Source organism: Eucalyptus grandis, chromosome 5 (assembly GCF_016545825.1).
Source record: "Eucalyptus grandis isolate ANBG69807.140 chromosome 5, ASM1654582v1, whole genome shotgun sequence".
Lineage (NCBI taxonomy): Eukaryota > Viridiplantae > Streptophyta > Magnoliopsida > Myrtales > Myrtaceae > Eucalyptus > Eucalyptus grandis.
Genome location: NC_052616.1, coordinates 57,978,964 through 58,039,911, shown reverse-complemented (window position 1 = coordinate 58,039,911; position 60,948 = coordinate 57,978,964). Strand labels below are relative to the sequence as shown.

At 40.1% G+C, this 60,948-nt stretch overlaps 4 protein-coding genes and 1 long non-coding RNA gene across 8 annotated transcripts; 1 reads left to right on the top strand and 4 right to left on the bottom strand.

The window, feature by feature from the left end:
- The first annotated feature begins 283 nt into the window (after positions 1–283).
- LOC104431075 lies at positions 284–3,612 on the top strand. 3 transcript variants are annotated; one of them, XM_039312158.1, is made up of 7 exons: positions 284–538; positions 1,607–1,882; positions 1,984–2,103; positions 2,186–2,344; positions 2,504–2,676; positions 2,836–2,941; positions 3,284–3,612. In XM_039312158.1, exons 2-7 carry the CDS (start codon positions 1,880–1,882, stop codon positions 3,311–3,313), a joined length of 591 nt encoding a protein of 196 aa, XP_039168092.1. In that variant the 5' UTR covers positions 284–538; positions 1,607–1,879; the 3' UTR covers positions 3,314–3,612. The 3 variants fall into 3 exon arrangements, with proteins under 3 accessions (XP_039168092.1, XP_039168093.1, XP_010042064.2); XM_039312159.1 differs by having other exon boundaries at positions 285–538; positions 1,607–1,886; positions 1,984–2,089; XM_010043762.3 differs by having other exon boundaries at positions 285–538; positions 1,607–1,886.
- A 115-nt stretch (positions 3,613–3,727) lies between these two features.
- On the bottom strand, positions 3,728–4,659 carry LOC120294073 (glycine-rich cell wall structural protein 2-like). Its single transcript, XM_039313965.1, has 2 exons — positions 4,524–4,659; positions 3,728–4,476 (listed from the first exon to the last, which is right to left on the bottom strand). Exons 1-2 carry the CDS (start codon positions 4,657–4,659, stop codon positions 3,728–3,730), a joined length of 885 nt encoding a protein of 294 aa, XP_039169899.1.
- A 973-nt stretch (positions 4,660–5,632) lies between these two features.
- Positions 5,633–8,778, bottom strand: LOC104445700 (glucan endo-1,3-beta-glucosidase 1). Its single transcript, XM_010059612.3, has 5 exons — positions 8,568–8,778; positions 8,295–8,454; positions 6,872–8,179; positions 6,215–6,242; positions 5,633–6,027 (listed from the first exon to the last, which is right to left on the bottom strand). Exons 2-5 carry the CDS (start codon positions 8,392–8,394, stop codon positions 5,850–5,852), a joined length of 1,614 nt encoding a protein of 537 aa, XP_010057914.1. The 5' UTR covers positions 8,395–8,454; positions 8,568–8,778; the 3' UTR covers positions 5,633–5,849.
- Positions 8,779–9,653: 875 nt separating this feature from the next.
- Positions 9,654–14,589, bottom strand: LOC104445701 (arogenate dehydratase/prephenate dehydratase 1, chloroplastic). Of its 2 annotated transcripts, XM_010059613.3 has the most exons (11): positions 13,818–14,584; positions 12,743–12,810; positions 12,569–12,661; positions 12,286–12,486; positions 11,777–11,857; positions 11,590–11,685; positions 11,102–11,179; positions 10,892–10,981; positions 10,741–10,808; positions 10,510–10,591; positions 9,654–10,219 (listed from the first exon to the last, which is right to left on the bottom strand). In XM_010059613.3, exons 1-11 carry the CDS (start codon positions 14,134–14,136, stop codon positions 10,142–10,144), a joined length of 1,254 nt encoding a protein of 417 aa, XP_010057915.2. In that variant the 5' UTR covers positions 14,137–14,584; the 3' UTR covers positions 9,654–10,141. The 2 variants fall into 2 exon arrangements, 1 of the variants encoding a protein (XP_010057915.2); XR_005551484.1 differs by lacking the exon at positions 10,892–10,981 and having other exon boundaries at positions 10,741–10,878; positions 13,818–14,589.
- Positions 14,590–36,028: 21,439 nt separating this feature from the next.
- On the bottom strand, positions 36,029–37,477 carry LOC120293314. The gene is made up of 2 exons (XR_005551068.1): positions 36,719–37,477; positions 36,029–36,374 (listed from the first exon to the last, which is right to left on the bottom strand). It is a non-coding gene; the product is annotated as an uncharacterized LOC120293314 (long non-coding RNA).
- Between the last annotated feature and the right edge of the window lie 23,471 nt (positions 37,478–60,948).

Here is a 60,948-nt window from a genome sequence, read left to right as displayed (position 1 = left end):
TTCGATGAAGAAAAAAACCATGGTTTATCCACCATTTTTTCTACCCTACTTTTGCACATCGGATTTCCACCTTTGCCTAATAAGATTTTAGGAACATCAACAAAATACCCCATTTTTCTCATCATGATTATCTCCACCTAACTATGAAATAAAAATTGGACTGCTTTTTGCACAGCACGGCGCCGTTTCCCTCTCTCCCAAAGCTGCAGAACCAAGAAGAGGACAAAAAAAAAAACCAAACGAGAGACAACCCCCGCACGTTAATTTTCATGGCGGCCGAAATTCGCCAGGACAAAAAGTCCGAGAATTCGAGGGAGAGAATCCAACCGGAATCTCCAGAGCCATGCAAATAACTGGTGGCCGAGAACAGATTCCTTGCCCCGCCCCCAAAGATCTTTGATGCCTATTGGGTCCATCCCCTGCTTCGAATTCTCTTCTTATCTCGACTTGGATGATGCATGCCGCTGCTCGCGGGGGAAAACAGAGTTCCTCTCTCTTAGCATTTCCCGTGCGATGAGCTCGTCTCGTTCCTGACGAGGTGCGTGACCCCTGCTGCTCTGCTTTTCCCCGGATTCGCGTTTTCGGGTGATGGGTCGTCTCGAGTTTCGCGGTTTATTGGGTTCTGGTTACTGGGTTCTCGTTTGTTTGATTGGTTTTGCTGTGAACGATGTGTTTTTTTGCGTCGAGGCGAGCAATCGAAAGAGGTTGTCGATAAGGGGGGTGAGCTTGGAGGTGCTGATGCAATCGGTTCTATGTTGTTTCTAGATGCAAATGACCCTGCTGCTCTGCTTTTCCCGTCGCGGATTCGCGTTTTTGGGTGATGGGTCGTCTCGAGTTTTGCGGTTCATTGGGTTCTTTTTACTGGGTTCTCGTTTGTTTGATTGCTTTTGCTGTGAATGACGTGTTTGTGTGTCAAGGCAAGCAATCGAAAGGCGTTGTTGATTGGGGGGCCAGTTTGGAAGTGCTGATGCAATCGGTTCTATGTTGTTTCTAGATGCAAATGACCCTGCTGCTCTGCTTTTCCCCTTCGCGGATTCGCGTTTTTGGGTGATGGGTCGTCTCGAGTTTCCGCAATTCGTTCTGTTTACTGAATTCCCGTTTGTTTGATTGGTTTTGCTGTGAATGATGTGTTTCCGAGTCGAGTCAAGGCGAGCAATCGAAAGGGGTTGTCGATTAGGGGGGCGAGCTTGTACGTGCTTATGCTTGGTTCCATGTTGTTTTTAGATGAAAATTTTGGCGGGAGAAACGTAAGAGTGTGAAGTTTCAGCCTTGTTTTCTAGTTTATCTTCACTTCAATTCTGGTGTTGAACAGAGAAAACAGAGGATATAAGAAGCGTTGGAGTTTCTATAAGCCAATTTCTAATGATGTGAATGGCTTCCTTTTGTTTCCATGGGCCGAATTTTCCTTTCCTTTCATTTTTGAATTCTTGATTGCCAATTTTTGATAGGTCAGGGCAATTTCCAATTATGTTGGTAAATTGAATTATGGATTTGTAGATTTTCTGGGCATGGAGAAAGTCAAGTCCTTTATCTGTCCATGTTGCTGAACTTTGGTTTTGTTGATCATTGAAAGTGCTCAACATGTTGGTTTTGTTAATCTTGTCAGGTTTACAGTCATTTGTTTTGGGATGGTATGCTGAATGAAGAATTATCATGGTACAACCATGCTTACTGTAACGGGCAGTGTTAGCAATTACCAGGCACTTCCAAAGAATCTGGTTCTGCATGAGACTGTTTCATGCGGAGCTAGCCATGTGATTTGCTCCACTAAAAGTGCAGTTTTTGTTCCTGTGAGGAGTACTAGTAACGTTTTGAATTCTTCATTTTCCGACAAAGGCCGCACTCAACTGCAGACCCTTCATCATGTGGCTTCAAAAAAATGGCTAGTATGCATGTTCTTTATCCCGAGTTCCAATTTTTTTTGTAATATCTCGATCTAGTTCTTTCTGGTGCTGAAGGTTGTGCAATTCTGCAATGCTATAGTGCCGACTGGGCGACTCCAGTTCGTTTGATGATGAATATCGTTCATCCCGAAACATAGCTATCAGTCTCTTTAGGCGGTACAAGAATGCTGTTGATCGTGGAGGAGGTGACAACTTAAAAGTATATTTAGCATTTTGCTGATCTCTCATGAGTGAGCTTGAGTTGTTGTCTTTTGTAAGTCAAAACCTTTTCCCTGTATCAGGAGTTCATCAGTGCTGGGGTAAATGCATACGCACTTGGCTGCACTGACAAAGGATTGAGGGATGAACTTACTGATATGAAGGAATCTGGTGTTGAGATTGAAGCAATGCAAGCTTATGGTGGAAACACCACTTTAAAATCTAAGATCATCTCTGAGGAGGTAATTAATGATTAGAACCTGTAAGCTTCATGGCATACCAGTGTTCTCGGTGACTTTTGGGCTCTTTAATCTATAATGATACTGTTCTTAGTTTATTCCCTTTCCAATATCAATGCATTTGACTGTTTTAAGATGTCCACTGATGTTCATTATCTGCAGATTGATGAGTGCATATTTTGGTTGAGCATTATATTCATTACCATCTTGTGCACGCCACAACCGACAGTTGTTAGATGGTCATCTACCCCACCAGTGTCGGAAGAAATACTACGCCAGTGGAAAGGATTCTGTGCTCTCATAGCAAATGCATATTATATTAGGGGAATGGCATGGTGAGCTTTTGCTTTCTTCGTATCATTATTATTGATTTCTGAATGCAAGCCTTCTCATAGTGACAAAAGATTCTAGAATGAAACTACTTGTCCTCGCATACCACGTTTTACTTTTAGATTCTAATGTTGATACCTGTTGAACTGTATGATTAAATTAAGGCTTCCGGTGAAAACTCTTCAAATGGAGCAGATGGCTGTGATGGGCCGTTCAGAAGAGCCATCGGTAGTTGCTAGCCGAATGCGTCTGGTGTTCAGTACTCTCGAGGTTAGCTCCTATTCTGCTACAATTTTTCCCATTTCTGCGCAAATGTTGAGGGAATGCATCTTCTGAAGTTTAAAAGACTGGAACACAGTGGATGTCCCGGTCTCATATCCTTCCACTATATGCATTCTCCTTGCCATGAAGAATACATTGACACCCTGCTTTCGACCATTATGTACTAAACTTCTTTATTGGCCATCCGATTCCCTTTTCTTCCTTGAGTGGTCTTAAAAATTGGTTTGTCCTTCATCTTATCCGATTTCTACGATGACAATGAATTTTGAGTTGATATATGCATCTACTTGATGTGTTTTTGGTGGTGAGATTATTTATTGGCCTGTGCAGGTGGTGAGTCCACAGTGGCCAAAAGTCTAAGTGCTCCTGACTGAGGTGTACTCATTTTTCAAGCATTTCATCCCTTGTAAGAACTGTGCAGATTATAAGTTCCATAATGTTCGGTGACCCAGAAATTTTCACTAGTCATCGTACATAGTAATTTGTGTAATAATTACGCAAATTTGTGAATATGTTTGCCCAAATATTCGAGGCTAGATCTAGGCCCTGCCATTGTTCTTTTTAGCTCATTCAATGTTCGGAATACCTTCGCAATTAGAAAGACACAAGATGTGTAATTGACCTATTAGTTCTCATTCCTACATCACTCATTTGCCTTCTGCATTTGCACTGGCACTTGAAATTGATAGGAGTGATGCTTGTCTTTGCATCACCAAACAGAAGAATATGGTAGAAACTTTCTTGGTCTTGATGTGGATATACAGATGGGAACTTTTAGTGTTTCCCGTCGCTGCTACGTTTGGCTCCGTCCCCGCCCCCCCTTCCAAATCCAATCCCAATGACCATGCCAAACCCAATTCTAATACCATTACTTCCCCCAGTTGTCAGCCCTTTAGCAGATGAATCACCGCCTTTGCCACCGTTGAACTCACCCATGCCTCCGCCTCCACCTGCTCTGGAACCACTGCCTTCCCATGGCCATATCCCTCCCCTGAATATCCCCCTGTCTGCTGCCGCTGCCACCCCCACCTCCTCCTCCACCACCGCCACCTCCTCCAGCAACACCAGTGAATCCTCCCTTGCCAAAGCCTCCACCGAAACCACTCCCACCTCCGCCCCCAACACCACTGCCCCCAAATCACCTCCTCCACCACCAGCTCCCCCTCCATTAGCTCCTGAAGCAAATTCAGCGCCAAAGCCACTTCCTTGACCAAATCCTTCGCCAGAGCCACTGCTGCAATATGCTCCATCTCCACCACCGCCATGTCCACCGCCACTGCCACCGCCACTGCCGATTCCACTTCCAATAGCACCACCAGCACCAAACCCACTTCCATGGCCAAAGCCTCCATCAGAGCCAACTTCTCCACCTCCACCACCCTTGCCTTTTCTTCCATTTCTACTACCCTCACCTGCCCCTGCCCCTCCTCCATAATCTTCTCCATGGCCATATGCGCCATTTCCTCCACCGCTATCTCCTCTTCCGCTGCTGCCACCAACTCCACCTCCGGCTCCACCATAGCCTGCACTACCATTCACATTACCTCCCTTGTCAAAATTTTCAGCTTACCTGCCAAAGAAACTTCCACAACTATGCCAACTTTTAAACGAGCAGTGCTCATCATCATCATCTTTGTCGACCATAAGTTTCCCGCCACTTGATCAATGACGAAAGTTATTCCAATCAATTTCTCTGGCAATGTCATGGTCGACAGTACTCATGGAAACGACGACAGTAGAAAGAAGACGAGCAAGGAGAAGAGCGCTGTTAGATGTGTTCATTGTTCTTGACAGCTTCAGAGCTTCACCAAGTCAAGCCACCTTACTTGGCCTTGTTGAACCCAAGCCCAACAGCTCTAAATAAATAATCAGCTAGAAATGGAATCTGCTGTTTAGACACCATGCAGTGGTCCATACCCATTACAAGCCAAGGACGGTCCAATACATGCTCTCTCGGTTCCCAACCATATCAAACACACACAGAGTCCCATAGTACCTTCATTTTTATGGGTTAATTGTTACCATTTCATTCATGAAACGAGTTGAATTCCTCCAGTCAAATACAGTAAGGTCTTTCTGCTGGATCTACATCAATTGACTTCTTTATATTAGACTTAGAACGATTCCCAAAAAGAACAAAGAAAAACAAAGTAATTTAGAATATACGAAAGGTATGTTGTTCCCGGTTGGATCCCACTGTCCCTCGCTTTCTTCTTATTTTTCTCAAGGGTGGGGAGTAGGGACTGTCTCCACCATTAGGTGACGTGAGCAGCAATCAAACTTCAGTCTCTTATATTTTTAGTTATTTTATAATTTTTTCTTAATTTTGTTTGGAAAACTAACTTTCATTTCCTTGAGTCTCTTGGTATGTATCTTCCATATTTTTGCCATTTTGCCACCGGCCTAAATGAAACTAAAATTGCAGGCCTCTTTGTATAATCATCATATTTCCATATGTTGTTCCATGCTTTTGAGCTTTTGAGTTTAATCAATTTTATATTCTCGAGCAGTAATTCCTCGAGCCATGCATCGCATGACAATCAGAGGTCATCTTTCCCGTTATGATTCGACTTGAAAGAAAAGAGGCAGTGCAAAATTCAGGAAACAGAACCAAAAGGAAAAGAGCATCAAGAAAAAAAAAAAAAAATAAAAAACGGCCTTGGCGAGTCAGAGGAAAGATGCCCCGAAATTGCAAACTTTAGAAGAACAAACTTGTTACATAAATGTACACAGAAGGAAGAGTCAGAATCCTCAAACACGCATCTACAACCTATTTCTGTCCTAACTTTTCGTGAAATTGGGGGCAGATGTTTGAAAAAATCTGATCTGAATCAGGGGAAAATAACAAATGAATGAATCTCATCCAACCAAAGATCCATGATCATCGGTCTGTAACCTAGCGTGGCATCAACATAGGAATCGAAAAGAAAAGGGAGAAACGTGTGGCTAGAAGAAGTTGAAATGCCCTCACCAATGCACCTATCCCTCCACTTCTTGAGGTGTTGAGCCCTAATTTGTTGGCTGCACCACTTGAGTCGGTGGAATTTGTCTGCCCTGTGTTGTTGCTTTCCTTGCTGCACCCAAAGTTAGGCATTACCCGGTAATGAGAACGTCAAGAAGGATTCTAATCGAGCAATCTTCTAAGTTTTAACATGGCCAATGAGCACATGCATGATGCAATATGTGGGGAGAATGAGATTTACCAACACAAGATAGTATAAACACGAGAAAAGAAAGTACTGAAGAAATGGCCTTTCTCACCTTCCAGGAAAGATACAGTCTCCATGACCTGAATGAAACAATAAAATCATCAGATGGGCTCAAAACTTTCAGAACCACAGAACATGATACAAACAGGAAAATAATATTTCTTATTAAAATCTTGCGAATGCTAATTTTGTAATTAGAAGCATCGCACAGGAAATGAGGCATCTCTACTAAGTTTATGGTCACTTAGGAGTATTCCAGCTCAACCCAGATAAGGAAGATATGAATCATCGTGTGGCCTAGGTAAACGGTTAAATGACAGATCAAGAAGTTTGGTTGACCAATAGCACTCACTAGTCTATTATCCTAAGACCAATCCAATTCAATGATTAGAGCTTACGAAAGGTGCATTCACAAGGAAGTCCTAATGCCAACTTCAAGAACTACTACTTCTTCACAAACCCTTTAGTTACATTGACTAGCAACAGGATGTGCACTCTTAGGGCTCAAGTTTGAGAAGAAAAGATTCATCCAATTTAGTCATACTTCTTACTAAGACAAGTTGTACTCTTGCTCATAGGGAAAAGCATTCCACACATTCACCAATGAAGTCATAGCCCCTTACAGGCATGGCCAAGCAGGGGCATGACACAAATCCAATATCCATGCAGTTCAAGAAAGCAACATGCAAAAAGAAAGAAGAATGCCTACCGGGGTCAGTAGTGGTGATCATAGCAGCACCCTTGAAATCACAAGACCCAGCAACTTTCCCTTCCTTCTGGTAATAACTATCAAATGCATACGAAGCATGGCTTTTCACATTGTTTGGCTTAAAACAATTCTCTCCTGGCTGAATCTCTGTGCAATTTGCCTGCCCAGGACCACATGCCCAATCCAGTGCTGCTTGTAATGTCCTTGAATCTACACCACCCATTGCAATACAGTACGTCTGGTTGGTTGTATCATTGGCCAAAAAGCCCCCGGTGTCTGATACGTGCAGCAAGTAAGCCGGTGTCAAGTCCCCATTGAACAACCCCCAACTGGCTTCAGATAGTGGAGGTGATCTAAGATCCTCATTGAACAACTCATATATGTACACATTGGACGTGAGCTCCGGATGCAGAGGAGTACCACTTTTATCAAGAACATGTTTAATCAAATTTGAATTGTAAGTATCAGCATAATCAATGGTTGCATAGGGCTCCTTTGAATCACCCTTCGAAGGCCATCCTGTCTCAGTCACGAGAACTTTGACATCCGTAAAGTTAAAATTCTTCATCGAATAATAGGCAGCGTCAATCATCGCATCGAGCACATTAGTATAATGAAGCAAAGTGTTGGGATCAACCATTTCTTTGGATGGAGCTATTGGCCGGAAGAGCGAATTTGCAAGAGGAACTACACCTTTATTCTCCATGAACACATAGTAAGGGTACAAATTCATCATCAATGGCGAGCCGGTCCTAGACAAGAACCGCAACAGAGGGACTATCACAGAACTAAGGCTCTGGTTAAAGAAAGCTTGAGAAGGCGGGAACGTGTCAAGAATCAGAGACGCGGCATGTGGGGTCGAAATCTTAATTTCATTATGCAAATTTGCAGCTACCAAAGCACTGTAAAGGAATTCGATTGCAGGCACAAGAATGGGAGCGTAGGAGGGTACTGTGGTCAAGACCTCATCCCCAACTGCAATGCCTGTTATTAGGGTTTTCGGGTAGTAAGCAAGAACGTTTCGGCTAATCCAAGCAACAGCCGTGGCATTCGACGACCCGATTGCAAGAATCTGGTTATTGGGAACACTGATGATTACCCGAATTTTACTGCGAGCCAGAGCGGTGAGAATGTCCGGGTTCGCATCGTAGAGGCGCACGTGGGCGATCTTCTGCACTTGCAGAAACGACACCAGAGCTTCCGGGGAAACAAGATTCGAAACCTCCGTGCCTATGTTCAACCCCACAAAGGGTTCGTCCCTCGGGCCTCGGGTTCGCTTAATTTGCACGGCAAGAGGCGACGACCCAGCTGCAGAACCAATTCAAGATAACCAAGAAGAAAGAGACCCAGTTAACGAAAATCCCAAACCCTCCCCTGTTTTCTTGAATTCCTCACGGGCTGAAGTGTCGGTTACGTCGGTTACCTGGAATTCCGGAGCAGAGCAAGAAGACGGCGGCCAAGAAGACGGGAACAACCATCCCAAGCTCGCCGTTACCGAAACACGGCACCGCGCGCTCCTTCATCGCGCAGTCCAGCTTCGGCTGCTGGCACTGGCATTATGCCGAACAGTTATCTTGCCTCACCTTGAGAGAGAGAGAGAGAGAGAGAGAGAGAGAGAGAGAGAGCCCAAAAAGATGAATTTGGATAGAATCATTGACAAGAATTGCTGCAGTTCATTCGCTGATGAATGCCGTACCTGGGTTCGGTTCAGCTGAGAACAGAACGTGGAAGTTAAACGTTTGAGGTTTAGCAGTGTTTGAGGATCAAGACGGTTAAAAATGCAGCAGCAACATCTGGACTCTCGAAAGGAGTGAAGCGATGGCGATGCGATGCAACGTTGTTGACCAAGAAAAACGAAAGGGGAGGGAAAGGAAAACGACACGCAACGTTTGGAATTTGCACGGAAAGTTAGGCAACGTGAATAGAGCGCGTTGGAGAGCGGAAATTACCGAGAAAAAGCAAAAGCCCAGACAAATCAAATTCTCAAAATTGTCTTGTGTTTCTAATTTAAACAAGTGACATTTGATCTGGCTTTATGAAGCTTCCAAGAAAAACTACTCATACAGCTATACTACCAATATCTCAAAACCGATACAATCATGTCATAATTATCCTACTAATTTCAATATCAATTTCGATCTCCAAAAAGTATCCAAAATGATGCTTTCGGGGTGCCATGTTTATCTCATTAAGAAAAAAAATCTCAAATTTTTGCTCTCATGACAAATTTTACTTCAAAGGATAATGTGAAAACACACCTGACTAACAACTCGATTGATGTTGGGCAAGACATAAAATTCCAACACAGATGGTTGTCTTGAATGATACAGTGAACCAAGATAGAGAAATTTGCTACAATTTGCTAATTTTTCCACCCAGAGGGCCTCACGTTTTGAAGAACTAACAAAACCCCCCAAATTCGCCCTAAGATGTTGGTTATATATGTACGAGAGAAAGAGCAGATTTAGTTTTGCCATAATTCTCGATCTCAACTTTGGTCATAAGCAATTTCCATTTCTTTGTAGCAGTGTGTTTCCATTGTTCAATATGAACGATTGTATAACAGGATCTCTCCATATGGTTCAACATGTCTGTTAAATTCAAGAAGGAACCAGTAGCTCTGTTGATGAAATAATCACATGCAAGAGCACACTGGTGTGCAGCAAATCCTGCAATGTTTTAGCTTTTCAGCTGCCATTCAGCAATGACCTATTTTTAATCATGTAGAGCAGCTCATATTCATAATTTTTACGTTGGCAATGCAAACAATAGATGCACCAGATTTTCAAGAACTGAAGAAAGAGTCCATCTTTTCTTTATTTGGTAAATTAAAGAGTACAATAAACACATTCTTGCCGAGTCGCTTCAACCCAGTCTTCCACAAATGAACTGCTTGAATAATGCAGTAGTCAGAATCAATAGAGCTTAAGAAAAGGCATGGACTAATGGTGGTGGCGTCGCTAGATGATGCAAGTTTGTTCGCATCTAAACAATAGACATGATACCTGATGAGGCCCAGAAGAATGATTTAATCTCAGGCCTTTCAGTGATGCCTGCAGATCTTGATAACGCGAAACTTGCCACCATGAAGAGGATCAAAGAATTAATGAAGAACGATCCTAACAAGGAAAGCTCCTACCAACAATAACTCTATATAAGAAAGGCAAATGCCATCTTTCAACCCCTGCTTCTGGGGTATAGATGTGCGCAGATGGAGAGGTAGAGTTGGCAACAAAAAGTGGGTTTTATGTTCAGAATGTGAATCTGCATTCAGGTGCTCAAAGAATCACTCCATGGAATAATATCTGATGGATAGCAGCCAAGGACACGGAGGAAACTGGCAAATTCCTGCAAACAATTTAGGCAAATGAAAAAAAAGAAGATTACATTCTTGTACTTTCTAGTACGAATTTGCCGGTGCTCCACGTACACATTAAACAAGAGTGAGAGAGCTGGTTATGGCTAAATCATTGAATCTCAATACAACCTCAGATCGGGAAGTAAACTGAAAAATTGGGCGCGGCAAAGAATAAGACAATGAACTGCTTCCTAGGAATTGATACTATAGTACAATTTAAACTCTGAAGAACATCAAATTTCCAAAATACCGATCTCTAGTGAGATGTGAAACAACAAACCTGCAGATGTCCCAAGGCAAGTTGGGCCCGGGGCTCTGCCATGGACGCTTCAAAGTCAATGTAGAAAAGGTAGTCAAAGTACCTGCCATGTGTCAATATCAAATAGTCAAATAACAAAGGCGTAATAAACTCTGCATCCCAAAGAGTAGAAGATAAACCCTACTCTTTCAGAAACCAGAAATTGCATTATCACTATGTAATGGAAAACCAGTCGACAGTGAGACCACTCACTTGGCACTGCCTTTATTTGAGTCATCCACAACCCGTAATGGACGCTTTCTCTGAGGACGGCTCTCTATCTGAAATTTCACTAGAGAATGTAATGGAAAAATGTCCGCTGGTGGTACAATCAAAGGCCAAAATCAACCACTGTAAAACGTACCTTTGTCAAATTAATGTTCCTAAGAGCAAAAACTGCAAGGGCTTTAAATAGTACACCAGGACCTTCTTCGAGAGTGAAAACAATGCTTGTCTGATGGGAAGATGTAAAAAGGGAAAAAGAGAGAGAGAGAGAGAGAAGAAAAGAAGAAAAACATTGTTGACGGTGCTATCAAGAGAATTATGTCAAAATGTCATTGCAGCAATGTAATACCTTAAAGGGTCTGTCAGTTCCTGGGATGATAGGCTCTCTCGCAAGTATAAGGAAACGGGTGATGTTATCATCATCATCCTGATAAATGTTAAGTGGAAACAAACCCAATCAAGTATGATCATGAGAAAGACAAATGCAAAAGAAACACATGCTACACAAAACTTAAGACTAACACCATTTAAAAAGAGCAGAGTATGGTAGTTTTACAAATACACCGATGATTGATGCATGATGGTTGTGCATAAGGGATGTGAAATGGTTTAAAGTAAACCATTAATGTCATAGGATATCTCAATGTCGGTGCATTAAAACTACTGTGCTGTATCATTATCCTGGATATTTCTAATAATAAATGCACAATCACAGTGAGTTTCTGTAGCAAATAGACGAAGACAGATTGACTAATATTCTAAACAAGTGATTCACTATGGCATGTGCATGCACCGAACAGTGCAAACTCCTCTATGTTCCCGTAAAACAAGCATCACCTGGATTTTTTCGGCAAGAATGTCGAGTCCATAAATCTCTGCTGCTCTTGAACTTGCAACAGCTCCAGCTTCTCTTACACCTTTTGAGGCGACAATCTATTCGGAGTATTATTGTGATGAAATCTTAGCAACATCAGTAATTTAAAATGATGCCGAAAGGAGACACATGACTTTTCAGCATGGTTACCTGAGCCGCTCCTGCAGTGTCTTCAGTACCTATTCTGACGACACCTAACGCCATTAGTGTCATCTCACATTGAGCCAGAGCCTGAAAGACATAAATTACATGTTAGATTGGAGACTAATAGGATCATGTACATTTTCATGGAGAGTACGTAATGTGTAATACAGCTGGTAGCATCAGATAGATATCACAGTAAATACCAGCACATGAGATGCTTAAAACAAGTGACTAGGATTTGGCATCTAGCTCCTATTTCTAGTCAGCAACCAAAAGGTTATGATCCAAACAGGCAGCTGTAATGACAGCACATATACCTACAGCTGAAAAGACAGTTTAACAGTTTCATCACAATTGATTTATGATTATATCTATTGGCCACAGTTTTATAGTATGTCATAATCAGTTGGAAATCATTACCCATATCCTGCATACAAGCAGGTCATAAAGTTAAACAGCCTTCCTTTTTAAGGAACCAGGGAACAGGAGAAGGTGAAAATGGGAAAATAAGTGACCTGTGGGTGGCTCAAAACCCGTTTAATATCCTCTTTTCTTGTGCCAGGCAAACCCAGTAAACAGTGATTAACTTGTAATTGCACCTCCCCCACTATATGCAATCTATGACGAAGAAGCAAGTCATAGTTACGGTGGATGCTTCCACCTACAGAGTTCTCGATAGGTAAGACTGCCTTGTCAACTAGCCACAATTCAACTGCCTGAAAGAAAAACACTTAATTATATTTAGGTCTGGTCGTGCAAAATTATCAGTTGAGCATACACCGTAGCAGTATCTTAAACCTTGAATGCAGCTTCAAACTCTTCACGTGGAACTGTCTCACAATTTGGGTATGCTTTTAGAGCAGCAGCCTCACTGTATGCTCCGGGTACACCCTGTATTGATGACATCATATTTCATAAATATAGCATTCTAAAAATATGAATGGGAAAAATAAGCAAAAGGTGGTTCTGTACCTGATAAGCAACTCGCACTTTTGAACCATCATTTGATTTAGAATAAAGGTCCAGCGCAGACAATGGTTCTGCCATTTATACATGTGACCAAGTTTATGAAATTGTCAAAAAGACAGAGGAGAGAGCTGGAAATTTAATATCAAAACCATTAATCTTAATATCAACTTACCGACATTATAACAGCCGATAGTATATTGTTAGGTTCCAACGGCATCCAACGGGATTTGGTGAGTGATAGTGATCAATAATTTTTGGCCAATCAGAAATAAATGGTCTCCAAGAATTTTGAATATGCATCTGAAAAGATTTTCTTTACGTTTTTCTCCATTAGTTGCTGGAGTGGAGAGATTTGCAGATAGTTGGGAGGAAACCTAGATCCCTTTTAACACTTTATCCCATGAAATAAAGTCATTTAAGGCCATTAACTCGTAAATAGCCTATCTCAAAAGCGCAAAACTTTTTCAGCACTAGGATGCTAACTAGTTTTTTTTCTTTTTTTCTTTTCTCTAATCAATCAAGTTTGCATAGATAAATGCCAACTCCAAATACAACCAAAATTTGTTCACTAAAGAATCTCATAGACCTACTACTTCTTAAAGCACACATCAGTTATCCCCTCCGACTAAGGCATATGCAATTCCTGATCTGAAACAACTTGCATTTTCCCTGTGATCAAGAACTTTCAACTAAATGCGTAAGCATTTATTAAGGCAAACATAATTATCATGAACGCCATCCACATATTCTGAAGCAAGACTTCTTCGTCGGGCATGTCCTTTCTTTTTCACATCCATCGCCCGTGTGAACCACACAATTATTCATTCAATCATCTTCTCCATAGCAAAACCAGTTAAACCATAGCAGATCCAACAACACCCAAAATGAAAGACCCCAAACATCACGTAACAAAACCCAAAGTCAATCTGCATTCTCCAAGCTAATTCAATTCAAAACACAATCGAGGCTAATCTTCAAGCAGACATTAATAATAAACTCTCCCTCACTCCACATAGAATCTCAAAAGCTTCCAACTTACATTAACCACATAACTAAATGCAAGGTTAAAACTACTCACTTGGAAGAAGACTCAAGTCCTTGTGAAACCCCTTGGCCTCCTCTTGCCGGGTCCTCTCAATAGCCCCAGACGACTCCAACCCAGAAGTCTGAGGCTTCTCATCCTCAACCGGAGTGATAGCTCTCTGAGCCAAGACCCCAGCGCTCAGGCACTCCCATTTCCGAGGCCTCCCCGAACCCACCTCGGCGCTCAAATTCAGACCGAACCCACAAGTCCTCGCCCCGGAATCCGGGCAACCCACGTGAACCTGCTGCCCCGCCGCCGTCTTGGCGCAGACCCAGATGGGCAGCACGCCCTTCGAAGCCATCAGCGCCACCATTCAATCCACACGACCGCACGAACGCGCAACCATGTGCTGCTGCTGCTGGGTTCGGTGGGGCATTGCTCGACGGGAAGGGATTCAAGAACCGGTGGCGAGGCTGCGGGCCCCACGGCAGCGGGCGCAGGCGCACGTTATCATTAACCGGCGCGAAAAAAGGAACGATTTTTCCTTCCGCTGCGCGGGTGTTGTGCAGAATGCGGAAGGAGACGTCTTGTGGGTGGATCTTGTTCCGTGCTTTCTTATGGACTCGGGACTTTCTTGGAGAGAACAGAGGAGGGTAGGTGAGCGGAATGTTGGCTACACGTTTCCTCGGAAACGCATGGAAGAAGGATAGATGGAGACACAGCAAGTTCCTGTGACGCTTTCTGGGTTACAAAAATAAGGACCGAGAGAGAGAGAGAGAGAGAGGGAGGGAGAGGGAGAGAGACTGATAGAGAGATAGACAGGGGGGTAGAGAGAGAGAGAGAGAGAGAGAGAGAAGGATGAGTTCTTCCTTCCTTCTCTTGTTGTCGGCTGTCTCTCTGCACGTGAGAGTTAAATCCACAATTTCATCTTCTCTTTTTTGGTAAAATTTGTCACTTCTTAGTGCAAAGCTGTTTTAAGCCATATAAAGAAGCTTGTGGATTTTTTTTTGCCAAATATGGAGAACTTCCATTTTGGCAAAAAGCAAGTTAGGGCACTCATTATATGAAGGAAAATTGTTTTATGATGTTTCGGTATTTGAATGACTCAAAGGAGGTCAAAATGGAGAATGACAAGTTTGAATTGAGAGAAAACGATTTCCCTTCTTAATAAGAAGGTAATCACTTTCTTTAAATCACCAAAAAACGAAAACTTCCGTGGAAATGGTTTCATTTTATTTGTGAAATTTTCAGTAAAACAAAAGCACCAAACAGTTTTGCCAAGAAATTTGTTATTGTAAGGGGAAGGTTTTGGTAAGGGAGTATTAAGCAATCAACTAATTTTGAAAGAAGCAATCACTATAATTTCCCACAAGTGTTAATCCCCTTCCTTTATTTGCAAATTCATGTACTTGTAATATTAGCCTAGAGTTGATTAACAACCTGTTTAAGTACTGTACTCTTTGACCAAAAAAAAAGTACTGTACTCAATTAGTTGCACTTTTAAAGGCTCGAAGTTCCAGATTTGGTTTATCTTTATCCCACTCACAACCCCTTTATTTTCTACCTTTCTTTTGTTAAGTATTTGCCGATAAAATTTGTATCATGAGGGGAAGGTTTTGGTGAGGGAGTATTAGGCAGTGGACTAATTTTGAAAAAAGAAATCACTATAATTTCCCACAATTCATTTATTAGTGTTAATCCCCTTGCTTTATTTGCAAATTCATGTACTTGTAATATTAACCTAGAGTCGATTAACAGCCTATTGAAGTACTCTACTCAATTAGTTGCACTTTTAAAGGCTTGAAATTCCAGTTTTGGTTTATCTTTGTCGCAGTCGCAACCCCTTTATTTTCTACCTCTTTTGTTAAATATTTGCCAATAAATTTGTTATTATAAGGGGAAGGGTTTGGTGAGGTAGTATTAGGCAATGGACTAAATTTGAAAGAAGCAATCGCTATAATTTCCCACAATTTGTTTATCAGTATTAATCCCCTTGCTTTATTTGCAAATTCATGTACTTACAATATTAACCTAGAGTCGATTAACAACATGTTTTAGTACTCTACTCAATTAGTTGTACTTTTAAAGGCTCAAAATTCCAGTTTTGGTTTATCTTTGTCCCACTCACAATCCCTTATTTTCTACCTTTCTTTCGTTAAATATTTGCCAATAAATTTGTTATTATAAGGGGAAGGTTTTGATGAGGTAGTCTTAGGCAATGGACTAACTTTGAAAGAAGCAATCACTATAATTTCCCACAATTTGTTTATTCATATTAATCCCCTTCCTTTATTTGCAAATTCATATACTTGTAATATTAACCTAGAGTCGATTAACAGCCTGTCTAAGTACTCTACTCAATTAGTTGCAATTTTAAAGGCTTGAAATTCCAGTTTTAGTTTATCTTTGTCCCACTCACAAACCCTTTATTTTCTACCCTTTTTTTGCTCAATATTTGCCAATAAATTTTTTATTATAAGGGGAAGGTTTTGGTGAGGGAATATTAGGCATTGGACTAATTTTGAAAGAAGCAATCACTATAATTTCCCACAATTCGTTTACTAGTGTTAATCCCCTTGCTTTATTTGCAAATTCATGTACTTGCAATATTAACCTAGAGTCAATTAACAGCCTATTTAAGTATTCTACTCACTTATTTGCACTTTTAAAGGTCAAAATTTAGTGTTGGTTTATCTTTGTCCCACTCACAATCCCTTTATTTTCTACCTCTCTTTTGCTAAATATTTGCCCATAAATTTGTTATTATAAGGGGAAGGTTTTGGTGAGGTAGTATTAGGCAATGGACTAATTTTGAAAGAAGCAATCACTATAACTTTCCACAATTTGTTTATCAGTATTAATCCCCTTGCTTTATTTGTAAATTCATGTACTTGCAATATTAACCTAGAGTCGATTAACAACATGTTTAAGTACTCTACTCAAGTTGCACTTTAAAGGATCGTAATTCTAGTTTTGGTTTATCTTTGTCCCGCTTATAGCCCCTTTATTTTCTACCCTTTTGTTTGCTGAATATTGCATGTATAATTCTATTGAAAAGGGTGCGAGATTTTGTAATATTATTGCCAGCTATCTTAAAAACTTAACATGTTAAATTAAGGTATGATTAATATTTAAATATTAAAATGAATTTTATGCTTAAACTTAAGTGTAAAAATTGAGTGTTTTCTTCGAGTAATACACTTTTTTTTCTTTACTAAACTTTGAATTAAAATGTTTCAACTAAAATCATTTAAATCTCTTTGGCAAATTAAAGGTATGCATTCGACAAGTTTGGAAATAAAAAATAGAAAGAGACCTTGACCTTTTCCAACCCCGATTATTGCCTAAATCAGGTGATTAGGTGAAGTTAATTAGAATTGTGGTTACATTTAGGTGAGGGAGGTAGGTTAACATGTGCTCTTGATTTCAAAATTGGGGGTCTAAGTCGCTTGTTCAAAAAGGAATTTCCATTCTTTTGCTGTTGCCCACGCAATTGAGGATCTAACCAGGCTAAGCTTTGAAGGACTCATCCAACTAATTTTCTGCAATTTAACTTGACAGTGACAATTTCTGAATATCCTAATGATCATCGGAAGAAAGTTTGTTGACGATGATGGCAAGTCCAAAGCGTGATTTATCAAATGAATTTGTGTATGAATACACTATCCAAACTATATATAAAACCAAATTTCTGAAATTAGTGGTCTACCCTTTAAATAAGTACCGTAACTTGTGACATGTAGAAGACGTGAAGAGCATAATCAAATATAAATCTAAGGAAAATTTAATATGTCTAAATAAATGCATAACAAAAGTTCTAATTTTTAATACCACACATATCACCACTGATATTCATAAATCTATCGTCCGCTAGAAACAACTCACATTCATTTTCTATGTGGCATACAAATAATGCATATAAAGAATTTAATTTATATATAAACTAGGCAAATTGTAAAAATATGAAAGAGTTATAATATACACATGTCGGTGTTGCATAAAATGTTTAAAGCAATTAATAAGTATGAGATATCTATGATTGATGGCACCAGTAATATTATCCTTTGTTGCATTTTTATCAATATTCTTTACTATATTTGTGCTATATATTTGACTTTTTGTAGCTTTAATATTGCAAAATATTCTCTACAAATAGAGAAAAATATATTCATTTGATTACGGGCAGTCACAAGATAAGGTGATAAAATAATTTCGATAAAAAAAAAAGGTGATAAAATAATGAAAAGAAATGGAGGGACCGAGGAGAATATAATAGTTATAAATACAACTAAAAATACACAACGAACTGATTCAATATATTATTTAGAGTAGTTTAGATCTATCAATTAGCAAACTAACATGTGTATAAATATTAGATTCCGCATAATGTAAACATAAAATTATTTTGGTAGAGCCATTCTAGAGATATCTTTCTTCCATATCTCAAACATATTTCATATATTACATTTTCTTTTATATGAATTTTAAGATTGAATTAGAAACACATTTTTTAAATGATGAGGAGTTACAAAATCGATATTGAAATAGTGAAGAGAGCAAAATATTGCCAAATAAGATAAAATTGCTAAAAGGACTTGCGAACCTCTAAATTGCTCCATTTGCAATAGCTTTCATGATAATATATATATATGCACTATTTACCGACCTAACACAAAAGTTAGGCTTAACATGTCAATAATTTTTTAAATGTTTAAATAGTCAAAGTTTTGAACGTAGACTGCGCGGAATTTGGCTTGGCCTCTCCTCGCTTTGCCACTTTCAGCCTTAGATATTTATTTTTATGTATCTATCCTTTTTTTTTTTTACAACCGTGAGTAAGTTATCGAATTTTTTCTAATACTCTTATTATCATCATTGCTAAAAATTTTATGTTCCATTTAAGAAACTTTTTTGTCAAAGAAGTCACTGTGTTGGATTTTACATAACATTTATATTGTCATTATTAAATCATTAGTTTTAAGAATGCATTGTAAGCTAAATGTGTACACATGATCCCCACTAAATTGTCCATCGAGTCTATATTTAACGAGGGAAATTTTATCTAGCTAGCACTGTGCATGGAGGTGGGTATGAGGAGAAGGGTTAAGGGTACGGGGGGGTTGGGAATATTGTCCGACCGTATTATCATTCCTACTCAAATGAGGTCACGAAGAAATCATAAATTGAAAATATAAATTCTCTTAATGAACTGCGAAATCAGCATGTACAATTTGTAAATTATAAATATGCAACGGGGAGAAACATAGATGTTGCCCTTCCTAAGTCGAGATTCTCCAATCGAATATTTAGTTTTATGCGTGTTGCGATAAATTTTAGATGTTTCCGTAGGTCTAAAGATTATTTGTGCCTAATTTCTGTGTTTTATTTTGAGTATCTTTTTCTGAGAAACACACGAACGAATCCGGTAATAGAAGAATGCTAAGCAATTGAGGAGGGAGAAAATCGTGCTCTGCTTACGACAATGTCCTCAAAGTTTCGTGTTTGAATAATTTGACCACTTTCTTTTCAAGTCTTTTGGTGACGTAGCATAAAATATTAGATTAAGAAATTTCGATTTTTTTCTTTTTTTGCCTTAATAAAGTATTGTAAATATAAATTCATTATGGTAGAGCCATTCTAGATGCTTCTCTTCAATATCTCGAATTATTTCTTCCTTTGTATAACTTTCTGCATTAAAGTAGACCCACTTTTTAAATGATGAGGAGTTAAAAAAATGATATTGAAATAATGAAGAGAACGAAAGGATCAAATATAATAAATAGATTATTGGGGGGATATATAAAAGTGGTCATTTTGCCAACTTAGACAAAATGGCTAAAAAAAAAATATTGCTGACGTTGCATTATTTTTTTTCCGCCTTGCAATATTTTTTTATAGCCATTTTGTCTTTTATGTTGAAATTTTTACTGAGGTAGGAGTCTTAGGAGTTAAGTTTGTCTCATTGATGCACCCAAATCGTATGGCATGAAAGTTCTTAGGCAACTTTGAAAGCACGATAGTCAAGAAATAAATTGATATAAAAGAGGGAAATTGTAGTTGGTGTTCTCGAATTCGAACCTTTTCTCAATATGAGTTATTCTAAAATGTTTAGTATAATCTGACCACCAAACAAAAATCCAACAACCCTCCTGGAGAGAAGCTTCCTAACATAGGAGTTAGATTTAATGTGTAAATAATAAGGAAAATGACATAAATGATCGTTGAATGTGCAATGTGGTCCCTAAACTTATAATTTATTCAATATGATTCCCGAAATAACTCAATCTGCAATGTCGTCTCTAAATTTTTAATTTGTTTAATATGATCATAAATTTTTTGTACATGTTTTATATAAAAATGTTCAATTAATCAAATGATAAAATTGATTATTTTCATATAGTCTAGGGACTTGTTGAACATTTACAAAAAATACGGGGACTACATTGAACAAATTTTTAAAAAAAAATTAAAGATGACTGGCTAAATTTTTATGTTCGATTGATTGAAGGAATCTCTTTTAACAAAGTAGTCATCGTGTTCGATTATACAGAATATTTATATTGGTAGTATTAAATTATTCATTTTAAGAATGCATATTGAGCTAAATGTCTACATTTGATTAAAGATGATCTCCATCAATATGCCCATCGGGTATACAGTTAGGGAAGGAAATTTTGTCTAACTAGCCTGATGCGTGGGGCGTGGGGGGTCGGGACGAGGAGCAGGGTTATGGTTACAAGGGTTGGGAACACTGCCTTGCCTTATTAGCATTTCTATTTAATCAAGGTCGTAAAGACGTCTATCCAAATTCGAGATATAAATTTCATGACCAACGCGATCATCAACACGAGAGGGGAGCTGAGACAGGAGCTCCACGAGAGGGACGCCGGCGAAGGAGGAAGTGTGGAACCCAAATCCCGACGAAAGGAATGGAAAGCTCACTGCAGTGCTAGTTGGAGGACCCATGAAAATCCCAGATCTTAAACCCACGAATTCGGAACACCTCAGCCATGGATTCCACCACAAAAAGGAGCCTTGAAGATCAATTTAGATGGAACGTACGAACCTAGGATGTTGGGGAACTCAATTGCTTGTGTGTGCAAAGACTCGAGAGGGAGGCTAGTGGAAGGAGTTGCGAAAGAGATCAGAGCTTCCTCTCCACTTATGGCTGAAACCCTAGCTCTATGGGAAGCCATTGACTTTTTCTACCCTAAAAGACACGAAGTTCTTATCTTTGAGTCAAACAGTTCACAACTTGTCCAAGCCATTAATAGATTCGATCAGTTCAGTTTGGAAATTCAACATATTATCAGCAAATGCAAGAAAAAGCTACGTGCCTTCACAAATTTTCATATAGCCCATTGCTTTGAGAGAGCAACATGGTTGCAGATTGGGTTCTTCTAAGCCCATAAAAAAATCACTTACCTTGGAATTGGGTCTCATCCCCTCCCCAAACTTTAGTGGACTTATTATGTAATGATGCCCATTTACCGAGCCTCTCATATTTACGTACTTAATGAAATAGTCATATTTCAAACCAAAAAAAAAAAAAACACACATAGAATTAGAAATTATAAATATGCGCAAGGAGAAAGAAAGATGTTTCCATTCAAATATGTCAATAACCATTAATTGCAATATACTCTAAAATCTCATTGCATGATTGACAACATTTCACTTCCTTTCATGGATTGTCCATGATTAGTGAAAGAGATAGCACCTGAAAATGGCAATTTCAAGATGAGCACTTGACATCCTTCCCTTTTTCTTTTTTTCTTTTTAGGGAATGCGTTGGAGTAAGCTTTTATTTGATGAGCTTTACTAACATAACAGTCATTGAGGTATTATGAAAATAATAGTTTATTGTGAATCATAAATTCTTGAAAATATCAGTCCCAAAATAATTTATAATTATTTATTATTTGATTTTTTGTGGTTCAAAATAAACTATTATTCTTACAATACATTAAAAACTATCATGCAATCATTTCTTTTTATTTGATTATATGATTGTTCATGATACATCACATTCCTTTAAATATATAAACATCATATTTCGATTTCAAGTTATTAATCTAGACGTTATCCATAATTTAGATAATTATTTGTCACTTATTTTATTTTATTTTATTTGAAGTGTCTTTTTCAGACAGATCAAACAAACCAACTCGATAATAAATAAAATGCTAAATACCCGACTAATCTAATAATACATGAGAACCCTTATAGATGGACACACATCGAGTAATTGCTAGAGACCAATTGCGTTAATTCCTTCTATTTTCTTTTCATATCCGAATCACAGTATGCTCTTCGAATTAACGAAAGTTCTATCAGGAATCACTTTATTATGACTTAATTTCGGAATCAGAACATGATTTTTCAATGACTACAGCCAAAGCATCATGTGCAAACAGGACAGCAATTTTCAAATCTCGAGTACTTGGTCAGGTACTTTTCGGGTACCAATTGTACCGCAATTTAATAGAAATGTGCGACACATGGCCATTTGAGAACCAATTATAGATGACATTGGTAACTATATAATCGGTGGACCGATGCTGACAATTTCAGTTAGTTCAGCTCACCCACCAGTTTTCTCCTGCGGCTCAATTACTGCACTTCGATGGGAAATTTTGTCCCACCTATGTTACAACTACATCGCTCCATACGATTCCTTCACTCTGTACAAATCAATAACGACGAAATTGTAAAGATTGTGCGACACAATCATGTGGATAATTTACGGTTAAAATTAGTTGAAATGACTGAATTGATAAATCGTTGAAAAAATTAGTATTAAATTGATCAAATTAAAAAAAATTCATGACTTAATCGGTTATTGTACAATAAGTTCAATATTTTTTGGACAATTTTCCCATTAATAAATTCTATCCATACATCCTTGTTTTCTATACAAACACACATTACATCATACATACATACATACACACACACACACACACACATATATGTTGTTTTATGACTGTCTTAATTTATACGTACCACAAAAAAAGGTTATGTTATAATAACATACACACACAAGTATTAAGAATTTTTACTTACTATGGGTAATTATCACTTTAAGTTAATTCTTTGCATAGTTCAACCAAAAAATACTAAAGAAGTTTTGTAATTCCACGAAATCTGATACTAAAGAGATTTCATAAAACAATATCGAACTTGAAACTCCATGGTTTTTAACGCAAGATTGGCTTGCCCTCAGTTCAATTACTAGGCCTGTCTAAATAGACTTTTGCTTCTGTCTTTTGCTTCATTTAAATTTCGTGATGAACGAATTTGGACTTTTTTCTTTAGCCCGGAAACATTCGAACCATTCACAGCATGCAAATATTGCCTTGTTGAGTCACATGCTACAATTTTTTCAGTAATTTCTTAAATAGGGTTTGGAAGATAAGTAACAAATAACAAATTTCAACCCTTCATCAAAATACACAAGAATAGCTTATCAATGTGCAAGACTATATTACTTACACATCTGTCCTCCGATAATCTTTTTTTTTTCTTTGAAGAATGAATGGCTGTGATTTGTGGAGAGAGACTTGCGGTCTAAAATATGTTCTCAAATAAATTTGACTAGGGTCTATTGGACAAACTAACATAGGAATCAAAGCTCGACATGTATCTTGTCCCTATCACCATCTACCCTTTTCACGTTGAGCTTCACTAACGTTGATGCCGACGTCTAAACTAACTTTGAACTTTTCTAAGTCAAATCAAACGCCTCTAACTTTCTTGTTGGTGAGATGGTAAGAACTTTACAGTATTGAACCAAAAATAGAATAAAAATAAAATGAAATTACAGAATTGCCTATGCCTACTTATTATACGACTGTTGCGGTGGGACAAGAGCAAGTCAAAATTTACCACTGCGGAAAAAAAGTTGAATTGAATGGATCCTTCCTGATCCGGTTGCAATGTATCAAAGCAGAAGAGAAGTAGCTTTTGATTTCGATTGCCGTGACTTTATGCTTGCTTTATGTTGATGATTGCAACCATTAGGTTAAATAAATCCTCCACCAAACTAAAGCATGCCTTCAGTAACCAGCGTAAGATTACCGCTTCCAGTTTCTCTTCGGTTTACTGTTTTTACCACCCGATTAGCCCAGAGTCTTCTGGAAAACGGGAAGATCTAGGATAGGCAGCTAACATCCTGGAGAGAGCGATGTGCTGCCCATTCCCTTGCCGTCCTAATGGATGAGATAGGTCCTCGACTCCGGTTAGGGGTGATTCATTTAAGAATGGGTTGGTTCTCGACCAAGAACCTGAAATATACCTAGTTAATACAAGTTCTAACCTTTTGGAACCGAGACCCTTTGGAATTGGCCTTGAAATCGAACCGGTGGATTTTGGGGTAGACTCAGGAACCGAATCACAAATTTTTATTTCATATTTAAAATATATTAAACTTATTTTCAGCATAGTTAGCACATCAGTTTCCCCTAACCAAATTTTTAAAGCGCTTCGAGGCTTTTCAATAATTGGCTTGGGTAAAACATTCCTGAGTAAAACCGGTGGGTCAAAAAGTTAACGTAGGACTAGACCGGTGGCTTTTGGGCTTCTACCAATAAGCCTTCACATAAGAACTAGCCTATTCGGTTTGGTTTTAGTCAATTTCTAGATTGAATTGAGTTTCAATGTTCACCATAGTTCAACATAGAGGGATGCTTACGAGATCAAAATTCATTCTAAGAAAGAGGAAAAAATGAGTACGCTATTCTATGAGCTTGCGAGATTTTTAATAGTAGAAAACATACTTGTCTCTGTGATTCTCAAGTTGAACTGGAATTGATGCATGCCCATAGTCTTGATGTACATAGATACTTACAATCTCACAACGAGTCCATTCTAACAATGTATTTTGAGAAAAGAAAGAGTGGTATTATGTAACCTTGTGAGATTAGCTCGATCATTAGAATGTAGATGTGTCATTGAGATACCGCACGTGTTTAGTTGCTCATATCATTTTATGCAAATAATCTCACCTCAGGTCTAGGCTTAGGGCTACCTTATTTGTTTGCCATATCTTCGCTAGGTGTTTATGGAATTTTAGGGGCCGTTAGGTCAAGATACTTCATAGGCTAAAAAATTACCGAAAAATATTAGCTTTCTTGTAAAAAATAAATAAATAAAACATGGTAATATGAATGAGAAGTAAAAGGGAACGCATCAATTTTGGGCCTAAGGTCGATAAAATATAGAAAAGTGAATGCAACTTTGGTCAACAGGGCAAGCCCAAGTTCGAATCAAGAAAATGTTGCGCTGCACTAGCCCGCCCATAAAACATAATCGGGCTACGTTGGGCCCATGAGATAGTCCCTGCGCGGGTGCAATAATTTATCCCATCATCAAAGCAAGTTTCATCTTATATATAAACGAAATTAATCGTCCTATTCACCCCAAAAAAAAAAAAAAAAATCGTCCTAACTAAACCCTAATTTATAGAGACAATTTCTGATCGATAATATGTCATTCAATCGCACTGTCCAGATCTTTTTTTTAAAGAAATCCACCAACATCGTGCGTAAGTTATAATCAAGTTGAGCCGAGTCAATACACTATCTAGAGATAGACATCACATATCTATGCCGAACATAGTGGAGACTCTCCCCCTTACTCACTCGTCTAAAAATTTGAAAGTAGTTCATCATTTTTAACTTTTGTTACATTATTTTGGCCTAAAATGAAGCTTTGCCCCAGTTAAATGTGTAAGAAAGTTTCATTTGAATTTGCCTCCACAAATTAATAAAGTTTCATAAAAGGCATCCTCATGGAGCATTGCAATGATGAATATCTGTGACAAGGGTGGTTGGGATGAGATCGACAAGTGAAATTTAGGACTTGATTGCATAAAATACTTGGATTTTCGGAGTCATGAGCAAAATCAAAATAATTTTTCCATCGTGCTGCCCTCTCCGGATTGAAGTTGTAGCTCCGTCGCTGCTCACAAGAGAGGGAGCGGAGATCTGACGGGGAAGAAAGTCATCGGGATCGGCAGAGATTTCCACTTCCTCTTGGAGGAGTTCTTGGATTTCTCTTCATCTCTTGCATGGCCTTTGCTTCCTGAGCTGCTCTGTGATTCATCCTCTCCTTCACAGTTGATCCTCTTGGAGTAACGAAACCAACCCAAGAAGCTTGAGAAGATTCTCATGATGATCGGCAGTGGCAGTGGCAGCGGTGGCGGCGGAGGTGACGATGGCGGCGATGGACTTACAGTCGTCGAGTCTTGGAGCTGAAGAGCTGACAAGAACAAGTGGGAATGCTGGTCAGTCTCTTCCTCTGTTGTGAAGCGAATTACATGCTCTTCCCTCGTGTTTATATAGAGAGATGTTGCATGGGTTCCCCGCGAAGTATCTAATCGATTTAAATGAGGGGAAAAAAAAGAAACTAAATGGTATGATACTCCAACTTTTCTGACACGGGCGGGCGTAGGATCTCCTGGAATATTCAAAGTCGATTTCCTCCTGAGAAGATCTAATAGCATATGATAGTATAGTATACGACATGAAATGATTAGTGAAACGGCCGCTTTCGAACCGGAGAGAACGATAAGCATGATGAACCCTGAAGTCAGGCGGGGCTCCTGGCTAGCTAGAACCTCCAACAGTTAATGCGGCTACTTAATTGATCCGGGCGGCAAGGTGGTGACATCGCACGCCGTGAAAAGGACGAGGAGTTGGACGTTCAACGGGGGTCGAGGGGTCGATCAGAGTCGACGTCCAACGAGGCTTGAATTTCACGGATTCGGAAGGGTCGAGGTGTGCTCGGAGGCTACGGCACTATGATGTTGCTGCTGCCTCTCCATTGGCTTGCTGATGCGCAAGGCATCGACCACTATCATATCCAGGAAATGACGAGTGCTCGGAGTCTACGGCACTATGATGTTGCTGCTGCCTCACCATTGGCTTGGTGATGTGCAACGCACCGGCCACCATCATTTCCAGGAAATGGCAAATGGTCAACACCTTTTAATGCCATTTCTTGGGCAAGGAAATTTTGAGACCTGTTTTGATAATTTGTCAATATAGTCTTTTCGGCTAATTTAATTAAAAATAAATGATGTGAACGTCGACCATTCTACATGGCATGACTAATACTGATATCGATAATTTTCGTAATTTTTTATAATTCATTTTTTTGTATTGTGGGCCACCAACCCTCTTCAGGATTGGGTGAGGGTGTCACGCCCCTCACCGGCCACAAAGATGGCTCATGGCTCCTCTGCCAAATCTAGTGAGGGCATGATGCACTTGTTAAATTCGTTGCCTAACTAGCCACTGATGAGGTCGTTGACTGTTAGAAGGAAACAAGAAAGGAAGAAAGAAAAAAGAAAAGAAAAAGAAGAAATGAGCAAAGTAAAAAAAAATTTAAAAATTATCCGTGTCGGTATTGATTATGTCACATAGGATAATCGGCTTCACTTTGTGGTTTTTAGATTATACTTATAAATTGTCAAAAGATTTAATACTAAATTGGTCAAAAATGAATGCTTATGAATGAATTTGAGAAAGAAATATAAACGATTGTAAGTTGTTTCCATTCAATTCCGGCAAACAAAATACTTACGATGCTAGAGTTATTGCAATTGTTAAAATATGATTTTATCCAATTTATTATCCAGCAGTACTACGATACACTGCACATCTTAATAAGGGATTTGGGCATTTCATGGGATGGCGTTATTTCTACCCCTTAATTCAACGGCCTTTCCCGCTCCAAACGCTACTACAACTACAAGCATAGTTCAGACTGGAAATGGAAAACACGAGTGCGACCTCTGCCATCTATAAATGGTAATCGTTCTCCAATACATATTTAAACATCAAAGCGAACAAATACAGTCTCGACCATATGGGTGGCGCCGAGCCAGCTTGCTGCGCGGTATTAACATCACACAGTAGATGTTTTCTTTGCGATCATCGGCCGATCGCATCTCGGGTGTGCACGGCGAAAAAGGTAGTTCATCGTCGTCCTTCATTCTCCGGGACTCAGAGACGAGAGAGCTGAGATCCGATGGGGAAGTAAGCCATCGGGATCGGAGGAGATTTCGGCTTCCGCTTGGAGGAGTTCTTGGATTTCTCTTCATCCTTCGCGTGGCCTTTGCTTCTTGAGCTCCTCCGCGGCTGGTCCTTTCCTTCGCAATTGATCTTCTTGGAGTAGCGGAACCAACCCAAGAAGCTCGACAAGATTCTCATGATCGGCGGCGGCGGCCGTGGCGGCGGCGAGGGGCCATGACGTTTAGGGCCTGCATGGTTGCACTCCTTTTTCTGTTCCCAGGAACAGAAATTTCTGTTTTTTTGTTCCTGGGGAACAAAAAGAAACAGAACAAGAAACATAAATTTTGTGTTTCTTGTTTCGGAACACAAATCGAAACACTTTTTTATTTTTCTTTTTTTTCTCTTATTTTTTGTTCTTCTTTCTTTTGGCCTGGTCGCCGGCCTCGCCCATGGCCGGCGACCGTCGACGAGGGCCGGCGGCTCGCCCGGCCACGGCGAGGCTCGCTGCCCCAGCGAGGCCGACGCTCGCCGAGCCACCGCCGACGGACTTGTAGTGGCTCGGCGAGGCCGAGGCTTGCCGGCCGGGGCGAGGTCGGCCTCGCCGGATGCGGGCGAGCTCGAGCTCGCCCAGCCATGGCGAGGCCGACCTCGCGCCGGCCCGGGCGAGCTCGATCTCGCCAGATCCGGCGAGGCCGAGCTCGCCCGGCGGCCGGCGAGCCTCGACCTCGCCCGGCGGTGGCCCGGCGAGGCCGCGCCGCCCGCCGCCGGGCGAGCTCGGCCTCGCCGGATCAAGGCGAGGCCGACCTCGCGCCGGCCCGGGCGAGCTCGATCTCGCCCGATCCGCCTCGAGCTCGCCCAGCCGGCGAGGCCGAGCTCGCCCGACCGCCGGCCGCCTCGGCCTCGCCGGCGGTGGCCCGGCGAGGCCGCGCCTCGCCCGCCGCCGGGCGAGCTTGGCCTCGCTGGCCGGTTGCCCGGCCAAGGCCTTGGCCGGCGACCGGCCAAAAGAAGAAAAAAAGAAAAAGAAAAAGAAAAAAGGAAAAATAAGAAAAAATAGAAAAAAATAAAAGAAATAAAAAAATTATCCAAATTTACCAAACATGTTTCGTTTATTTTTTATTCCCGAACAAGTTTACCAAACGCGTATTTTTGTTCAAAAATTGTTCTAACAAATACTTTTTTCTATTTCTCGTTCCCAACAATTTTTAAACAAACACAACCAAACGCGCCCTTAGTGTCGAGTCTTGAATTGGCCTGATTTTTCTATGACCCTTGGAAGCTGAAAAGCTGACAAGAACAAGTGGGAACGTTGGTGAGTCTCTTCTTTTGCTGTGAAGCGAATCACATGCACTTCCCTTGTGTTTAAATAGAGAGATGTTGCTTGGGTTGCACGCGCAGTATCCATCAATTTAAAGGATTTTTTTTTTTTTTTAAGTATAGTACTCCAATTTTTCTCACATGGGCGGTATAGTATACTCCAAAAATATTCAATGTCAACGTCCTCGAAAAAGACGTAATAGTATAGTATGGTATAGGACAAAATGATTACTGAAATGGGTGCTTTCGAACGGGGAGAACGATAAGCCTTGCGACAAAGAGATTTCTTCTTCTCCCCCATGTGGTTATAAGTATGAGCCCCTAAGTCAGGTGGATTTTTTTACTAGTTATTACCTTCAACATTTAATGCGTGCATGAGCCCTCGAGCTCGGATTTTTGGTTATCGATGGAAGAAATAATTATGGCTCAAAACCCTACATTCCGTAGCTTATACAGGTAAGTTTTAATTAATGGATGGGAGGCCAACTGGGCCCGTCGAGATTCAGAAGGCAAAGGAATGGGTTAAAGGACCCGCACCGCCCAACTTAAATTCGAACCCATCCGGACTCAGTCCTGGCACATCCTTATGTCCTTGGGGCTACTGCGGACCTCGACAACACATTAGACCTGAACTTCGAGCGCAGGTTTGCTTGATGATTTGTCTCTAGGTTTAGGGCACTTCAGATAGACAGAGTAGGTGCAACAACTGTCCTCAAGCATTTATTAAAGGAACAATTCATGGGATTCTATTCAAAATCACAGATTCTTTTTTAGATTGATTTTTTGTAATCGCGTGGTTGGAAAAATGAGGTGTCTGTAGTCATATTAGGTAACATTTTCAAGCCACGAGGTTAAGAAAACCAAGAAGTTTTGTGTAATTACAAGGGGTTTTAGAAAGGGACAACCATGGGATTAGTCATTATTCTCGACTCCCAGATGGCCAATGGGACTGCAATTCTATGGTCAATCTTTGTTTGCCATCTTAAGTTTGACTAGTGCTGTAATGGGCTCGAGTATTCTTGGTCCCCACGTTCTTCCTTCTCATTGCGCTTCCACGTTGTCACGTGGTTAAACGTATATTTTCTTGCTGTTTGTTTCTTGATCACCAAGAGTCAGATTGAGCTCACTTAAAGAATAATCCGGCCGACACAATAAAGTTCATTAAAAAATTCGAAGGGGATAGTTAAAGGGCTAGTCATAAAACTCCTCATCGTGTGATAACATATTTGGGTCCTAAAATCTTCATTTCTTGTGTTAAGGTTGCTAGAATTTGCAACTTCAATATACTCGAATAATTCTGATAACTCCGTGAGTTTTAAATAGACTAAAAATGCCATGCGACATTTTCTATTATTCTATCAATTCTACGTGTGAACTAACATAATAGCTAAATTGGACGATTGCGATGAATTTCAAGACTTAACTGCATGAAATGAAAATTTCTGGACTAAATTAAATTCAAAATAAGGTTTAGGACTTTTGAGGTGAATATCACTATATACAGTGTAGATCTAACATAAGGTACCATACTTTTCCAGTTAATCACCGAGCGAAAATATCAACCTAAATTGGGCCTATGAAAGTTAATTCTGTATATGAGGAGTTATAATAATATACATTCGGCAATAGATCACAAGATCCCAAGAGATATTTCTAGGGACGACAACGTTCTTAAGTAACATGAACAAAGAAAAGAGCAGAGTGGATTGAAGAAAGCAGTGATTAAAAGTCTCTAGAATTGAGATAAAAGGATGTTTGAATTCATCTTTAGATGAGATGATTTCCTAATTTGTAGTTCATTGATATTGTTAGAATATTTAAATAATAAATTAGGCTCACATCTAATATTCGTTTATTTTGCATATACATATGTGAATCTAGTGCGGATTTTGCGATTCCATAAGCAAGCGCAACGGAGAAAATAATTTCACAAAGACCGGTATGCCAAATGTTATGTGTGTACTGGTTACCACTTGTTTGTGGGAAAATTACCATTAAATACTAAGCTTACTATACAAATGCCAATTTAACTCTAAATTTTCAATTTTGCAAATGTGGTCCTAAACCTTTGTGCAAAACATTGATGTAATCCTTCCAATTAAATGCCCCTGAAATCGCTAAGTGACTATTTACAAGTTATTTACGTTAGCATGCCACATAGGATGGTAAGCTATGATTGAACACCACGTCATTAATTTCCTGCGGCAATTTACCGGAAGAATTACATTAAAATTTTACGCAAATGTTCAATACTATGTTAGCAAAATTAAATAAAACCGATTGGCATCCATACAAGAGTTATGTGCAAAACGGTCATCACTCATTTGTTGTTGTCGTTGTAGCATTTTAGGTAGCATGACATGATATGACCATGTAAATGAGTATGACCTATGGCTTGTTACTCATGATCATTGTCGTGATTCATGTCATTGTTATCAAAAACAATCCTAATTTGAAAACAAGATGGCCAGCTTGCAAATGAGTACAACTTGTGAAGTTTGGGCCAGCCCAAGAACAATGAGAGGACCTTCAACATACTTGTCAACCATGACATAGTCACACGATCCGATTCTATCCTTAGCCGCCTCAATCAATACACTGCAAAAGAACGATTAGTCGCGTTCGAAAATTGAATTTAGCTCATTTCCTTGTCTTCTAGTATATATTCAGATTTATCATTAGGGATTCAAAAACTATTGCCAGCTTCCAAGGAGATGGAGGATTCAAGGGTCACCGTCATGACTCGGTCTTTATCCCCAGATTCCTCGAAATTTCTCATGGATAGCCGGTAATCAGACGCCTACAGTTTATATTATTGTATGGAATATTCTACAAAACATACGCCAATTTTTTTTTTAATAAATTTTTGTTTGGCAAAAGAAAGGTAGGATGGGGCTACCGGTGCCGATGACCCCTAGTACGTCACCATAGGAGTTTCACGCTCTCTATCGGAACATTGGATTTGAGTTATAGCTACTGCTCTTTTTGAACGAGCTTGGATAAAACTGGAGTTATCCTATACTTAGGGTAGCAGTTGAAAAATTGGGATTTTCTTGGAGATCGGGAAGCAACTGGAGTGATTCAAACTGGTGACCAATAGGACTCCAAAGGGAAAAATGCCAAAAAAGTCATAAACCTTTTGCCAGTGCCAATTTAATCATAAACATTTTTTTGGTGCCGATTCAATCCTAAACATTTTAACGTTATGTCAATTTAGTCATTTTCAGCCAATTTTAGCCGGATTTTGCTAACTGGACACCGGCCGAGCGACGTGGGCTTGATTGGCACTAACATTGACAACTTTTAATAATATTTTAATATTTTAATATATATTATTATTTTATTTTTTTGTCTTTTTCCTCCGGCTGGTCGCCGAGGTCCGGCCAAAGGTGACGGCCGGCGAGGGCGAGGCTGACCTTGCCGGCCACCTTGCGAGCAAGGGTCGAGCCTCGCGTTGGGCGACGAGGTCGAGCCTCGTTGGCCATGGGCGATTCTCGCCTCGCCGATCCGGCTCATCTAGCGAGGGCGAGCCTTGCCCATGGTCGGCGAGGGCCGGCGAGGCTCGACCTCGCCGATCTGGCCATGGGCAAGGCTCGCCCTCACCGGATCCGGCTAGGCGAGCCTCGCCCATGGCCGCGAGGGCCGGTGAGGCTTGACCTCGCTAGATCCGGCGAGGTGGCTGTCTAGGTCGGCCTCGCCCTCTCTCGGCCATCGCCTCGGCCGATCGACGGACCTTGGCGACAGGCCGGAGGAAAAGACAAAATAACAAATCTAAAAATTTAAAATATTAAAATATTTTTAAAAGTTTCACGTTAACCTAACCAAAGGTGTCAACGTCTAGTAAGCAAAATCCGGCCAAAATTAGCCGGAAATGACTAAATTGGCACAACGTAAAAATGTTTAGGATTAAATTGACACCAAAAAAAGGTTTAGGGCTAAATCGGCACAAATGCACAAGATTTAGGACTTTTTTGGCACTTTTCCCGGACTCCAAACCACGCGGTGCTACTTAATTAATAGGGGTGTCAAGGTACGTCTCGTGCATGAAAAGGATGAGGAGTCGATTTTGGCGTTCAGGTAAACATCGGCGTTCAGCGAGGTTGAATCGCATGAATTTGGACCGAAAAAAGATGTGGATGGAGGGCTATGGCACTTCGATGCCGCCGCCTCTCCATTGGCTCGGTGATGTGACCCAGCCACTAGTATGTGCGTGCGAGACTTTTTCTCAATTACCCTGTGGTAAACACCATTTAATACCATTCACGGTACAAGTGAGTTGTCTCAAGTCTTTTTGACAATAATATAGTCCTTTGAACTAATTTTGTTTAAAAATCACCAACGTGGATGCTGATCATCCTATGTGATACGGCTAAAACCGACGTGGATAATTTTTGTAATTTTTAAATAATTATTCTGAATTTTTTCCTTTTTTCTTTCCTTTTCAATTGTGGTTAGCAACTGTTTTTTGGATTGGGTGACGGCATCGCAACCCTCGTTGGCCATAGAGAGGGCTCATGGCCCGTTACCTAGGTCAAGTGAGGGCATCGCAGCCCTTGCTTGTTGGCTGTTTACCTCCATTGGCCGCCGGTGAGGTCACTAATTGGCAGAAGGAAATAAGAAAGAAAGAAGGGGAAAAAAAAAGAGAAAAAAAAGAAAAGGAAAAAAAAATGAACGAAATTTACAAAAATGAAAAATATTACAAAAATTATCTAGAGAGTTGGTCATGTCATATAAGAGTGTTGGCATCCACGTTTGCGATTTTTTCGATTTCATTGATAAATCGTTAAAAATTTTATGATTAAATTGACTAAAATGAAATGTTTACGACTAAATTGGTATTTGTATTATGGGTTTAGGACTTCTCGGTAGTTCTTCCTAATTTCCATTTTGTTGACCGCTTTGATTCGACGCTGAATGTTACCTCGTTCGTCTTCTTGCATAGTTCACTCTACTTTCTTCGCATGTCATTGCCAAGAGACCAAGCTCACGTACTATGTACTAACAAACAGTGCACACGTATATGTCTCCAAAAAAGGGTAAAATGTACATGGCAAAGATTAAATGCCTGAGAATTGCAAACTAATTTGTGAAGGAAATGTAAATGATTGTAAACTATTGACAATCAATTCCAGCAAATAAGATACTTCTGATGTTGCAATTATCGTGATTATCAGATTACGATTTTATCGAGCTTATTGTACGGTAGTACTATGGTACACCGTACATCTTAATAAGAGATTTGGGCAAGCATAGTTCAGAGTGGAAATAGGAAAACACAAATGCAACCTCTGCCACCTAAATGGTAATCGTTCTATAACACATGTTTAAACATCAAAGCAAACGAATACAGTCTCGATCGGATGGTCGTGCCGAGCTAGCTTGCCGCACGGTATCAGCACCACATAGTAGATGCTTTCTTCGCAGTCATCGACTGATCGTATCTTGGGTGTGCACAGGAAAAAGGTGATCGATCGTCCTTCATTCTCCGTGACTTAGAGACGGGAGAATTGAGATCCGGCGGGGAAGTAAGTCGTCGGTATCGGAGGAGGCTTCGACTTGTTCTTGGAGTCGTTCTTCCTCGACTCGCCTTTGCCCTCGACACAGCCGTCTTTGCTTACCGAGCGGCTCTTGTTCGAGTGATCAGCTTCGATGGGAAGGATCCTTCCCATCGAAGCTGATCACTCTCCCATTTGAACGATCGGAGAAACAACTGAAGAGGGTCGAGAAGAGACTCATGATCGATGAGGATGGAAGCAGAAAATATTATTCTGCCAGCAGAAGAGGCTGAGACAAATTAGCACTTGGCAGAAGCTGTCGTTGTACTAGCTAACTTTGCTGAGATGTGGTGAGAAAATTCACGATTTTTTTTGTTCACTTTATATAAAGACATGTGGATGAGGAACCACCAGCCGTGATGGCTCCGTTGGGTAGGCTTCTGTGATCCTTTGCGAGAGAGGTGAAGAGTTCGAATCCCTTACAACGCAAAAAGGCTAGTGGAGTTACTTGGTGACTTACTCGGTGGCATGGGGTGGTGGTTTCCACGTGTTGCCCCTAGGTTCTTCCCGCCGGCTGTCGGCTTACGGGGTTTCCTGGGTTATCAAAAAAAAAAAAAAAGACATGTGGATGAGGCTTTGAAGAGACCTGGCCTTGGCTTCCAGGGAATTGGTGGGTTTCCTGTGTCACTATCATTTACTCTTCCTCCTCCTTAGGTTCTTGGAATTACTTAGGTTATAAATTGTGAGCAGAAGATATTATTCTGCGAGCAGAAGAGGCTGAGACAAATTAGCACTTGGCAGAATCTGTCGTTGTACTAGCTAACTTTGCTGAGATGTGGTGAGAAAATTCACGATTTTTTTTTTTCACTATATATAAAGATATGTGGATGAAGCTTTGAAGAGACTTGGCCTTTGCTTCCAGGGAATCGGTGGGTTTCCTGTGTCGCTATCATTTACTCAGTCTTCCTCCTCCTTAGGTTCTTGGAATTACTTAGGTTATAAATTGTGCTAATCACAAAAATAAATAAATAAATAAATAAATCTTAAATCTATTGTAGGGATATTAATTTAATTCTAAATCTTTTAATTTGGCTAATCTAATCTTAAAGCTTTTTACAATTTGCTAATGAAGTATCTTCAGCCAATTTTGGCAAGAAATTACCAACGTGGATGATGGCTGTTTTACATGGCACGATCAACGTTAATGTAAACAATTTTTGCAATAATTAGTATAAATTTCTTAATTTTCTGTATAGATTTTTTTGTCCTTTTATTTTCTTTCTTTTATTCATAAGCAATTTCTAGTCAAAATTCAAGATTACATTGGCAAATTATCGAAAGTTTTATGAGTAAATTAGTCAAATTGAAAAGTTTTGAACTGAACCATCATTCAAACACCACTGTTTCAAATTAGCTACTCATCGGTTTGGCCCCAACATTAAACGAATAAAAGGACCAGGAGTCACTTTTGAAGGAGTCGCGATCGTTTGATTCTACATTCCACGAACTTCAATCATATTTAATTTGGAGGGCCACAATTTCCTTGGAGCCTACGTTGATTAAGACTCTTCTATGAACTTGCCTTTTTGTTTTTTCTTGACCAAGAACCACGCTCCGTCACGCCATTGGCTTGGTGATGCACACTGGTGTATATAAGCTCTTTGACCCGTAATGCTTTTGTTTCAAGATTGGAATTCACGTTTCTTTTTCTAGTGGCGGTCAAGGTACGAGGCTACTTGTAGGAACACGTCGTCTCGTTTCTTGCTTCACGTCTCCGAGTGTGTCTGCATGCAATTCACCCTAGAAGTTAGGGTTACGCATTCGATTCATGCCGGTAACCTCATCAGTGTAAAATCTTTTCTACACAAGCTGGAGCTATTTTTGCGCTTGATAGCAAGAAAACAGACAGATTTAGGCTAACCCTTTCCTTTTTTTCCCAAGTGGGTGGCTCCACAATGCGTGTTCGTGCATTTAGGAATAGACTCCAAAGAGAAGAGGACTAATAAGAACATAGAAAAAGCTACTTTTGACTAATCTTTCACATAGAGATTAGCTGATACTTGAACAAAATAATGGGTAAATCTACTTTTACCCTAGATAGCAAGGACATAGACAGATTTAGCCTAACCTTCTTTTTGTTTTTTCCAAATGGGTGGAGAGACTAGCCCTAAAGTTTAGGCTCCACATTGTGTGTTCATTCATGTAGTGCCGTTTTGCGTCTTGATCTTAAGCACTGAGAAATCGACTTGAAAGAGAGCACCAGAGAATCAAACATAGAGATAAAGCAACTTTTGACTATTCTTTCACATAAAGATGATGTGATACTTGAGCACGATACTATACACTAACCTCATGAAAAGGAAAAACAAAAAACGTTTGTCGCTGCTTTATATTCAGCTCCCGACAAATTTCTAGGAACAAATTAATGAATTAATACGCTGATTCTATCATCCCTCCTGCACAAAAAAGATGATCGCTAATGTTGTTTCAGATTTCGGCTGGATCAGAGACGAGAGAGGTTAGATCCAACGGGGAAGTAAGCCACCGGAATCGGAGGAGGCTTGGACTTCTTCTTGGGGTTGTTCTTCTTCAACTTGGCTTTGCCTTCGACATGGCCGTCTTTGCTTAATGAACTGCTCTTGTGCGAGTGACCCTCTCCTTCAGAGCTAATCACTCTACTATCGGAATGATCGGAGAAGCAACTGAAGAGGCTTAAGAAGAGACTCATGATCGACAAGAACGTAAACGGCAAGTATTATTCTGAGAGCAGAAGGGGCTGAGAAATCAGTACTTTGGGCTGGTTCTCTGTGATAACACCTGAAGCTGTTGTAATGGCTGGCTTTGCTGAGTTGTTTTGAGAAAATTTACGATTCTCTCGCTATATATAGACATGTCGATAAAGCTTTAAAGAGAAGCGGCCTCAGCTTCCAAGAAATGGAGGAGATTTCATGTGTCACCATCATTACTCGGTCTACTTCCTCCTCCTCAGGTTCCTGGAAATATCCAAGAAAATGGAGGAGATTTCATGTGTCGCCATCATTTCTCGGTCTACTTCCTCCTCCACAGGTTCTTGGAAATATCCAAGAAAATGGAGGAGATTTCATGTGTCGCCATCATTTCTCGGTCTACTTCCTCCTCCACAGGTTCTTGGAAATATCCAAGAAAATGGAGGATTTCATGTGTCGCCACTAGACATTCCCCGAGCTTCAGTCATATTAAAATTTGGAGGGCCAACATTTTCTTGGAGCCTACGTTGGTTAAGATTCTTTTCTGAACTTCTCCTTTTCATTTTCTTGACCTAGAGACGCGTCGTTACCTCATTGGCTTGGTGGTTGATGTACATCCATGGGAGACCAATTTTAATTACCACGTGGTGTATATCAGTTCTTTGACTCGTAATGTTCTTGTTTCTAACTTCTTCTTTTTTGCCGAAAGGAAAGGATTTCATTGCTAGCCCATAAAAGGGGCACCATTTGATGGAAAGTCTAAACATAAGATAGAAATTAGGGGCTGAGGAGGAATTACAAGTTAGAAACAACAATACACAGTTCTTGTTTCTAACTTGGTATATGCTTTTCCTTGTCTAATCGTGGTTGAGGTACGACCTCACTTCCAGGAACATGTCGTGTTGTTCCTTGCTTAACGCCACCAATGATGTCGGCAGGCAATTTACTCTAGAGATTAGGGTTTGAGCATTGGATTTATATAAATTATGTCGTTGGCGTAAAATATTTTCTACAAAAGTAGTCCTGAAATAGAAACCCTTATCTAATTAAAAGCAATATATGTGCATGTCAATGCTTGAATTCTGATTGCGTACACTTGCGAAGTATAGAGGCTGCCACATAATATTTTTTATTTTCCACGTACATTTTTAAGAGCAGTTATAGCATGTTATAGCGGTGTACAAAATATTTAACACAAGTGGTATACTGCACAATTGATTGGAGAGAGTGGGTAGTGTCGCGACCTCATTTTTCGGGTGCCTTCTTAGGCGCGGGCGCGTACGGAGGCTAATGGCTTGCTAAGTATTATTAGGCTTAGCCTGAGCTCTCCCAAACCTATCAATTCTCGACTTATGATCCAAATTTTTAATCTATAAGTCAATTTTATAATATGAATCACCACTAATCAATTTGGGATGAATTGATTAATAACCTAAGCAAAATATTGAGAGAAATATTTTATTCCTCTGCAACCAAAGAAAGTGGGATTTGGGACTTAATTACACTAATTAATTAACTAATGTCATTTCGGTATCTAATTTTTTTTAAACATTTAGATTTTTTTTTTTTTTGCATTAAAAAGTACTAACAAAAACATTTTAGGCACCCACTCCGTGGTGGATGAGATGGTTTGCGCCTCACTTCTCAACTAGTAGGGAAGGAGTTCAAAACTTCTCGCCCTCATTGTGCGACTCACCTGCAGCCCGTGAGAGGTGGGGTTCCTGCAAGTCGCCCTGAGTTTACGTCACTGGTTGTACGGCGATTCCCGAATCATAAAAAAAAAAAAAAAAAAAAAAAAAAAAACAAACATTTTAGGCCGTTTCCTCATTTCAGAAATTTTAAAGGATTTTTCGTTCATTTTTAAGAAAAAAATGCTCAAAATTAGTTTTAGGCCTTTCCCTAAAAAAGAGATTTTTTAATTAAAAAAATCTAAAAAATTATAATATAAATATAATAAACCGACCCGGGTCTCACGCACGCCCCCTCCTCTTTTTCATTTTAAATATTTCTCCCTCTCTCTCCGTCTCTTTTGTCTTTTTCTTGGTCTTTCTGTCTATTCCTACTCTCCCCTATGCACACGCAAGAATAGCAGAAGGCTTGCAGGAATGGCAGAAGAGAAAAGACCCATTCCGTTCTCTCCTCCTTTTATTATTTTATTTTCTTTTCACTTTTTCTTCTTCCAAGCCTTTTAACGTCTCCTCTCTATTGACTTATATTTCCCAAAGCAAATCAAGGTTCGTGGATCTAGTTGAAGGATTTTTTTCAAATGCGTAGCGATTGGTTCGAACAGGAGCAGGATTAAGCGAGGTTGGTAGGAGCATTCCGTCGAACGGATAAGTCGCACTAGCTAAGGGTGCAAAAACGAATCGACCGAGTCCCCACTCGCGCCAGAGTTAACAACAATCGATGGACAACCCAACGGCCGCAGCATACGTATGAACGGAGTTAAAAATCATGCGTGCTAGACAAACGATGAACCCTACAACAGGGCAAAACAGGGCACTAAAACAGGCGGGTCGATGGGAGCTCCCTGATTTATATATGGGCAATACAAATGTTACACTTCGTAAAGAAATAATATAACAATTGAAAATAATAAATGAAGAGATCGTTATATTTCAAGAGTTGTCAATACCTTGATTCTAGTGTCTCCAAGAATCAGCTTGTGATGTTAATTGGATTTTGATTGATATTTCTAGATTCTTCTTCCTTGCTTGATAAATCAGTGCCTTTACAAAGGAGTGTTTTCGGATTGAATTAGAAAATGGATTAATATCAATTATAAAATATGTGCACTTTTGCCTACACATGCCATGTCCATTACATGATCATATTTGAGTTGTCCAAACTGAATAGTGGAGTCAAGTATGAGTAACTAGAGTAAACTCGATAGAATTGGGCTCAAGTTTTCTAGTAATTGATTCAAGTAACTCGTAAGCCTAATTTTGAAGGTCATATTGATATTTTAGAAAAATCAATGTGATATTACCTCCACCTTTAATCATGCTCTGCACACTCAAGTTTTCAAATTGAGCTAGAGGGTTCAAGGTTTATACAATCACTTATAATAGTCAAGTGTAGTCTAATTTAAGCTCTACCTTAGGTCTGTTCTTTTTGTTTTCTTATGCAAAATCTCTTTTTTCTTTTTTGTTTCAAGTTTTGCTTCTTATTGATTTCTCTTTCCTTGCTTAACAATCTCTACATCGGTAGAGTTAACAATGGATGTTGACCGGGTGCCGTTGTTGATGCAAACATGCTTTCTGTCAGACATGAATATGATAAAGAATTTATTCCAAAGTCTAGTTTTGCCCTTGACAGCACGAACACAGACAGAGTTAGGCTAACCTTCTTTTTCTTTTTTCCGGTGGGGTGGAGAGAGAGACCCTAAAGTCTAAGCTCCACAGTGGGTGTTGATGCATGTAGTCATGTTCTGGTCTTGATTTTAATCACTGAGGTATTGACTTGAAAGAGAAGAGAACTAATGAAACAAGCATAGAAAAAGCAACTTTTTGACTTTCTTTCACATACAGGTAATGAGATTCCTCAACACAATACTATACATTAGCCTCATAAAAACGAAAAACAGAAAAAATTTCACTGTTTGATATTCAAATGAATGAACCAATACATAGATCCTAGAAACCATCCTGCACAAGCAAGAGATCATTAATGGTCTTCAGTTTTTGGCAGGACTCAGAGACGAGAGAGGTTAGATCCAATGGGAAGTAAGCCATCGGAATCGGGGAGGCTTGGACTTCCTCTTGGAACTGTTCTTCTTCAGTTTGGCTTCACCTCCGGCATGGCCGTCTTTGCTTATCGAACTGCCCTTGTTCGAGTGATTCTCCCCTTCGCAGCTAACCACTCTACTACCAGAATGATCGGAGAAGCAACTGATGAGGCTCGAGAAGAGACTCATGATTCAAGGGTCACCGTCATGACTCAGTCTTTCTCCCCCGGTTCCTCGAAATGTCTCATGGATAGCCAGTAATCAGCCGCCAACAGTTTATATAATTGTATGGAATGTTCTACAAAACATACGCCAATTTTTTTTTTAATAAATTTTTGTTTGGCAAAAGAAAGGTAGGATGGGGCTACCGTGCCGACAACCCCTAGTACGTCATCATAGGAGTTTCACACTCTCTGTTGGAACATTGGATTTGAGTTATAGCTACTGCTCTTTTTGAACGAGCTTGGATAAAACTGGAGTTATCCCATACTTAGGGTAGCAGTCGAAAAATTGGGATTTTCTTGGAGATCGGGAAGCGACCGGGTGATTCGAACTGGTGACCGATAGGACTCCAAACCAGGCGGCGCTACTTAATTAATTAGGGTGGCAAGGGACGTCGCGTGCATGAAAAGGACGAGGAGTCGATTTTTCACGGGGTCGAGAGGTAGGTAAAGGTCGGCGTTCAGCGAGGTTGAATCGCATGAATTTGGACCGACAAAAGATGTGGATGGAGGGCTACAGCACTTCGATGCCGCAGCCTCTCCATTTGCTGGTGATGTGCCCTAGCCACTATTATATGCGTGCGAGACTTTTTCTCAGTTACCCTGAGATAAACACCATTTAATACCATTAATGGAACAAGTGAGTTGTCCAAGTCTCTTTGAAAATAATATAGTCCTTTGAACTAATTTTGTTTAAAAATCACTGACGTGGATGTCGGTCATCCTATGTGATACGGCTAATACCGACGTGGATAATTTTTGTAATTTTTAAATAATTTTTCTGAATTTTTTTTCCTTTCTTTTTTGATTGTGGTTGGAAACTCTTTTTAGGATTGGGTGAGGGCATCGCAACCCTTGTTGGCCATAGAGAGGGCTCATGGCCTATTACCCAGGTCAAGTGAGGGTGTCGCGGCCCTTGCCTATTGGCCGTTTACCTCTGTTGGCCACCACTGAGGTCACTAATCGTCAGAAGGAAATAAGAGAGAAAGAAGGGGAAAAAAGAGAAAGAAAAAAAAAGGAAAAAAAATGAACGAAATTTACAAAAATTACAAAAATTATCTAGAGAGTCGGTCATGTCACATAAGAGTGTTGGCATCCACATTTGCGATTTTTCGGATTTAATTGATAAATCGTTAAAAAGTTTAGGATTAAATTAATCAAAATGAAATGTTTACGCAAAAGAACGCTTCAAGTGCCATAACTTTGGCCAAATGGACACTTAAGTGCCATAACTTACGAAATGTACACTTAAGTGCCACATTCGAAGAAAACGGATCACTTGAGTGCCACTCGGCAAAATCCGGCCAAAATGCCAACGTGGCGTTTTTCCGGCGAAGCGCGCCAAACGACGCCGTTTTGCACGTGACGTGGCCAAAACGGCGTCGTTTTAGGCCGACGTGGTAAAAAAAAAAAATTAAAAAATTAATTAAATTAATTAAATTAATTTTAGTTAAAATATTTAAAAATAATAATTTTAAAATTAAATATAGTTAAAATATTTAATATTAATAATTTTAAAATTAAATTTAGTTGAAATATTAAAAAATTAATAATTAAAAAACAAAGTGGGGAGGCGGGCGAGGGATTAGCCCTCGGCCGCCGCGAGAAGGGCCGGCGACGGCGGGGAGCGTCGGCCGGGGTCGCCAAGCCACGACCGGGGGTCGGTGACCACGGCCGACCGGCGGCGAGCTCGCGGCCTGCCCCGGATCCGGCGAGGTCGGCGGCCCTCGCCCGGCCGGGCCAAGGGCCGCCGCCCGCCGGGGCGACCCCGTGGGCGGCGGCCCTTGGCCGGCCGGCGAGGGCCGACCCTCACCGGATCTGGGCAAGGGCCGCGACCCTCCCCAGATCTGTGGCGAGGCTCGTGGCCCTCGCCCGTTCGGTGAGGGCTACGACCCTCACCCCGATCTGGGCGAGGCCGCGGCCCTCGCCGCCCTCGGCCGGGGGTCGCCAGCCCCCTTGCCGAGCCGCGACCCGGCGACCCTCGCCCCGCCGTCGCCGGCCCTTCCCGCGGCGGCGGCGCCGAGGAAGCCTCCCAACTTTTTTTTTAATTTTAAATTATTAATTTTTTAATATTTCAACTAAATTTAATTTCAAAATTATTAATTTAAAATATTTTAACTAAATTTAATTTTAAAATTATTATTTTTAAATATTTTAAATAAATTTAATTTAATTAATTAATTATTTTATTTTATTTTTTTTGCCACGTCGGCCAAAACAACGCCGTTTTGGCCACGTCGGCATGAAAACGGCGTTATTTTGAGCTCCGTTCGCCGGAAAAGTGCCACGTCGACATTTTCGCCGGATTGGCACACAAGTAATCCATTTTACTCCGATTTTGGCACTTAAGTGTAATTTTCGTAAGTTGTGGCACTTAAGTGTCCATTTGGCCAAAATTAAGGCACTTCAGGGGTCCGCGTGTCAAATGTTTACGACTAAATTGGCGTATGTATTATGGGTTTAGGACTTCTTGGTAGTTCTTCCTAATTTCCAATTCGTTGACCGCTTTGATTCGATGCTTAGATGTTAGCCCGTTCGTCTACTTGCATAGTTCACTCTACTTTCTTCGCATGCCATTGCCAAGAGACCAATCTCACATACTATGTACTAACAAACAGTGCATACGTATATGTCTCCAAAAAAGGGTAAATGTACATGGCAAAGATTAAATGCCTGAGAATTGCAAACTAATTTGTGAAGGAAATGTAAATGATGGTAAAGTATTGACAATCAATTCAAGCAAATAAGATACTTCTAATGTTACAGTTATCGTGATTATCAGATTACGATTTTATCCAGCTTATCGTACAGTAGTACTATGGTTCACCGTACATCTTAATAAGAGATTTGGGCAAGCATAGTTCCGAGTGGAAATAGAAAAACACAAATGCAACCTCTGCCACCTAAATGGTAATCGTTCTATAACACATGTTTAAGCATCAAAGCAAACGAATACAGTCTCGATCGGATGGTCGTGCCGAGCTAGCATGCCGCACGGTATTAGCACCACATGGTAGATGCTTTCTTCGCAGTCATCGACTGATCGTACCTTGGGTGTGCACAGGAAAAAGGTGATTGATCGTCCTTCATTCTCCGTGACTTAGAGACGAGAGAGTTGAGATCCGGCGGGGAAGTAAGTCGTCAGTATCGGAGGAGGCTTCGACTTGCTCTTGGAGTCGTTCTTCCTCGACTCGCCTTTGCCCTCAACACGGCCGTCTCGATCCTTCCCATCGAAGCTGATCACTCTGCCATTTGAACGATCGGAGAAACAACTGAAGAGGGTCGAGAAGAGACTCATGATCGATGAGGATGGAAGCAGATAATATTATTCTGCGAGCAGAAGAGGCTGAGACGAATTAGCACTTGGCAGAAGCTGTCGTTGTACTAGCTAACTTTGCTGAGATGTGGTGAGAAAATTCACGATTTTTTCTTTCACTTTATATAAATACATGTGGATGAAGCTTTGAAGAGACGTGGCCTTGGCTTCCAGGGAATTGGTGGGTTTCCTGTGTCGCTATCATTTACTCAGTCTTCCTCCTCCTTAGGTTCTTGGAATTACTTAGGTTATAAATTGTGCTAATCACCCAAAAAAAAAAAAAATCTTAAATCTATTGTAGGGATATCAATTTAGTTCTAATTTTTTAAATTTGGCTAATCTAGTCTTAAAGCTTTTTTACAATTTGCTAATAAAGTCTTTTCAGCCAATTTTGGCAAGAAATCACCAATGTGGATGATGGCCGTTTTACATGGCACGATCAATGCTAACGTAAGCAATTTTGCAATAATTAGTATAAATTTCTTAATTTTCTTTATAGATTTTTTTGTCCTTTTATTTTCTTTCTTTTATTCATCAGCAATTTCTTGTCAAAATTCAAGATTACTTTGGCAAATTATTGAAAGTTTTATGAGTAAATTAGCCAAATTGAAAAGTTTTGAACCGGACCATCATTTGAACACCACTGTCTCAAATTAGCTACTCATCGATTTGGCCCCAGCATTAAACGAATAAAAGGACCAGGAGTCACTTTTGAAGGGGTCACGATCGTTTGATTCTACATTCCACGAATTTCAATCATATTTAATTTGGAGGGCCACAATTTCCTTGGAGCCTACGTTGGTTAAGACTCTTCTATGAACTTGCCTTTTTTGTATTTTCTTGACCAAGAATCACGCTCCGTCACGCCATTGGCTTGGTGATGCACACTAGTGTATATAAGCTCTTTGACCCGTAATGCTTTTGTTTCAAGATTGAAATACACGTTTCTTTTTCTAGTGGCGGTCAAGGTACGAGGCTACTTGTAGGAACACGTCACCTCGTTTCTTGCTTCACGCCTCCAAGTGTGTCTGCATGCAATGCACCCCAGAAGTTAGGGTTTACGCATTCCATTCATGCCGGTACCCTCATCAGTGTAAAGTCTTTTCTACACAAGCTGGAGCTATTTTTGCGCTTGATAGCAAGAAAACAGACAGATTTAGGCTAACCCTTTCCTTTTTTTCCCAAGTGGGTGGCTCCACAATGCGTGTTCGTGCATTTAGGAATAGACTCCAAAGAGAAGAGGACTAATAAGAACATAGAAAAAGCTACTTTTGACTAATCTTTCACATAGAGATTAGCTGATACTTGAACAAAATAATGGGTAAATCTACTTTTACCCTAGATAGCAAGGACATAGACAGATTTAGCCTAACCTTCTTTTTGTTTTTTCCAAATGGGTGGAGAAACTAACCCTAAAGTTTAGGCACCACATTGTGTGTTCATTCACGTAGTGCCGTTTTGCGTCATGATCTTAAGCACTGAGAAATCGACTTGAAAGAGAGCACTGAAGAATCAAACATAGAGATAAAGCAACTTTTGACTATTCTTTCACATAAAGATGATGTGATACTTGAGCACGATACTATACACTAACCTCATGAAAAGGAAAAACAAAAAACGTTTGTCGCTGCTTTATATTCAGCTCCCGACAAATTTCTAGGAACAAATGAATGAATTAATACGCTGATTCTATCATCCCTCCCGCACAAAAGAGATGATCGCTAATGTTGTTTCAGATTTCGGCAGGATCAGAGACGAGAGAGGTTAGATCCAACGGGGAAGTAAGCCACCGGAATCGGAGGAGGCTTGGACTTCTTCTTGGGGTTGTTCTTCTTCAACTTGGCTTTGCCTTCGACATGGCCGTCTTTGCTTAATGAACTGCTCTTGTGCGAGTGACCCTCTCCTTCAAAGCTAATCACTCTACTATCGGAATGATCGGAGAAGCAACTGAAGAGGCTTAAGAAGAGACTCATGATCGACAAGAACGTAAACGGCAAGTATTATTCTGAGAAAAGAAGGGGCCGAGAAATCAGTACTTCGGCTGGTTCTCTGTGATAGCACCTGAAGCTGTTGTAATGGCTGGCTTTGCTGAGTTGTTTTGAGAAAATTCACGATTCTCTCACTATATATAGACATGTCGATAAAGCTTTAAAGAGAAGCGGCGTCAGCTTCCCAGAAAATGGGGGAGATTTCATGTGTCGCCATCATTACTCGGTCGACTTCTTCCTCCTCAGGTTCTTGGAAATATCCAAAAAAATGGAGGAGATTTCATGTGTCGCCATCATTTCTCGGTCTACTTCCTCCTCCACAGGTTCTTGGAAATATCCAAGAAAGTGGAGGATTTCATGTGTCGCCACTATACATTCCCCGAGCTTCAGTCATATTGAAATTTGGAGGGCCAACATTTTCTTGGAGCCTACGTTGATTAAGATTCTTCTCTTAACTTTCCCTTTTCATTTTCTTGACCTAGAGACGCGTCGTTACCTCATTGGCTTGCTGGTTGATGTACATCCATGAGAGACCAATTTTAATTACCGCGTGGTGTATATCAGTTCTTTGACTCGTAATGTTCTTGTTTCTAACTTGGTATCTGCTTTTCCTTTTCTAATCGTGGTTGAGGTACGACCTCACTTCCAGGAACATGTCGTCTTGTTCCTTGCTTAACGACAGCAAGGATGTCGGCAGGCAATTTACTCTAGAGATTAGGGTTTGCACATTGGATTTATATAAATTATGTCGTTGGCGTAAAAATTTTTCTACAAAAGTAGTCCTGAAATAGAAACCCTTATCTAATTAAAAGCAATATATGTGCATGTCAATGCCTGAATTCTGATTGTGTACACTTGCGAAGTAAAAATTTCTTCACACAATTAGTTCTTAGAGGCTGACACATAATATTTTTTATTTTCCACGTATATATTTAAGAGCAGTTATAGCATGTTATAGTGGTGTACAAAATATTTAACACAAGTGGTTTACTGCACAATTGATTGGAGAGAGTGGGTACTGTTGCGACCTCATTTTTTGGGTGCCCTCTTAGGCGCGGGTGTGCTAATAGCTCGCTAAGTATTATTAGGCTTAGCCTGGACTCTCTCAAGTCTACTAATTCGCGACTTATTAACCTACAAGTCAATTTCATAATATGAGTCGCCACTAATCGATTTGTGGTGAATTGATTAGGAGCCCAAGCAAAATATTGTGAGAAATATTTTATTTTTACGCAACTAAAGAAATTAGGATTATAAACTTGATTACTTCTTTCAGTACTTAATCTTGTTTAAACATTGAGGTTTCATATATATATATGCACTAAAAAGTACTACCAAAAACATTTTAGGCCGTTCCCTCATTTCAGAAATTTTAAAGGATTTTTCGTTAATTTTTAAGAAAAAAATGCTCAAAATCAGTTTTAGGCCTTTCCCTACTCTCCATCTCTTTTGTCTTTTTCTTGGTCTTTCTGTCTTTTCCTACTCTCCCCTATGCTCAAAATCAGTTTTAGGTGCGCAGGAATGGCAGAAGAGAAAAGACCCATTTCATTCTCTCCTCCTTTTATTATTTTTTCTTTTCTTTTCGCTTTTTCTTCTTCCAAGCCTTTTTTAACGTCTCCTCTCTATTGAGTTACATTTCCCAAAGTAAATCAAACTCAAGAAAAGGTTCGTGGATCTAGTTGAAGCATTTTTTCAAATATGTAGCGGTTGGTTCGAAAAGGAGCAGGATTAAACGAGGTTGGCAGGAGCATTCTGTCGTTAGCTAAGGGGGCAAAAACGAATCGACCGAGTCCCCACTCGCGCCAGAGAGTTAGGGCGCGTTTGGTAACGATTCTGTTCCCTGGGAGCCGATTCGATCGAACCGATTCTTTTTTATTCGTTCCCTGAACCGATTCGAGTAAAAAAGCGCGTTTGGTAATCTGTTCAAAATTTTTGATTACTGAATAGAATTGCGTTTTGTACCGTATTAATTGATTCTGCTCCAAATTAATTTCTTTTGATTTTTAAATAAATTTTAAATAATTTATTTTGATTTTTAAATAAATTTTAAATAATTTCTTTACTTTTTTACTTTTTTTTTCTTTTCTTTTTTCCTTTTTTTTTTTTTTTTTTTTTTTTTCCCTTTTTCCTATTCTTCTTCTTCTTCATTTGGCCGGTCGCCGGACCGGCGATCAAGCCAGACGAGGGTCGGCGACGCTCACCGAGCGCCGCCGCCCTCGCCGAGGTCGGCCTTCGTCGGCCGAGCCTCGGGCATTGGCGAGGCTCGCCCAGCCCCGCCGAGGCTTGGCCTCGCCAAATCTGGGTGAGGTCGAGCCTCGCCGTGGCCAGGCTGGCCTCGCCTAGCCTCGGCGAGCCCGGCTTGGCCACCGGCGGGCCGGGCGAGCCTCGCCGATGGCTGACGCGAGCCTCGCCGGGGTAGGCTGGCGAGGCTCGACCTCGCCCGATCTGTCGAGGCCGAGCCTCGCCCACCACCGGCGAGGCTCGACCTCGCCCGATCCGGGCGAGGCCGAGCCTCGCCCAGCCGCCGGCGAGGCTTGCCCGGCCCCCACCGGTGGCCAGTCGGCCTCGCCGGTCTTGGGCGAGGCCGGCCGGCCACCGGCGAGGCCGGGCCTCGCCGGATCTGGCGAGGCCGAGCCTCGCCGTGGCTAGGCTTGCCTCCGGCGAGCTCGCCGGACCTCGCCCGGCCTCGGCGAGCCTCGCGACCTCGCCGGACCGGCGACCGGCGGCGTACCGGCGGGCGGCGGCGGGCGATGGCGAATGGCAACCGAGATGTTGAAAGAGAAGAACAAGATTTTACCGTGTTGATTCTTTTTCTGATTCTCGGACGTAGAATCAATTTTTTTTAGATTCTCAAATCTTGTCCAAAATTGTTCCTCGGGACAAATTTGTTCCTAACAAAAATTTACCAAACGCGATTCTCGTCCCAAACCGATTCTTTAACAAAAATCAGAATTTGGCACTGTTGGGCAAGTTGCCAAACAGGCCCTTAACAACAATCGATGGGCAACAACCCAACGGCCGCAGCATACGTATGAACGGAGTAAAAAATCATGCGTGCTAGACAAACGATGAAAGCCTACAACAGGGCAAAACAAGGCACTAAAAACGGGCGGGTCGATGGGAGCTCCCTACCCTGCTCGACCGCGTCGGACGGTGGACGAGCTCGATAGGTCGAGGTACACCCACGATCTCTCAAGCGTTTCTCTCTTTCAGGACTTCCTCAGATTTCGCCTTTCTTTCTCTCCTCCTCCCTGGCTTGCTCACTCTTGAGCCTCCCCTGATGTCTCTTTTTTCATTTTTGTTTCAAGTTTTGCTTCTTATTGATTTCTCTTTTCTTGCTTAACAATCTCTACATCGGTAGAGCTAACAATGGATGTTGACCGGGTGCCGTTGTTGATGCAAACATGCTTTCTGTCGGACATGAATATGATAAAGAATTTATTCCAAAGTCTAGTTTTGCCCTTGACAGCAAGAACACAGACAGAGTTAGGCTAACCTTCTTTTTCTTTTTTCCGGTGGGGTGGAGAGAGAGACCCTAAAGCCTAAGCTCCACAGCGGGTGTTGATGCATGTAGTCATGTTCTGGTCTTGATCTTAATCACTGAGGTATTGACTTGAAAGAGGAGAACTAATGAAACAAGCATAGAGAAAGCAACTTTTTGACTATTCTTTCACATACAGGCAATGAGATTCCTCAACACAATACTATACATCAGCCTCATAAAAACGAAAAACAGAAAACATTTCACTGTTTGATATTCAAATGAATGAACCAATACATAGATCCTAGAAACCCTCCTGCACAAGCAAGAGATCATTAATGGTCTTCAGTTTTTGGCAGGACTCAGAGACGAGAGAGGTTAGATCCTATGGGGAAGTAAGCCATCGGAATCGGGGGAGGCTTGGACTTCCTCTTGGAACTGTTCTTCTTCAGTTTGGCTTCACCTCCGACATGGCCGTCTTTGCTTATCGAACTGCCCTTGTTCGAGTGATTCTCCCCTTCGCAGCTAACCACTCTACTACCAGAATGATCGGAGAAGCAACTGATGAGGCTCGAGAAGAGACTCATGATTGAGGATGAGAACAAGAAAACTCTTAAGAACCAGCAACACTTCAGCTGATTCTCTTTAAAGAACAATTGGAGGAATCGAAGTTGAGAACTTTCTTTTCTGAGTTGTTTGGTGCAAAACCCGAGCTGCTTCTTGAGCTATATATAGACATAGTGATGAAGCTTTGGAGAGACTTGGCCGCCTTGGCTTCCAAGAAAATGGATGATTTCAGTAACTCAGTCTTCTTTCTCAGGTCCTAGGAAACATCTGGGAAAGTTAACCTTCAGCCGCCAACAGACCGAGTGTTTATCTGCTTCGAGTCACGTTCAGATGAGGTTACTTTTGACTTTCTCTCGACGAATAACCTTCTTGTTTTTATTACTACATCGGCCTCAAACACGAGGGACATGTGCGCCGTTTCGCTTTAGCAGCACGTTTGAGTTTCTCTTTGACCCACCAATTCTTAGATTTTCTTTTTGTTACAGCTTAAGCAAAAGCCAAAATAATATTATTTAAATTTCAAAAAAATTAAGGAAAACTATATATGTTTTTGTGTGTCAATATTTGCATTTTATGAAAGTTTTGATGTTTGAAATTTTAAAAAACTATATATGTTTTCACGATTCTTTCACTATATAAAGACATGTGGATGAAGCTTTGAAGAGACGTGGACTTGGCTTCGAAAAAATTGGAGGGTTTCATGTGTGGCTATCATTACTCAATCTTCCTCCTCCTCCGGTCCTTGGAAATAGTAGGGTTATAAATTGTGATATTACTAAAAATATCCTAAATTTTTTGTATATATATCAATTTAGTCCAAAATCTTTTGATAATTTATTAATGAATTTAGAATTTTGGCTAGAAATTACCAACATGAATACTAACCATCTTACATGACATGATCAATACGGACATGGACAATTGCATCACTTTATATAAATTTCTTAATTTTTATAATTTTTTTTTATTTCTTTCCCTTTTTTTTCCATTATGACCGCCAGTAATTTTCGGCCAAAATTCAAAATTACATTAAAAAGTCAAAATATTTAAGATTAAATTAATAAAATTAAAAAATTTAAACCAAATTGGCATCTGTGCTTAACTTTTTCAAATTAGCTACTCATCAATTTGGCCCAACATTAAACGAATAAAAGGACCCGGGGTCACTTTTGATGAGTCGAGACTCGAGAATGTTTAACTGTACATTGCACATGTCAATCATTTTATTATCTGGGGGGCCACCATTTCCTTGGATCCCACGTTTATTAAGATTTGAACTTGCCCTTTTCATTTTCTCGAACAAGAACCAAGCGTCATCACGCCATTGGCTTGGTGATGCACACTGCATAATATAATATCCGTGAGAGGCCATATTTGATTACCCCGTGGGGTGCACGTCAGTTCTTGACCCGTAGTGCTTTTGTTTCAAGATTGGTATGTACTTTTCCTTTTCTAATGGGGGCCAAGGCACGACCCTGCCTCTAGGAACATGTTGGCTTGCTTCTTGCTTCACGCCTCCAGGCGTGTCTGCATGCAATTTGCCTTATCAGTGTAAAATCTTTTCTACACAAGCTAGAGCTACTTTTGCGCTTGATAGCCGGAAAGCAGGCAGATTTAGACTATTCCTGTTGTTTTTTTTCCCAATTGGGTGGCTCCACAATGCCTGTTCATGCATTTAGGAATAGACTTTAAAGAGAAGAGGACTAATGAAACAAACATAGAAAAAGCAACTTTTGACTAATCTTTTAGATAAAGAAATACTTGAACAAAACAATGGGTAAATCTACTTTTTCCCTAGATAGCAAGGACTCAGACAGATTTAGCCTAACCTTCTTCTGTTTTTTGACAAATGGGTGGAGGGACTAACCCTAAAGTTTAGGCTCCACATTGGGTGTTCATGCATGTAGGAATAGACTTGAAAGGGAAGAGCACTAACGAAACGAACACAGAGAAAAAGCAACTTTTGACTATTCTTTCACATAAACATGATGTGATACTTGAGCGCAATACTATACATTAACCTCACAAAAGGAAAAATGAAAAACGTTTCTCGCTGCTTTTATATTTAACTCCTAACAAATTTGTAGGAACAAATGAATGAATTAATACATGGATTCTATCATCCCTCCTGCACAAATGAGATGATCGCTAATGTTTTTCAGATTTCGGCCGGACTCAGAGACGAGAGAGGTTAGATCCGATGGGGAAGTAAGCCATTGGAATCGGAGGAGGCTTGGACTTGCTCTTTGAGCTGTTCTTCTTCAACTCAGCCTCGCCTTTGACATGGCCATCTTTGCTTAATGAACTGCTCTTGTGCAAGTGACCCTCTCCTTCGAAGCTAATCACTCTACCATCGGAATGATCGGAGAAGCAACTGAAGAGGCTTGAGAAGAGACTCATGATCAACGAGGTTGTAAATGGCAAGTATTATTCTAAGAGCAGAAGAGGCTGAGAAATCAGTACTTTTGGCTGGTTCTATAACACCCGAAGCTGCTGTAATGGCTGACTTTGCTAATTGTTTTGAGAAAATTCGCGGTTCTCTCACTATTTATAGACATATCGATAAAGCTTTGAAGAGAAGCGGCCTTAGCTTCCAAGAAACCGTCATTACTTAGTCTTCTTCCTCCTCCTCAGGTTCTTAAAAATATCCAAGAAAATGGAGGATTTCATGTGTCGCCACCATACATTCCCCGACCTTCAATCATATTAAAATTTGGGGGCCCAACGTTTTCTTGGAGCCTACGTTGATTAGGATTCTTCTCTGAATTTTCCCTTTTCATTTTCTTGACCAAGAGACACGCGTAGTTACGTCATTGGCTTGGTGACTGCTGTACATTCCTTGCTTGACACGTCCAAGTATTTCAGCAGGCAATTTACTCTAGATATTAGGGTTTGCAAATTGGATTTATACAAATTACGTCGGAGTAAAATATTTTCTATAAAGTAGTCATGAAATAGAAACCCTTTTCTTATCAAAAGCAATATATGGGCATATTATTGCCTGAATTCTGGTTGTGCACACTTGCAAAGTAAAAATTTCGTTACACAAGTGAGTCTTAGAGACTAACACATATAATTTTAATTTTCAACATGTATATTTAAGGGCAGTTATAGCATATTATGGTGGTGTACACAACGTTTAACATAAGTGGTTTACTACATCATTGATTGGAGAGAGCAGGTAGTTATTGAGAAAGATGAAGAACTTCAAACAAGATCAAGTGATGTGAAAGATGAAGAACTTCAAACAGGATCAAGTGCACAATTCTGAAGACAATTTGTATTTCCGAATGATGATCATATCATTGTATCTCAGTACAATTGAAAGACAGAATGTGAATAAACTTCCGTCGTTCTATTTTCTAAGATCAAACGTACTTGCTTCATATTTCGGATTTGAGCTGTTCTTCATTCTCCGAAACTTTCTTCTCTTACGTATCAAGATTCCTTCTGCATTCGTTGATGATCTCGATACCTCTTTTCTCGATCTTGTGACTTCTCTCTTACTTTCTTTCTATCTTTCTTTCTTACTTCTTATGTAAAGCAAAGCGAAGTACTTATACCAGATATGTAACTGAACTTAGTTACAAAAGGAGAACAGAATATAGTAACTACTTTTAACAGAAAGAATCTATTTGACTAAGCTTTAAGACTTTGGCAATCCGAGTCATTAAGCCCTCAAGCATCTTCGTTCATTGATCATCTGGCGATCCAAGTCATTAAGCCCTCAATCATCTTCGTTCATTGATCATCCGCGATCGAGTCATCTTTGTTCGGGAGGTCTCTTTGTTCAGAGGAGAACCTCTGTTCCTCTGTTTCTGCGAGGTCTCTCCTCTGTTCCTCTGTTTCTCGCTTCGCATTTGAGCTTTATACTTAACATCCCCCCGCAAATTGGGAAGGGGATTGAATCCCATTCCTAATTTGGTGCGAAGAGACAGATGAGCTGAGTGAGAAAGAGACTTAGTGAATATGTCAGCTACTTGAAGATGACTTGGAACATGTTGAACAGAAATGGAACCAAATGATACTTTTTCCCGAACAAAGTGGAAATCAACTTTGATGTGCTTTATTCGCGCATGTAGGACAGGATTGGCTGTGAGGGAAATAGCTGATTTATTATCACAGAATAATGATGTAGGTTTGGTGAGAGGAATTCCAATATCGCGTAGAACAAAACCAATCCAAGTTAACTCAGCTGTTGTAGATGCTAATGCTCGATATTCAGCTTCTGTGGAGGACTTTGAAACAGTAGTTTGTTTCTTGGCTGACCAGGAAATCAAGTTTGAGCCTAAGAAGGTGCAAACTCCTGTAGTAGATCGTCGAGTAATAGGACAACCTGCCCAATTAGCATCTGAAAAACCATAGAGATTTGTTAAACTGTTAGAATGAAGATAATAGCCAAGATCAACAGTTCCTTTGACATATCGTAATACTCGTTTTAATTGATGAAGATCGGCCATTGTGGGATGTTGCATCTTCCGACGAGGAGATTTGTTGCAAATGATAGATCTGGTCGAGTGATGGTTAAGTATTGAAGACCACCCACCAAGCTTCTGTATTCAGTAGGATCCATCAGAGGAACTTCAGCATTTGTCATAACAATTGGCCGCAATGGCAGAGGTGTAGAAATTGATTTACAATCTATCATCCGTGCTCTTTTGAGTAGATCAACTGCATATTTTGTTTGACATAAGAACATGGTCTGTAGTGTATGTTTCACTTCAATACCTAGGAAGTAATGAATATAGCCGAGATCTTTCATTTGGAAGTGAATACTAAGATTCTGGATTAATGATGTTAAGAGTTGAGTAGAGCTTCCTGTAAGAATGATATCATCAACATACAGAAGTAATAATACTGTATCTGATTCAGTATGAAGGACAAACAAAGATGGATCAGCTGTACTGCAGACAAAGCCAATTTCAAGAAGAAAGTTGCTGAATTTGTCAAACCAGGCTCTTGGTGCTTGTCGAAGTCCATATAATGACTTGTGAAGAAGACAGACATGGCTTGATTTTTGAGAATCAATGAAGCCAGGTGGCTGTTCCATGTAAACAATTTCATTTAAATCTCCATGAAGAAATGCATTCTTCACATCAAGTTGGTGTATTGTCCATTGTCTTGTGAGAGCTATAGAAAGTACTATACGTATTGTGGCATGTTTAACAACTGGACTGAATGTTTCAAGAAAATCCCCGCTTCCCGATGGAATCCTTTGGCTACCAGACGAGCCTTGAGTCTTTCTAGACTACCATCTGATGTGAGTTTAGTCTTAAATACCCACTTACAGCCTACAACATTCATCTGGTCTGTTCTTGGGACTAATGTCCAGGTATGATTATTATGGAGGGCATTCATCTCTTCTTGCATAGCATTGTACCATCCTGTATCAGCTAATGAAGACTTAATGGATCTTGGTTCCATAGGAACATGATACTCAGCCAAGCAAGCATATCTTGGATTTGGCTTGATAATACCTGATCTGAGTCGGGTCTGCATAGAATGACTACTAACATTTCTCTGAGAAGAAGACAGATCATGAATATGTGGTTCTGTGTCAGAGTTAATAGTGCTAGGTAGATTACCTGCGAAAGATGTAGAACTCTGACCGGATTGAGTTTCTGGGATATCATCATTTTGCCTTGATGTCAGAGGAATATCTTGGAACTGTATTGATTCTGATGAAGGTTGTTGATATATCTGCTGATTTTCATAATTATCCATGGTAGGATGATATTGACTTCTCCCTTCTGACTGATGGGAGATACTTTGCTTTGCTGTATCTGTTTTTGCAGATTCGAGCAATTTGACTCCTTCAATCCACTGTCTATACAAAGGAGTATATTGACCATATTCATTGATCACAGTTTTTGTGAAAGGAAATGATGTTTCATCGAAGGTAACATGTCTACTGATATATATACGATTATCAGTAGGTACAAGGCATCTATAGCCTTTATGTATATCACTTTGTATCCCCAGAAAAATACAAGAAAGTGATCTAGGATCGAACTTGTGTCTTGAATAAGATCTTAAGCACGGATAACAAGCACAGCCAAATACCCGTAGATGATCATACCGTGGCTGAGTATTATGAATCTTTCTATATGGTGTATCCATGTTTAGCTTTGGTGTTGGAAGTCTTTTATGATGTAGTTTGCTGTAACAAAAGCATCAACCCAAAACTTTAGTGGGATCTTGGAATGATACAGCATAGCCAATCCCAATTCAACAATATGTCTATGTTTTCTTTCGGAAACTCCATTCTGTTCAGGAGTGTGAGGACAAGATAACTGTTGTTTTATTCCACAACGTTGCAGATGATCTTGAAACTTTCTGCTTACAAACTCTCCACCTCCATCACTTTGAAAGATCTTAATCTTGTGATTGTATTGTTTTTCGACTAATGTCTGGAATCGACTAAAGATATCAAGGAATTCAGATTTCAACTTCATTGGATATAACCAACTGAATCGTGAGAAATTGTCAACAAAAATCACATAGTATCTAAACTTTTGCAAGGAGTCTACTGGTGATGGTCCCCAGATGTCACAGTGGACCTTTTCTAGAGATGAAGTTGATATGGAATTTGACAAAGGAAATGATAGAGCTGTACTTTTTGCTATTTGACAGCTGCTGCAAATGTTTGAAGAAACTGAAGTAACTGAAGTAACATGAATCAGTTTCTGATGATGTAGATAATCCACTATTTGAGTATTCGCATGAGCCAATCTTTGATGCCATACTTCTGCATTGACTGCCTTCTGTCTTTGAGTGAAAAAGGCTGTTGCAGTCTGTGTATTGACTTGATAAAGGCCCTTAGTCTTCTTTCCGAGCTGAATTGTTGCCTTGGTATTGTTGTCCTTTACATAAACACCAAGTTTATCAAAGATAAAAGTGCAAGGATAGTCATCAGTAAGCTTAGATACAGAAAGAAGATTCTTCTTTATTTCTGGTACTATAAGAACATCATTAAGAGGTAATGTGTTTACTTCTGTTTTTAGGTAAGTGTTACCAATGTGTGTAACAGGTAAACAAGATCCATTTCCAACCATTACTGTATCAAGACCTTGATATTTAGAAGAAGTATGAAGAATACCAGAATTCGCACTGATATGAGCAGTGGCTCCTGTGTCAGGGTACCACTCACTTCCTTTTAGATCTTCAATATGAATTGCTGTCAGAGCTGCTGGAATTTCTTCTACTTGATAGGAATTGTCAAAACGGTACCAACAGCGGAGAGCATCATGCCCAGGTCGCTTACATATTTGACATTCTAGTCTAGCAACCTCTGTGTCTTTCTCATCTTGCAAACTTTTCTTTGAGTTTAACAGAGGAGGATAAGATTTGTTGTTTTGATACCTTTGAGATTGTGTGGCATAAGGTCGAAATCCCTGTGTAGTTGGAGGAAAGACATTCTTTTGCCTTAGATATTGATCTCCTGGTCTTTGTAATGCTGCATCTTCTCTGTAATTCTGATTTCTTTCAGTATAACCAAACGCTCGTCCTCTGTTACCAGCAGTTCTGCCTCGACCAAAACTACGACCACCACCTCTATAGCTTCCTCTCTGAGCTAGAAAACCAGTAGGTTGTGAAAGATATTCTTCATCAATACTTTCTTTAGGATACATTTGAGTCTTTCTTTGGCCAAAATAGGCCAGACTAGGATTGAACCGACTGAGTAGGTCTTCATTCTAGATTCAAATCTCTCTAGTTGAGCTATAACTTCGTCATAGTCAGGTTGGGGCTTCAAACAGTATATGGTGGTCCGAAGTTGCTCATATTCTGGACCTAGTCCTTCTAGTATACCAAAGATCTTGGTTATTTCATCTACTGGTTTACCAATAGCATTCAACTGATCACATATATTTTTGTATTCTCTGAGATAAGTAGAGAGGTTTTGATCAAGTTTCTGGCAGGATTGTAATTTTCCTCTAAGCTCGAACTCCTTTGCTATTGATTTTTGTGTAAATCGTTTTAGAAGAGACTGCCATACTTCAAAGGATGTTTCTAAACCAATGATTAGGCTTAGAATATTCTCATGACAGCCCCACTAATCCATGATGAGATCAACTGATCTGTTCTTGTCCATCAACATAATCAGATTAACAAGTTCTGAGTCACATTCTTCATCATCGTTGTGCAATATTCGTGAAGGAGCTACAACATCACCATTAACAAAACCGAAGAGATCTTGACTCTTTAGAAACCTTTGAATTTGGGCTTGCCATAACAGAAAATTGTTTTCGGCGAGCTTGATTGTAACAAAGTTTGAGATGTTTACGTGAATCGGAAAAGAATATTTTGGTGATCTTATTGCCATTGCTTCAGACTTTCAGATCAGACCAAGTTATACAAACAACCTACAGCTCTGATACCAAGAGAAAGATGAAGAACTTCAAACAAGATCAAGTGATGTGAAAGATGAAGAACTTCAAACAGGATCAAGTGCACAATTCTGAAGACAATTTGTATTTCCGAATGATGATCATATCATTGTATCTCAGTACAATTGAAAGAAAGAATGTGAATAAACTTCTGTCGTTCTATTTTCTAAGATCAAACGTACTTGCTTCAGTATTTCGGATTTGAGCTGTTCTTCATTCTCCGAAACTTTCTTCTCTTCTGTATCAAGATTCCTTCTGCATTCGTTGATGATCTCGATACCTCTTTTCTCAGATCTTGTGACTTCTCTCTCTTACTTTCTTTCTATCTTTCTTTCTTACTTCTTATGTAAAGCAAAGCGAAGTACTTATACCAGGATATGTAACTGAACTTAGTTACAAAAGGAGAACAGAATATAGTAACTACTTTTAACAGAAAGAATCTATTTGACTAAGCTTTAAGACTTTGGCAATCCGAGTCATTAAGCCCTCAAGCATCTTCGTTCATTGATCATCTGGCGATCCAAGTCATTAAGCCCTCGATCATCTTCGTTCATTGATCATCTGGCGATCTGAGTCATCTTTGTTCAGGAGGTCTCTTTGTTCAGGAGGAGATCCTCTGTTCCTCTGTTTCTGCGAGGTCTCTCCTCTGTTCCTCTGTTTCTGCTTCTGCATTTGAGCTTTATACTTAACAGTTATAATTCTCAAATCAACGATGGATAAGTAGTTTGTGTTAAATTTCCTTTAAACGGGTGATGTTGCTTTATTTTTTCTAAATTTATCCCTTAAATGTGTTAATATAAGTTCCATTTCAAATGAGATAATGTTATGGGAGGAGGTGGGATCCGAGTGATGACACCCAAGTAATATTTCAAGGGGTGTCGAAATTTTGTGGTATAGAGCTGTGTTTCGAGATTGAATTAGAACAGGGATTAACATCAATTACACAATATGTGTACGCTTTTTCTACACATTTCACGTCCATCACATGATCATATTTGAATTGTCCAAACTGAATAGTAGAGTTAAGTACGAGTAACTAGAGTATACTCAATAGAGTTTGGGCTCATGATTTTAATAATTGATTCAAGTGACTCGTAAGTCTAATTTTGAAATCAAATGTCTATTTTAGAAAAATCGATGTGATGTTACCTCCATCTTTTATCTTGCTCAGCAAACTTACGTTTTCAAATTGAGCTAGAGGGTTGAATGTTTATATAGCCACTTCTGATATTCTATTGGAGTCTAATGTACGCTTTACCATAGTTCTACCTTTTGTCTTCTTTTCGTAAAATCTTTTTTTTCCTTCAAGTTTTGCTTCTTATTGATTTCTCTTTTCTTGCTGAACCATTTCTACATCGATCTACATCGGTAGAGTTAACAACGGATGTTGCCCGGCAGCCGTTAGTGATGCTTTCTGACAGACATGAATATGATGAAGAGTTTATTCCAAAGTCTAGTTTTGCCCTTGACAGCAAGAACACAGACAGATCTAGGCTAACCTTCTTTTTCCTTTTTCCAATGGGGTGGAGAGAATGACCCTTAAGTCTAAGCTCCACTGTGGGTGTTCATGCATGTAGTCATGTTCTGGTCTTGATCTTAAGCACTGAGGAATTGAGTTAAAAGAGAAGAGGACTAATGAAACAAGCATAGAGAAAGCAACTTTTGACTATTCTTTCACATACAGATAATGTGATACCTGAACCCAATATAGACTCATAAAATGGAAGAAATCAAAAGACATTCCACCGTTTTATATTCAAATGAATGAACCAATACACAGATCCTAGAAACCCTCCTGCACAAGCAAGGGATCATTAATAGTCTTCAGTTTTTGTCAGGGCTCAGAGACGAGAAAGGTTAGATCCTATGGGGAAGTAAGCCATCGGAATTGGGGGAGGCTTGGACTTCCTCTTCGAACTGTTCTTATTCAGCTTGGCTTCACCTC

Coding starts and splice junctions, on each gene's coding strand:
- LOC104431075 (XM_010043762.3), top strand. CDS start 1,641: ATGAAGAATTATCATGGTACAACCATGCTTACTGTAACGGGCAGTGTT. Junction 2,104..2,185: donor GAGGAGGTGACAACTTAAAA/GTATATTTAGCA, acceptor TCCCTGTATCAG/GAGTTCATCAGTGCTGGGGT. Junction 2,942..3,283: donor TGGTGTTCAGTACTCTCGAG/GTTAGCTCCTAT, acceptor TGGCCTGTGCAG/GTGGTGAGTCCACAGTGGCC.
- LOC104445700 (XM_010059612.3), bottom strand. CDS start 8,394: ATGAAGGAGCGCGCGGTGCCGTGTTTCGGTAACGGCGAGCTTGGGATG. Junction 6,243..6,871: donor GATCACCACTACTGACCCCG/GTAGGCATTCTT, acceptor TGTTTCATTCAG/GTCATGGAGACTGTATCTTT. Junction 6,028..6,214: donor GACTGTATCTTTCCTGGAAG/GTGAGAAAGGCC, acceptor CTTTGGGTGCAG/CAAGGAAAGCAACAACACAG.
- LOC120294073 (XM_039313965.1), bottom strand. CDS start 4,659: ATGACATTGCCAGAGAAATTGATTGGAATAACTTTCGTCATTGATCAA. Junction 4,477..4,523: donor TGTGGAAGTTTCTTTGGCAG/GTAAGCTGAAAA, acceptor ATGGTAGTGCAG/GCTATGGTGGAGCCGGAGGT.
- LOC104445701 (XM_010059613.3), bottom strand. CDS start 14,136: ATGGTGGCGCTGATGGCTTCGAAGGGCGTGCTGCCCATCTGGGTCTGC. Junction 12,487..12,568: donor AGTTTGAAGCTGCATTCAAG/GTTTAAGATACT, acceptor TTTTTCTTTCAG/GCAGTTGAATTGTGGCTAGT. Junction 10,220..10,509: donor TTGCCTTGGGACATCTGCAG/GTTTGTTGTTTC, acceptor AATTGTTTGCAG/GAATTTGCCAGTTTCCTCCG.